The 72,089-nt window shown below is 40.9% G+C and overlaps 3 protein-coding genes across 3 annotated transcripts; 1 reads left to right on the forward strand and 2 right to left on the reverse strand.

Annotated features, from left to right (window-relative positions):
* Nucleotides 1–534: 534 nt before the first annotated feature.
* POLR2F (RNA polymerase II, I and III subunit F) lies at nt 535–6,848 on the reverse strand. Its single transcript, XM_075182970.1, has 4 exons — nt 6,725–6,848; nt 3,987–4,187; nt 1,232–1,303; nt 535–780 (listed from the first exon to the last, which is right to left on the reverse strand). The coding sequence occupies exons 1-4, from the start codon at nt 6,742–6,744 to the stop codon at nt 690–692; spliced, it is 384 nt and encodes a 127-aa protein (XP_075039071.1). The 5' UTR covers nt 6,745–6,848; the 3' UTR covers nt 535–689.
* Nucleotides 6,800–21,125, forward strand: C8H22orf23 (chromosome 8 C22orf23 homolog). The gene is made up of 7 exons (XM_075182969.1): nt 6,800–7,028; nt 13,702–13,814; nt 14,105–14,167; nt 14,822–15,004; nt 20,146–20,274; nt 20,356–20,456; nt 20,604–21,125. The coding sequence occupies exons 2-7, from the start codon at nt 13,712–13,714 to the stop codon at nt 20,715–20,717; spliced, it is 693 nt and encodes a 230-aa protein (XP_075039070.1). The 5' UTR covers nt 6,800–7,028; nt 13,702–13,711; the 3' UTR covers nt 20,718–21,125.
* Nucleotides 21,126–22,649: 1,524 nt separating this feature from the next.
* MICALL1 (MICAL like 1) lies at nt 22,650–54,468 on the reverse strand. Its single transcript, XM_075182968.1, has 16 exons — nt 53,948–54,468; nt 52,959–53,007; nt 42,700–42,841; nt 42,552–42,619; nt 42,170–42,300; nt 39,996–40,333; nt 39,801–39,864; nt 39,222–39,541; nt 38,434–38,864; nt 37,159–37,293; nt 36,793–36,919; nt 36,626–36,716; nt 36,255–36,328; nt 35,593–35,707; nt 27,620–27,666; nt 22,650–24,725 (listed from the first exon to the last, which is right to left on the reverse strand). The coding sequence occupies exons 1-16, from the start codon at nt 54,091–54,093 to the stop codon at nt 24,583–24,585; spliced, it is 2,421 nt and encodes an 806-aa protein (XP_075039069.1). The 5' UTR covers nt 54,094–54,468; the 3' UTR covers nt 22,650–24,582.
* Between the last annotated feature and the right edge of the window lie 17,621 nt (nt 54,469–72,089).

Below are 72,089 nucleotides of genomic sequence, written 5' to 3' on the forward strand. Positions count from 1 at the left end.
GGGAGTGTCCAGCACAGTACGTGATTTGAAATAAACAGGAGTAAATGAAATGCGTTTTGTGGTGTAGGACAGTAGAATTGTCAAAGGAAAGGTTGAAATCACCTAGTATGAGTGTAGGTAGATCAAAGGATAGATCATATGTGAGCCAGGCAGTTAAATTTGGTGACTGGACATGGGGACCTCTAAATGAAAGTAACATGAAGAAAAGACAGATGTGAGGGGGAAGAGAGAGAAAAAAAAAGTCAGGGCGTAACACTGTTGGACAATTAGTGGGTGCGGGCTGTTTCTGTATGTCAGCGAGCAAGATGGCGCATGAAACAGAACAGTTAAGGATTCTTGAAAAGAAGTGCGGTGACAAAGTGGAAGAAATAGATGAGGCGCGTTAGGTAGGTGCATAGTGTAGCAAAAGAAGATGCAGATGTGTGGATCAGGTAGCGCAGCAGAGGTTCCCCCATCCCCACACACAGGTGGCATAAACCAGACTCTGCTGCTTGAACACAGACAGAAAAAAAAAAATGAATGTAAATAGAGCAATTTGTGGATTTTTTTTTTTTTTTTATTAAACACATGTATATTACTTATATAATTAAAAAAATATTTATGTACAACAGAAAAGGAATTGGAGCAATCATAAAACTGGGGGAAAATTCTGTATGGGCTTGGGAAGAGTCCATGAATATCCTGAGGGGTCAGTCAGTAATTATCAGCTCATCCACCCCCCAGTCTTCATAACTGCCATCAGGGAGATAACGTCTGATGATTATAGGGATCTTCCTAGCTCTGCGGGAAGAGAAAACAGCTTAGTAAATCTGAGGGAACAATAAAAGACAGTATATGATTGTGTTTCCCCAACATGCAGCCTCAGCGTGCAATTAACTTATATAGTAATTTTACATCAAATGTAGTACAGTAGAATTATCTTTGTATTTGTCCATATAAAATAGATGCACTCCACATGGATTTATTATCAAACAAAACACATACCAATAAAAGCACATATTATAAACGAGAGTACAAACCCTTAATATAGACATGTACCCCCAATGCATATGACCAAATAAAGTGCTTATATTGGAGGGGGGTGGCAGTAAATATCCCAACTGAAAGGGAGGATTTTTTGATCCATGTGATGAAAACATGGACCTCATTTTACACAATAATTAATGTCTTCTGTGCCAACGTGCGTTCCCCATCACTTTAGTGTTTAATAATCCAAAAGATTAATACTTACTTAAGCTCCTTCATGGCAATAAGAAGAGGGTCAGTTTCTCCTTCCAGTTCCACCATAACCGGTGCGCACATTCTGGAAAGAAGAGTGGGAAGAAGGTAGAACAGTAAGAAACACTGTCATAGTTGATATGTAGAGCAACAGAAGCATGGGGTTCCTTCAACACTGACATAATCTATAAATAGTACATTTAAAAATTATCTTCTCCATGTCATCTTGCATAGACTAGAGATAAACAATTGGATAAGTCAAAATGAAGGATTTCATCAGTTAAATATATAATATATTTACAATGAGTGTTAATATTCATTGTATCCTGTAACCCTTCAGTAAAAGTTACAGTAGTGACCAAAAGTTTTGAGAATTACACAAATATTATTTTTCAAAGTCTGCTGCCTCTGTTTTTATGATGGCAATTTACATATAGTCCAGAATGTCATGGAGTGATCAGATCAATTGCAATTTCAGAGTCCCTCTTTGCCATGACAATGAACTTTATCCCAAAAACAACATTTCCACTGCATTTCAGCCCTGCCACAAAAGGACCAGCTGACGTTAGGTCAGTGATTCTTTCGTTAACACACATGAGTGTTGACGAGGACAAGGCTAGAGATCACTCTGTCATGCTGATTGAGTTAGAACAACAGACTGGAAGCTTTAAAAGGAGGGTGGTGTTTGAAATAATTGTTCTTCCTCTGTTAACCATGGTTATCGGCAAGGAAACACGTGCAGTAATCATTGCTTTGCACAAAAAGGGCTTCACAGGCAAGGATATTGCTGCTAGTAAAATTGCACCCAAGTCAACATCAGATCATCAAAAACTTCAAGGAGAGAGGTTCAATAATTATGCCCAAGGGTGCCCAAGAATGTCCAGCAAGCGCCAGGACGTCTCCTAAAATTTATTCAGCTGAGGGATCTGGGCACCACCAGTGCAGGCAGGTGTGAGTGCATCTGCACGCACAGTGATGCAAATACTTTTTGAGGATGGCCTGGTGTCTAGAAGGCCAGCCCTTCACTGCATGAAAATCAGGAACAGACTGATATTCTGCAAAAGGTACAGGGACTGGACTGCTGAGGACTGGGGTAAAGTCATTTTCTCTGATGAATCCCCTCTCAGATTGTTTGGGGCATGTGGAAAAACACTTGTCCAGAGAAGGAAAGGTGAGCGCTACAATCAGTCCTGTGTCACGCCAACAGTAAAGCATCCTGAGAAGATTCATGCGTGGGGTTGCTTCTCAGCCAAGGGAGTGGGCTTACTCACAATTTTATCTAAGAACACAGCCATGAATAAAGAATGGTAGCAAAACATCTTTCAAGAGCAACTTCTCCAAACCATCCAAGAACAATTTGATGACAAAACAATGCCTTTTCCAGCATGATGGAGCAAACGTGATAACCAAGTGGTTCGGGGATCAAATTATCGATATTTTGGGTCCATGGCCAGGAAACTCCCCAGACCTCAAACCCATTAAGAACTTGTGCTCAATCTTCAATAGGTGGGTGGACAAATAAAAAACGACAAATTCTGACAAACTCCAAGCATTGATTAGGCGGCCATCAATCAGTATGTGGCCCAGAAGTTGATTGACAGCATGCCAGGGCAAATTGCAGAGGTCTTCAAAAAAAAAAGGGTCAACACTGCAAATATTGACTCTTTGCATAAAGTTAATGACATGGTCAATAAAAGCCTTTGACACTTATGAAATGCTTGTAATTTTACTTCAGTATATCATAGCAATATCTGACAAAAAGGTCTAAACACTGAAGCAGCAAACTTTGTGAAAACCAATATTTGTGCCATTCTCAAAACTTTTGCCCATGACTGTACACGTAATATGCCCTCTCTTTACATATCTTCATTTACTGAAATATGCAGGAACTGCCATGATGCTTGCCCAGCTTGAATATTAAAGGATATGCGAACCGTTCCTGAACCAAGTGAAGTAGACCCAAAGGGTCATGTTTGTAAAACTGAACGCTCACTTGATAGCATGTCCAGCACAAACCTTAAATTCAAGCTTCTTTTTGGTCTTTTATCAAATCCATTCTGTATAAAGCTCAGATACCAACAGCATCTTTACCACTTTACCATTCTGATGTGAGCACATGTCAAATGCATTGTATACACTACAACAAACAGACTAGAGAAGCTTAACAGGGGGGTGCCATTGACAAAAATTACCTTTTAGATCTACTGGACTTAAATGAGGTCTATACAAAATGGATGTATGCATGAATTAAATCCATAGTTAAACAAACGTTCAATAATGGTGAAATAAATAACACACAAAGCTTTCCTCCAGCAGGTCACACCCTGCCTCTAAATTACACGATTACATCACTACCACCACCACCAGGGATAGGTCCATCACCATTACATACAGCTCACTCATCACTATTGTGTCTTTACATCTGCATCCAGGCCAAGAATTCAACCACATTTAACCAGCCTCAAGAGACAGTAACATGCACTGAAATTCATTTGCCAGCAGCTTCCGGGGAACACTGAACAGAACCAAGTATGGTACATAGCACATCCTACCACAAACACATAACCCTTTTTATTTTAAAGAAAGATGTTCGTTATTCCTTAGAATACATATTTAAATCTGAAAAAGAGCAGGTTGCTTGTGATAATCATATCCATGTGTTTTATACCTCCAACACAGACAGATAACAACTCATGGCTTCCAATATCTTTTTAGAGATTATAGTATGGGGGCTACAAGAATATATTCAATATTTTCGACATACTTACGCTATCTGCAGTGCTCTAGTTCCCAAAACACGTGCTCGTTCATACTTAGTCATGTAGTTAGTGGTAATACGTTTCTGGTTTCCCTGCTGGCCTTCACCAGCTGGTAAGATAGCCACGTTCTCCTGGTCTTCCTCCTCTGCATTGTACAAATCATCAAGTCCCTCATCTTCTTCCGCATCATCAAAAAAGTCTCCATCAAAACTGTAGAAACAAAAATAAACATAATATATCCTTCCTTCTTGACTCTGAAAGCTTCTAAACTACATTTGTTTTTCCTGAAGCAACTCTTACATACATTGCAGGCCATCTGTATCTCTCCAATAGAGCTATAGTGCTCTATTGTGAGAACTTAAAGTCTAGATGAAGGGGGCAATGCTGAGACAATGAGAACTAGTGAACTCTAAGTGGAGATGGGACTGTGGGGGGCAGGATAGGCAATAGTGAAGAAATGGGTTTTGAGAGAGCGCTTGAAAGTTGGGGTCCTTCCATAAGTGGGGAGCAGCACAAGAGAAATCTTGGAAGTGGTAATCAGAGGTGGTGAGGTGCAAGTCAGAGGTAGATATAACAAAGGGGGAGAGCACCTTGTGGTAAGGTCAGAGGTCTATGAAGGGAGGGGAGTTGGTGGGGACAAGTAGCTCGAATTCAATTCTTAAGACAATGGGGATCGAGTGTAGGGATTTAAAGAGAGGTTATGAAGTCTCAATGTAGTAAGTAAAACAGATTGCAGAGTGTATATAAGGAAAAGGCCAGAGAGCAAGAAATTGCAGTAGTTAAAGTGGAAGATAAAAGAAATTTAAGTATTTTGGTATTGTACCAAGTAAGAGATGGGGGTATCCTGGCAATGTTTTGAAGGAGGAGATAAGGCTGGAAGTGCTCACAGAGAGAAGCAGGAGGTGAACCAGGAAAGAACAGTGCCAAAAAGGGCCAAAGATGTGACGCGTATTCCAGAAGAGGGTGGTAAACAGTATTGAAAACAGCAGTGAAGCCAAGGTGAATGAATAGGGATAAATGGCACTAAGACAGTCATTAGCAGATCATTGGTTACTTTAGTGAGACCAGTCTCAGTGAATTAGAGAGCGCAGAAGACAAATTGCAGACAGTCGAGAAGGGAGTGAGTGGAGACAAAGTGGGTCAGGCGGTTGTACATAAGCTGCTAAATTAGTTTGGAAGCGAGGGCAGTATCCGGAGAGAGAAGGGCAGGGTTGAGATGGTTTCTTGACAATATGAGGGGATATCTCATGTTTAAAGATGGAAGGGAAAATGCTAATGGAGAGGAATAGGTTGAAGAGGCAATCTTTGGGCAGGACAGCACTGGTGGGGAATTGGAGAGTTAGGATGGAAAAGTGAAAAGATAATAGGAGTGTGAAGACCTCATCCTCAGAAACAGAGGGAGGGTAGGCGAGTGGAGAAGGTGGGTATGAGGTGATCGATCCAGTAAAAGCTTTCATTTAAAGGATGGTGTCGATTTTGCATTTGAAGTAAGTGGCAGTGTCGTGTACAGTGAGTGAGGCTTGTTGCAGAGCAGAGAGTTGAAGCCGGCCAAGAGGCGACAAAGGTTGATGAAAATTGGGGCCTTGAAGCAGGTTGTTCGGTGAGGGGGGGAATAAACTCGTAAGGAAGTAAGTTACTACTAGAGCAAGATTTTCTTCACCTGTACTTTGAGGAATGGGAGTACTTTTTAAAGTGGTTGGATCTCTAGAATTGAGGAATCATAGCCAGCATTGGCTCATCTGCCCAGCCCTGGCATTACTGTGCTTGTTCCCAATTCTAAAATGCTGCAGAGTATACTGGTACTACATAAATGATAATCATTAATTGCTTACCTGGGAGGTTACTGGTCTTGAAGTGGGCAGAAAAAGAACACCCTTCAGATCATCTTAATGTTCACAGCAGCACAGAATTATACAGACAAGTGTGCTGATTTTGTGTGGGGCAATGAACTAGCCAATGGTCTGATTATGTTAGTGAGGGGACAGGATGGAATGTGGTGGTAAGAGCCATAATGTGAGGATTAGAACAGAGGAAAGGAGGAAGCAACAGAAAGTGTGCCCAGAGCTGAATTCCCCCAAAGCATAGTGATACAAGGATCAAAAACTTAAGCAGAAAAAAAAAACAAACACACATCAATGGAAGGTTCAGGCAAACAAATTTTTCCCTTCAATTTTAGATTGACATGGCTTATCTTGAAAATATAGTTTTGACTCATCACTACAATATTAAGATTATATTATGTGACAATACATTCTTCCAATAAAGTCACATATACACTGTGAATACACGTTGGCCATAACCGTCGGTTCTAATTGTTTATTAGGGTGCAAAACACTATTGGACTAGTACAGTAGCGAGTATGATATATATCTTCATTACATATTTATTCGATTGGAGAACTACATTAAGCAGTATATATTGGGCTTCTTACTGCTGGGTATTTGGGCAGTACATTCCCAACATGACTCATCTACCGAGCATGGTCGGTGACAATTCAAACACTCGCTTGGAATAAACACAAATTATATCGCGCACACAGTACAAAGGAATCAACAGAAAGGCAATTAAATATTTTATATTGGGACATATGCTAAAACAAGCGGGACTAAGCCTAGAAGTTCATGAGACCGTTAATCCTAGAACAGGTGAAACACAGTGTAAGAAGCTCTCAGTGAGTCCAGGAGCAGACATTGTACACTGATGGGAGAGGACGGTCTGGCATCACCCGGGCCCCGTATTACACTCACTTGTCCTCGTTGTCAGACATGACGTCACCCGTTCACTCCGGTTCTGTTCTCCGACACCACGCGCACCGCTGCCTCTGTTTTCGAGCAGGAACCGGAAGCACCACAGGACACTTTCCACGCCCACTACTCTCCATAGTACGACGCAGCTAAGCCTACTCCGCCCATTTACAGAGTAACTCCGCTCGTTTACAGAGTAGCCCCGCCCTCTTTTCTGGTCCTGTTTCCATGAGAACGGGAAACATCAGCCTGCAGGTGAGCTCTGTACCTGCCCAGTGCGCTGTCTGCATAATCCCGTCCTATAGAGGTGAGTTATACAACAGAATATTGTGTTATGGCACCTATAGTTGAACTGTCAATTACTAAATCATATATGTAATGTATTTGTACTTCATATATATATATATATATATATATATATATATATATATATATATATATATATATAGTGATGGCCGTTGTGCGGTCTCATTCAGCCAGGGAAATGAGCAAGTTAGTGGGCTGAATCATTAAGGAAAGTAAAAGGAGAATGAGTAATTTTGCACCTTGGAAAAAGAATGTTGCATTGGAGGGGGAGATAAATTTAAAATGTTGGGACAGGTTTATAGTTGGGGTAAGGCATGTTCTCAAATCAAATTTAAAAATTCAGTGTAAAAAATAAAGCTATCAAGAATGTGTGTGCTGCATGAAAAAAACAGCCAGTATTTAACTTATGTACAGAGTAATAAACAAATTTTCTCCCCCTGCATTATAACATGGTTTTGTCTAGAATCAAATTTACTATTTTGTTTTGCTTTTCTCTCCTTAATGAATCATTTTTTTTCTGCAGCTTTTATTCACTTACAATTCATGTGCCAGCTACTTATACACTTCTGATTCACGTTTCAGCTCCTTATTCACTTCTAATTCATGCTCCAACTTCTTATTCTTTTCTAATTCATGCTTCTGCTTCTTATTCACTTCTAATTCATGTGACAACTACTTATTCACTTCTAATTCATGCTCCAGCTTCTTATTCACTTATAATTCATGTGCCAATTATTTATTCACCACTAATTCATGTTCCAGCTTCTTATTCACTTCTAATTCATGTCCTTAGGGCCTGATTCATTAAGGAACTTAGGCAACAAAATTAGTAAGTTTTCATACTTAAGTTTCCTGGACAAAACCATGTTACAATGCAAGGGGTGCATATTAGTTTATTATTTTGCACATAAGTTAAATACTGGCTGTTTTTTCATGTAGCACACAGATACTTGATAGCTTATTTGTACACTGAAATTTAAACTGAAAGTTAATATTTGTGTGCTACATGAAAAAACAGTCAGTATTTAACTTATGTGCAAAATAGTAAACACCCCTTGCATTGCAACATGGTTTTGTCCAGAAAACTTAAGTCAGAAAATTTACTCAAATTCTTGCCTAAGTTCCTTAATGAATCAGGCCCTTATTCACTTCTAATTAATATTCCAGCTTCTTATTCACTGTGCCAGTTTCTTATTCAATTCTAATTCATGCTTCTTGTTAACTTCTAATTTTTGCACCAGCTGCTTATTCACTTCTATTTCATGCTCCAGCTTCTTATTCAACTCTAATTCATGTGCTAGCTTCTTATTCACTTCTATTTCATGCTCCAGCTTCTTATTCACCTCTAATTCATGTGCCAACTTCTTCACTTTTAATTTATGTTCCGGCTTTATATCCACTTCTAAGTGTGGTCCTTTACTAGTTGGACAGTATAATTGCTCCCAGGACAAGTGCTACCTCTAATCAAACAAGACAGCCAATTAGAGAGCTAACAAATCATTGAATAAATAACATGTCACTCAATTACTCATGTCACTCAATTAGTGTTTTTATTTCCCTGTGCTGCCCCCACTCTGAGTGATGGTTGTCCCGTAGTAGTTTCTCATTGGCTGACAATGGGCAAGAGGGAGGTATATTTAATTAAATTATATTAAAATGTACTTGAGTGCATGGCACGCAGCCTAGCCCTCGCCATCACTCCCTTCCCTGCTACATCCTACCCTGTGTAAAGGAGAAGGAAGTTAGTCACAGTGCTGTGATACTGTCAGTTACTGTTTTCCTGTGTCAGTGATAGGCTGGGAATTACTGATATGGAGGAGCAGCAGCCAGCAACATGATGTGTGTGACCATCAGAGCACTGATACTGACATCCCCCTACTCTGCATATCAATACCTTCACACTGGACAGAAAAACAAAATCATAAAATATGTTTTAAAATAATATTTTCCAGACAATATTCTGCATTCTATTTTATGTCACTTTCTGTGCCTGGAGGATAGTTGGAAGATTATAGAAAAAAGGATCACGTTTATTTCTGAATTAATTTATTACACCAGGAATAGGGATGCTCTCTGCATTGTATGGTGGTGACTAGGATGCTCTCTGTATTGTATGGTGGTGACTAGGATGCTCTATGTAATGTATTGTGGTAACAAGGATGCACTCTGTATTGTATGGTGGTGACTAGGATGCTCTCTGTAATGTATTGTGGTAACAAGGATGCTCTCTGCATTGTATGGTGGTGACTAGAGTGCTCTCTGCATTGTATGGTGATGACTAGGATGCTCTCTGTAATGTATTGTGGTAACAAGGATGCTCTCTGCATTGTATGGTGGTGACTAGAGTGCTCTCTGCATTGTATGGTGGTGACTAGGATGCTCTCTGTAATGTATTGTGGTAGCAAGGATTCTCTCTGTATTGAATATCTGTCACTAGAAAGCTCTCTGCATTTCATGGCCATCACTTGGGTGCTCTCTGTATTGTATGTTGGTAACTAGGATGCAGTTTGTATTGTATGTTGGTAACTAGGATGCTTTCTGTATTGTATGGTGGTAACTAGGATGCTCTCTGTATTGTATGGTGGTAACTAGGATGCTCTCTGTATTGTATGGTGGTAACTAGAGTGCTCTCTGTATTGTATGGTGGTAACTAGAGTGCTCTGTATTGTATGGTGGTAACTAGGGTGCTCTCTGTATTGTATGGTGGTAACTGTGGTGCTCTCTGTATTGTATGGTGGTAACTAGGATGCTCTCTGCATTGTATGGTGGTAACTAGGGTGCTCTCTGTATTGTATGGTGGTAACTAGGGTGCTCTCTGCATTGCATGGCTGTCACTTGGGTGCTCTCTGTATTGTATGGTAGTCACTAGGATGCAGTCTGTATTTTACACTAGGATTCTCTGTGTATTGTATGATGCTCACTAGCATGTTCTCTGTATGGTTTATTGTCACTATCTAAGTTTTAGATACAATTAAGCAGAGAATATAGATAATTTGGTCCTGCCTACATGAGGCCACTTTCAGATTTTTTTTCTAGGGCCACAAGTTCCAAATTCGCTCCCTGAAAGTGGCAAATCACAGGCCACAAATTGTTTCAGCGCTTTTATTAGACCATTTTAAGCAAGATAGATATACGTAATAAACCCCTTTAGGCATAATTGTATTAACTTTACTAGCAAAATACTTGTAAGATGTAAATATAAAGATCAGAGAAATGCAGCACTTTATATGAAATATAAAACTTAACAGTATACAGTAATATATAGGGCTTATCATTAAGGAACGTAAAGTGAACGCAATTTGCGGTTATTTTTAAACAGATGGAAATTACACGCGTGTACGCCCGTATTCAAGTACAAGCAGATCTCAAGAAATGTTTCTATCTGAGTACAGGAATAAGTAGACCTTGGCTATATGGCACTTGCTGTATTCAGACAGGCACAAAACACTGCAGAATACGCACAATGCTTATGTGCAATATAAAGTCCCATCAGAACATATGGAAAACAAATATTAAATACATTAACACCTGTTAATGCTATAACCATTAATAAAAAAAAAAGTTTTCTTTTTTTTTTACATGAAATACATATCCGAATTTAATGCCTACTGTACATTAAATACATTTTTACAGTTGCTCTCTCTTGTAAACTCATACGACTGTCATCACTATCAGTCCTGTAGCTGGTGCATGTTATGCGGCTAAAAATCACGTACTTAAGATGCTCTGAGCTTGAATCTGACGAATGTGCGTGAGTTCGACCTTGGCACGACCTTACTGTACATTGCCTATGTGTATATGCCCCTTTCGTCTTCAAATCATTGTTGGAAGTTTCATTTGCAATTGAAGATGAACTGCATGCACTTGCGTTCATTGGCGTAAAATCCGTTTCTGAGCATGCGCAGAGCAATTTAATGCAATATATGCCATATATGGCACACATTGGGACTTACATTCCTTAAGGAATCGGGCACATAATGTGTAGTTTAATAAATAATAGGCATGGGAGCAGGGCCGGACTGAGACTAAAAATCAGCCCTGGCATTTAAAGCACACAGGCCCACGTGTTGTGGGCTTCATGCACTATATTGTTGCACACTGATGCTGGCGCAGTGCGCTTTGCTGGTGCCGTACAATATGATGTAGTATGAGTGTGTGTGTGTGGGGGGTATTTATTTCTCCTAATGACCCTCAACATTACATTGTTAGCACCCCAATTATATCAATAAATAACATGACAATACATTATTAGTACCCAAATTACAGCAATAAATAACCCCCCACACACACTCATACTACATCAATCACCCCTCACATTACAGCAACCCGCATCACCCCCACATTGCAGCAACCAGAATCACCCCCCACATTACAGCGTCCAGCATCACCCCCCACATTACAGCATTCGGCATTAACCCCCACATTCCAGCAACCACCATCACCCCCCACATTCCAGCAACCAGCATCACCCCCCCCCCCCACATTCCAGCAACCAGCATCACCCCCCCCCCACATTCCAGCAACCAGCCATCACCCCCCCCACATTCCAGCAACCAGCATCACCCCCCCACATTCCAGCAACCAGCAACACCCCCCCACATTCCAGCAACCAGCAACACCCCCCCACATTACAGCAACCAGCATCACCCCCCACATTACAGCAACCAGCATCACCCCCACATTACAGCAACCAGCATCACCCCCCACATTACAGCAACCAGCATCACCCTCACATTACAGCAACCAGCATCACCCCCCACATTACAGCAACCAGCATCACCCCCCACATTAGAGCAACCAGCATCACCCCCACATTACAGCAACCAGCAACACCCCCCACATTACAGCAACCAGCATCAACCCCACATTACAGCAATACCCTCTCCTACATATTAACAATACTAAGCCCCAAACACACTACAACATTGCCACCACCACACCACCCCATACTACAGCAATACCACCAATTATACAGGCGCCACTGTAGGAAACCAATGTTTTGCTTTATTCAAAACTCCCAAAAAATAGCAACAACAGAATACTTACACACATATAGATAACAGCCCTACTCCCCCACCCCTGCAGACATTTCATTAACCCTGTAGGCACTTTCAGCCCCACTCCCCCCCACCCCTGCAGACATTTTCAGCCCCACTTCCCCCCTGCAGACATTTTCGGGTCCTCTCCCCCCTTCACACATTATCGGGTCCTCTCCCCCCCCCCCTTCATACATTATTGGGTTCCCCCCCCCCCCTTCATACATTATTGGGCCCTCTCCCCCCCTCTTCATACATTATTGGGCCCTCCCCCCCCCCTTCATACATTATTGGGTCCTCTCCCCCCCCTTCATACATTATTGGGTCCTCTCCCCCCCCCCTTCATACATTATCGGGTCCTCTTCCCCCCTTCATACATCATCGGGTCCTCTTCCCCCCTTCATACATCATCGGGTCCTCTTCCCCCCCCCCTTCATACATTATCGGGTCCTCTTCCCCCCCCCCCCTTCATACATTATCGGGCCCTCTCTCCCCCCCCCCTTCATACATTATTGGGTCCTCTCCCCCCCCTTCATACATTATCGGGTCCTTTCTCCCCCCCCCTTCATACATCATCGGGTCCTCTTCCCCCCCCCTTCATACATTATCGCATTATCGGGTCCTCTTCCTTCCCCCCGTACAGACATTATCGGGTCCTCTTCCCCCCCCCCTTCATACATTATCGCATTATCGGGTCCTCTTCCTTCCCCCCGTACAGACATTATCGGGTCCTCTTCCCCCTCCTTGCACCCATTTTCCCTGTGAAGAAAAAAATACACTTACCTCAGCAGCCTCTGCAGCCCCCGGGAATCTGTGCGTCCTCTGATACACTCCTACGCGGCCGCGCATAACGTTCTGACGTTACATCGCGCGGCCGCAAACCTGAAGCGCGGGCCGGCCCACAGAGCCGTCATGACGTGTGACGTCATGACGGCTTCACCGCAAATAGAATTTTTTTTTTCTTTATTTTTTTTTTTTTAGAATTATTGAAGTGGCGATCGCAGGTAGTCGGACCGGCCCACGGTGCCATCGGCCCTTCTGGCATTTGCCAGAAGTGCCCAATGGCCAGTCCGGCCCTGCATAGGAGCCAGGAAGGAGGACTTGGACTAAGAATGAAATTATGAGGACTTTAAACCTGTCCCTAGGATAAGGTAGATCAATACATATCACTGATAATATTTTCAATTTTAAATGTGCAAGTAAATATTTTGAGCGCAGGATGGATGCTGCAATTCAAAGAAAAGTGCCTAATCTCTAGCACTGCTTCTTCTTCCCCTTCTACTGCACTGTATACCCCACAGACTAAAATAAGACCATGTGCCACTCTTATCTCTAACCATTGAGCTGTTTGCTTCTACAGTTTATGTCATTGAACGGTACATGTACATGGTAAAAAAAAATTATAACTGCTTATTGAAATCATGTCACAATACTACATATATGGATTATTATTTTGTCAGTGGTGTATCATAAATGCGCATATATCGGTCTCTAAATCAGGCCTAAAATGTTTTTAAATGCATTAATACAAATTGCTTGAGTTACTCCTCTTTATGTATGTATGTATGTATATTATAAAATACTGTCTGCAGGAGTAAAACAGAAGTACACCCTTTTTTGTCACTTTGTGATTTGTAGTATCCCAACAATGTCCCGGAGGGATGGAAGCATGCAGGTCCCCAAGGGTACTGGTTTTTGGACCAGTGCAAAGCCAGCTCAGTACAGTAAAGAGACTCAAGAACTACTAAAAGGTAACATGACAATGGATGTTTATTGTCTGATTGAAAGACCCCCCCCCCCCCCCATTTACATATTGGTAAAGTTTAGCTGCCTATCTCACGGATATCTGTACCAATGGGCAGTGAGTGCATTCAAATCAATATACATATTTGTAAATATCCCAATGTTTTGCACAGGCCCAAAGGGCATGGGCCACTTGTGCTTATTGATTATCCTTGTGACAGCAAGTATGATTTTTTTTATTAAGGCTTCTTGAAAATATAGCTTTGTAGCAGAAAACAAATGTTTCTTTTATTTCCAGTGATGATGCAGGAATCCAAGCTGACAAACTTCCAGCAGCGTCAGATCGGAGAACGATTACAAAGTATGTCTATGCTTTATTCTGCTAACATATTGAGATACACTTACAGTGTATCTCAGAGATAAATGTCTCCCTCTAGTGTAGTGCAGTGACATTGCATAGTTTGTCATATTACTCACCCAAGACAGTGTGATACAAGAGTATGTGTTTCCCTTTCCTGTGGTACAAATACATTGTTACAGAAATGTAATTAATCTCCTTAAGAGCAATTATGACACATGGGGATAAATTTATCAAGCTGCAGGTTTGAAAAAGTGGAGAGGTTGCCTATAGCAACCAATCAGATTGTAGTTATTTATTTAGTAAATTTTACAAAACGACAGATAGAATCCATTTGGTTGCTATAGGCAACATCTCCACTTTTTCAAACCCGCAGCTTGATAAATTTACACCCATAGTTTCTCTGGGAAGTCTGTGATATTGCGCATTTTATAACCAATAGAATATTCATGTGATCATGTGACAATAAGCATACCTCATAAGAGAGTTTTAGGTTAATTTTTATTTTAGTTGTCATTTAGATTAAGAAAATTATCACCATCATCATTTATATAGCACCACTAATTCTGCAGCGCTGATGGATTGCTAAACAAGTTTTAGTAATATCATTATTATTGTTATTGTGTGGCCACTATTTCCCTATTTTATTTTGCATAGATGGGGACGCACTGCCAATCCATTGCCACCCCAGTTCCAGCATTACCAAACACAAACCTACAGTGTCTGCATCACAGCCGAAAAAAGCTTCCAGCATAAATGCCAGGCCCAGCTTGCGTCCTGCAACGAAGTGCAGAGCAGGGGATGCTTACAGCAGGGAGAAGTTCCAGCCTCGAGCAACCAGTGAGTAGTGGATGAAATAACATGCATATGCTGACTTATTTTATTTGCTGGTAATAACCGGAAACACCAATATAAAGTCACTTAACAGGGCATTGGCCACCATGTGCGGCCAATACAGTCTGAATGTGCCGTGGCATTGAGTCTACCAATGCCTGGAATTGTGCAGGAGGGATGCAGCACCATCGTTCCACCAGAAAGTCATTCAACTGATGCCTGGTTGATGGTGGTAGAAAACGCTGACTCAGAGTATCCCATAAATGCTCAAACTGAACCCAAACCATACCAGGAAAATCTACCCCACAATATTACAGAACCAGCCTTCACTATTGGAAACCGAGCAGTAGAATGTTTTAGGTTGGCACCACTTGTGCACTTATCTGATTGTCGAGAACATGGTGGAAGATAGTTCATCTGATCATATAACCTTTCTCTCTGGTCGGAAGTACATAGCTTTGCTCTTTGCATTACTAAACAGGTGTGATGAGCAGTGTATGCACTGCAACCCGACTAAGATATCCTGTTCTGTGGAGTTCTTATTACTGTTATGAGCCGCGGCGGCTGTGGGCACTGCACTGCAGTGACTCTCTTTGGCCTCCTTCTGGTGAGACGGCCGGGACGTCACCTCCTGGATTCGGCCCTACCGTTGCCAGGACAACAGCCGGACGCCAAAATGACCACGTTTGCGCCCCGGCAATACAGGGCAGCCGGTCGCGCATCTCCAAGGCTGTGGGCTAATTAAATTAAACCTTTTTTAATTTAATCACCACTGCCTGGGGGTGTTTACAGGGCAAAGCACTGATTGGCCAGTATCAGTATTTAAGGCAGGGAGGGCTTAGCCTCCCTGCCGGTTATAGCGTTCTGATACTCAGTTGCTTACCTGCTCCTGTGCTGTGTTGGTGTATACCTTTGGATTGCTTTTCTGTGTATGACCCTCTGCCTGTTACCTGGACTCTGAACCATCGCTAGTCGCCTTGACCGTTTGGCTTGTATACTGGACTCCGCTATTTGCCTGTGACCCTGACCTCGGCCAGCCTCTGATCATCCGCTCCAGCCTGGGCCAGCGCCCCCGTTTCCACCTGCGCTGCAGCCATCTTTGATGAGCTTTTACTACTCTGAGCCTAAAACCTGGGAGCATCAGAGTACCTGTGAGCATATAAAGCTCATAAGGGCAGCACGGTGGCGAAGTGGTTAGCACTACTGCCTCACAGCGCTGGGGTCATGAGTTCAATTCCTGACTATGGCCTTATCTGTGTGGAGTTTGTATGTTCTCCCTGTGTTTGCATGGGTTTCCTTCGGGTGCTCCGGTTTCCTCCCACACTCCAAAAACATACTGGTAGGTTAATTGGCTGCTAACAAATTGACCCGTGTGTGTGTGTGTTAGGGAATTTAGACTGTAAGCTCCAATGGGGCAGGGACTGATGTGAGGGAGTTCTCTGTACAGCGCTGCGGAATCAGTGGCGCTATATAAATAAATGGTGATTATGATAAAGCTCTACAGGAAAGGTGGCTGCTATAGGTGAAGATCTCTACCCTATCTGTTCTAAAAGCTCACCTAGGTGGTCGTAGGCCATAACAATCACACTATTTGTGATGAAACTGGCTGCTCACACCACATTTAAAATGCAATAAATCTGTAGGTGCTTGCCTGTTTTCTCTTGGACTTTGAGTTATCGCACGGATATAACACATACCTGGCGCACGCTTTTACATGCGCTGATTATGTTTGTTGCTGATATTACCTTTGACACTGTGCCTCATGCAGCAGTAGCTTCATGAGGCACAGTTATTATCCAGTTTTTATCCACTGCCTGTACATGTGTGTCCTTGATTCCTTTTATACATAGATTAAGCAAGTAGAATGATACTGCAAGAGTGATTTATTTGCGGATCTGCAAGAACATATGGATCTTGCGAATAAAGGTTGCTTTGCAGAGTTTGATTTTGTGGGGTGCTCAGTGATGGACTCATCTCCTTAGAGAAGGACTCATACAAAAATACATTCCTGCAACACATATACCATGTTGTGTTGTCAAATGCCTGTTGGTGCTAAAGTGTGCCCATGTATACGGGATACCCAGAAGTCTTGTTAAGATGGCAGCATCTTCCGCTGAGAGGAGCTGGGTAGATGGGGACGTTTCTAGGTAAATACAGGTTGTGCTGTTGATGCTGAGCTTCTATCATTATACTATTATTTAATGTGTGCTCTGTAAGCAGCATATGGACTCATAAATACCTATATAATAAAAGCCAGTACCAGTGCATGGGGCAGGCAGCATGCAGTCCAGGGCAGGAGAGACAGGGGGCTACTGCAATACTTTAATTTCCATTTTCCTTTTCTTCTGTAAGAACGCACCCTTCTTTATGTGATTTTATTCTGGCTTCATTAACATTGCCTTTCCCATTGTTGTGACTTCTAAAGCCACTACTTCATTACCTGGGTTACAGTCAGCAGTACCGTATCCAGATTAATAATAGGAGACTAGTTTCTAAACCATAAACAAATGTGGAACAGCTCTCCTTCTTTATCTGTACAAGAGTATTTGCATATTGTACACTCCCAATTCCTGGTCCTTGGAATTACCTTTGTACAATGAGGGTGCTCCTAATGTTGCAGGTTGGAGAGCCACCTGGAATTGCTCATAGTGGAAAACACGAAAAAACAGTCACTTGAAAGTCCTTCCTACTAACACTTTAGGATCTCCCCATCATTAAAATGTGACTTTTTTTTTTATCCTAAAAATACTGCTCATTTAGCATCATTTTAATCATGAGTCATTAGGACTGTTTTTATTACATGCAACACTTTTGAGAGTTATAATGTTGTTGCTCAAAGAGTGCATAGAAATGCGCTTTTCTATAGAACTGCACCTACAATATGCAAATTGCGTCCTATTGAAAGTTGAGAACCAGGCGACCATAGAGGCTGTGAAAAAGTCTTTTTTTTGGGGTGGAAAAAAAAGCAATAGCATCATCCCACTAAAAAAAGAAAACCCTCCTAACTATGAAAACAGCACATCATGAAACATGCTAAATTTGCACACAAATATTGACTGATCGAAAAACACCATATACTATAAATTGGTAGACTATAGTTGAAATTAGCCAAATATATACAAATGGTATCTGTTAAATATTGCCGATAACTCTGTTTTAAAAATAGAGCAGAGCATAAATAAACTCCCAAAGTCTGGCCTGGTGAAAATAAACAGAAGCAGGGTTATGACTGAAACCAGCATCTGATGTCACCTCTGCACACATCCTGAAATCCCAGACCTGATCTATATACAAAAAAAACTACTTTCTACAGGATTTAATTATAGTGTTGCACATTCTAATTAATATTTAGCATTTTCAGGGCTAAACAGTGAGTCACGCTGATTTTAAAATAAAACACAGAATATTATAGCAGCCATTTCTACTAATGCTTTTCCATGATAATGGCAGCAGCTATATGCCCTTCAAATCCTAGTGCTTGATAGGAGATTAAAGTTAGGGAATCTTATGTCTTGTTTAAATTAAGCTTTAGATGTTGTTGAGCTATAAACTGATAAGCAGTTGATTATTATTGGGTAATTAGGTGGTGTAAAGTATGATCTATCCCAGGCCTAGACAACCTGTGGCTCCCCAGGTGCTGTGATAGTCACATCAAACACTGCCAGCTATTAGCTGGCAAACTTGCCGGGGATTGTTGTTTCACAACACTTGGTGAGTCACAGGTTGTCAAGGCCTGGTATACACCAGTGGAACTGCATGGTGGCAGCATAGAGATGATATTTAAATACAAAGGAGTTGATGAGAGAGATGAAGAAGAAAGACTGACAAAAAAGAGCCACCAAAGGAGCGGTAGAGACATAAGTAAAACCAGGAAAGTGCATTACCACAGATGCAAGACACTGGACACCTTTGTCAAATGCCACCAATAATTTCAAGAGAAAAAAATATGGAATAATTCACTTTGGCTGTATGTAGATAAGCCACCATTGTTAGAGCAGCTTTTGTTGGGTGTTGTGTGCTAAAACCAAATAGAAAACATAGGTTGTGAGAATTTAGAAAATGAGTTGATTAATTGATAGACACGTAGATTTTGAAGTGACTGGCAGGTAGGAGGAAAACTGCAGTAACAGATAGAATTTCCTTGAAGATGAATTGTACTTTGTTCAGAAAAGTAGAAACTAAAATCAGCAAACCCTTTAGAGACCGCAATGGCAACATACTGGAGAGTCTATTGGAATGTAAGCTCCAGTGGAGCAGGGACTCATGTGAATGACTACATATTTTCTGTCCAGCGTTGCGTAATATGATTTACAAAGATAAAGAAAAAAAATTATATATTTATTACATATAAAGATCGGTAATAAATCTGTCATAAGAAAATTTTGAAAGCACTAAATCTTTTCCATACAGACAGGATGTTTCACAAATGAACCATGCTATATTTAATATACAATTATTATTAGTCTTTCTAGCAATAATAGGACACTTATAAGCATATCTATATAGAAAAGGGGAATCACGGTACTGGATGACCTGCCCCCCCCCATTCCTATGACCACTAATGGGATTAGTGGTCAGACCAGTAACCCTTTTGCTCAGTTACTGAACCTGCAATCTACATAAACTAGCATTCAAATGTCAACATTGTTTATACAATACAGGAGCATTAGGCTGTCACTGCCTCTATTACTCTATAGAAAGTATTTGAACAACTTGTTGGTGTCCATTTACTTGAGAGAATTAGACAAATGCATTTCAGGTTATTTTTCTATGATTGCTATAATTATGTAAAAGCAACCATGGGAAAGTTACACAAAACTGTATTTCTGTGATCCTTGAGAGTCTAGCTATCATTTTCTAGAATGTACTAGATAAATGATTGGTTTCTATGGCGACACATCTATTTTTCCTTTGTAGAAGGTTTGATAAACCTAACCTTATATAAATTTCATGGATAGATTAGGAATTTGAAAAGTTACAGCAAACCCAATGCAGTGCAAGGCCATGACTATGGTCTTAAAGGAGATAGTGGTTTCTGCGAGCAACTTTTATCCTGCATGTTTAATCATAATCATACAGCATTAAAACATGCTTCCTTTTTAATGGTGTTTTTCTGTCATTTACTAATATGGTCCCTTTCCCTACAGGAGACCTGAACAAGGAGAAGACCAGACTACAAAACATTATGGCTACAGGGAAGGAGCTGCCTGAACTACACATAGTACCGCCACAATCAGAAGAAGATGACGAAGAGGAAAGAGACAGATTTGATGAGTGTAAGCTCTTGGCAAAGAAGTGGGAAAGCGGGGGGCTGAAGTTGTGGTATTATAAATTGCTGACTGTTTTTTTTCCTTCAGTGGTAGCAGAAATTCAGGAGAGATGGGATTTCCTGGAGGAGATGGAAGCAATGGGACGAGGAAAACAATATCAAAACATTATTAATACAGAGATTTCCCAGGTAACATCTGATTTAACGTAAGACGTCTTATGGTAAGCATTGCTCTCCAGGGAACCATGATAAGCAACCTTTGTAAAATGGAGCATGAATAAGCAATCATTAGGTTCTCATATATCTCAATGTTAGCATGACGTTTTTCACTTGCAGAAGCTGAGAGAGATGGAAATCATTGACAAGCAGAGAAGCTCAGAGCTTAGGGAAGCACTTCAGAAGTCTGGACACAAAGCCTGGTCCTATCCCATAATCTTTCATGATGAATGATACAGTGATGCTCATTAAACAGAAAAAAATAATCTTACTGCCTTTAAAGTGGAAGGTTCAACTTCATTCATTCGTCTACTAGAGTACAAACTGCTATCAAGCTGGGAATTTACAAGCTGTTCCACACTGGTCAAAGAGAACAAATGTCGGGGTGCCGTCCGATAATCATAATCATACTACTGATCATTCCATGTCACGGAGAGATCTCATCCTGTCCTGATGTATCTATTCTGTTATACAAAATACCTTAATTGTTACAAAATGTAGCAACTAGACCAAGAACTGAAATGCTCCCAAAGCTGTGAGACCTAGAAAATCAATGGAATTTCTCGTCACTTCCCTTGATTGTGAATATTAAAATAGCTGTTATTTATTTTGCACCTGTATTAAACTTTTAAATGTACAATATGGGCAACTGTTTTTGTGGAATTATTTTCACCCCAAAAGGTTCCTTTGTAATGAACAGTCCCTTGATATTGATGCCAGGGGCGGCCAATAGGTAAGAGACCTCAGTTTGTATGCAAATAAATGAAAGAAGCATAGGTTATGATGTCTGTATGGGGGAAGGGCATCTCTTCACAACATCAGTAAAATAAATGGTAAACATCTAGAATGTAGCACACATAAAATAGAAAATTGCATCTCAACATGGCTTCTCCAGGTGCAACTTTATCCTTTAGCTGGCTTTTCTCCTAACTCTATAAATAATAATATTATAATAAATAAAGCCAAATGCCTCACATGACATCATTTATTATGTTGGCGCTATATAAATAAATCATGATGATGATTTATATAGCACCAACAAATTCCGTAGCGCTTTACAATTGGACATTATCAATAACTCCTGTTACCCATGAGCGCCATTCATGTTAAAATAACAAATATTGTTTTGTAGTCAAATTTTTATCCTCTCTTTTGTGTGTGTTTTACTGCTTCTATTGATAAATATATGTCACATTAGGCCATAGAAGAGGAATCATGTTACATAGGGCCAATGACAAATCTGAAATCATGTCACACTCTTACCACTGAGAAACCTGAAATGTGCCTCGTTACAATTGCTGTATTGCACTCTACCTCCCTGTCAGATGTATACAATAGAATTATAATTACACTCCATGCTAAACATTTATAAATGCTGATGGTTAATTTTATTCTCAAAATAGATTTCTTGCCAGATTGTTTCTCTCTCTCTCCACGTCTTAAGCTGGTTGATGTAGGTAACCATAACAATGTGTTCTTATGACAAACACAGCAATCATAATCCATGAAAAAAACAGATCTGCCAAACAGCTCTTGTGATCTGTTTCCATATTTCTGCAAGTCTTGTTTTTATACCACATCATAATTATGGCAGTTCTAGTAAACTAGCAAACTCCTTCACACTTGGCATGTTATTCTGGACATATGGGATTTCTAATAACTTTGTGTATGCTTGGATGTGCATGATCATGTTCTGTCATCTCAGGTAATAACACAACTAGAAGAATTGTTATATTGCGGCTTTATTTTATTCTGATACAGAAGGCTTTTTTTCCAAACAGTGCAATAATTTAATAATAATAAAAAATAAACAAACCTGCACTACAAAGCGAGAACAGTGTAACAGTGATATGTGCCAAGCTGTACTGTGTTACAACAAGGTGGTGAGAGGAGGGGGCATTATTTAATTTTGGACACTGTCAGATGGCCCGATTCATTAAGCGAAGTTAAGTAAAAAATTGAGTAAGTAGTCTCCTGGACAAAACCATGTTACAATGCAAGGGGTACAAATTTGTTTTCTATTTTGCACATAAGTTAAATACTGTCTGTTTTTCATGTAACACACAAATACTTGCTAGCTTATTTTTTACACTGAAATTTAAAGTTGATATTTGTGTGCTACATGAAAAACAGACAGTATTTAACTTATGTGCAAAATAGGAAAACAAATTTGTACCCCCTGCATTGTAACATGGTTTTGTCCTGGAGACTACTTACTCAATTTTTTACTTAACTTTGCTTAATGAATCAGGCATCGTTGATACTTACAAAGTGACTCACAAAGTCAGAGTTACAGGCAAGGAGCCAGGTGAGTTACCTTTGCACCAGTGCCATTGCTATTCTAGATACCCTATGGTATAAGTGCATTCTCAACTCTTGAAACATATTTAATTGTCTAGTAACTGTATTGTTCCTTGTTAAAACTGTCACAAATCTGTTTTCTGAGGAATGCAATCTACTATTATGGTTAGGAATGTTTTACGCTTTAAAGGTCATTAACTCCTCTCATCCTCAAAACTGGAGGGGGTGTTGAAATGAGCATAAATCCTTGTGGCTAAAGAAGCTGTGCTCACGGAGCAAATGTAATGTTTAGGCCAATAGCTTTGCTTTCACAATGAGAATCCATCTTTGTGCAGATCAACCACAAATATCACTAGAGAACATTCATTATTCATTTGGCTCCATAACCCATCATTAAAAGAGCCTTAACTTTTTCCCCCCATAGGCAGCTCTCGCTAGACAGTAATCAGCATGATTTGTTCTGGCACAGCTTCAGTTAAGAAAAACAGTTAAAAATCTCACAATACAGAAATAAAACAGAAGTAAAAATGAAACACGTGGCACTTAATGGTAAAGCTAGTCATGAAATTTAGTTCCTTTTAAGATTGTCACATTGATGTTTTTAACACACCACATGACAATGCAGGAATTTTAAAACGTGGAGGGAGCTCTGTTGTATGGAAGAAGGCGTTGTCTTGGGAAGTAGCCGACAGTGTTTTTTTTTCAGTTGTTTTTTTTTTAGATGGAATGTCACACGTTATATCAATCAGGACCTATGCATTTCCCTATTCTGAAAATAGAGCATCCTGGACGAGCACTGTATGACTCCTATGCTGCAGAGAGTCTTACTAAGTTCTTACTTCCACCAGAAAATGGAATACTAGATGATGGAACAGAAGGGAATGTGCATTAATGCATTGTTCAGCAATTTGGTCATATGTCATATGTTTGCACTGGTAGCACAATAGTTAAAAGAATGACCCAGATTTATCTGTTAAAGGTTGGAAAGTAATTTCAAGAATGTTGATCTACAACTGTGTTCTCAACTAAAACATTCATTAGTAACCTCTCCCTGAAAGATGGTAAACAATACTTAATATGATAACTTTCCAAGCTTCTGTTACAAGACACTCAAATTCCTGCCAGCTGCAGGATGTATCTTGGTTTTAAAAATAAAACATTTTCAGCAGCATAGTTGACTGGAAATCATGTGAAAACATTGCTGCTTAACATATAAAAATAGAATAATTAGCAACATTGACTTCTGCATTTAGAATAGGGTGTTTTCCTTAGAAGAGAACAAAGTCTATTGGAATACAAGTTTGTGAAATCTTTTCTCCATTTGCATAATATCAATGGAAAAGAAAAAAAACAAAACCCTAATTAATCAGCGTTAATTAGCTCTTGGGCTGACTGATCAAGAACCAAGGAGGGGTTGGAGGGCATAAAAGGCCCCCAACCAGATTATTAAGCGGTGCCGAGTCATAAAACTTAAAGTACTACTTGGTAAATTGTTGTTAAATATACGGAGTGAATAAGAGGTTTTTGACCGTCAGCCATTGATTTACCAACTCCCTTCAGAAGAGCTGGAAATATGACCATTTGTATATCGCTTATGTCATCTTACATGCTTCACTGCCGTGTGCAAGTTTAGTCTGATAAATGAAAACCTTTTCTCGGTACCTGCTGTGGTTTGCAAGTCATGTTGTGTTAAGGGAGACTCCTGTACTGTGCATCAGGAGATGGTCAGTATAGTCTTTAATGGAAAGCAAGGTACAGCAAAGATAGGGCGAGTGGTGTGTCCATCTCCACTACAAATCTACCTCTTGGCCCCACCCACTTGCTCTCGATTTTTGTCCTTTGGGCTCTTAGCTTTTGCATCTTGTTTTGGAGAAAGAAGCTTGAGAACTTTCATGTGTTTGAATTTCCCTTTCTTCTTCTTACGAGGATCTGTGTGGAAATCTGAAAGAGATAAACAATATAAAGAATATAAAAGTGCTAAGATTGCTAGAAAGGACAGGACAGAAAAGTTATATTGGAGCATGTGAAATTACAGAAGTAGAGAAATAATAACAAAAGGAGGACAACAAACCACATCAAAGAACCAAGAATAGATTAAATGCGACTCATAAAACACAGCGACGACAGATAAAAGAAATGCTTGACCCATCCACTGTGAATTTTTAGTTTGAGTAAAGCCTCAGGCCATAGCCCTGGCTTCTCCCTGAAAGGATTCTCTATCATCGATTTAATGCAGGTTATATGTGAAAAAAAGAGCCATATGGACTATTCATAGCATTTGTTTTCCTTAAAAGAGCAACAAAACCCCTTATGCTGGAACTAACCTTGTGAAATTAAAATACTTGTGAGAAAACCATGCAAAGGGCACCTATTTCTGTTGAAAGTACTATAGATGGATAATATAATTCTATCCGTTTAACAACCTTAGCTTTTGCTGACTGAGAACTACCATGATGAGCTAGTGTGGTGGCAATGTGACAAAAGTGAAGAAAATCATAGTAATGAGTGTTTTTTAAAAAAAGCGCGATTATATACAAATGTAAAGAAAGTTAAAAAAAATGTGAAGTTCCTGCAGCCAGCCTATCTGCAGCCTGAAATGGCTGATAGCATAGAACAAAAGTCTGCATTTAGCTTCATAGCAAATGTTACACAATGTGAAAATATCCCCTTTCCGAAGTGAAACGTTCGTTGGGGCTTGTGGGTAATTGACGTCAACATTGACGTCATACCCGGAAGTGGAGCCAGTGTGCGGCGATGCCGCGAGCGCTTGTGTTAGTACCAACTATGTGGTCAAATTTTAATGCACAATAGAGTTTCTTTATATCATTTAGCAGGGAATACAGGGTAATCACTACAACCAATGGATGTATTTTCCATTCTGGGGATGATATGCACGATTAGTATATCCCTCTTTATTATTTAGTTCAAGGCTATTTAGAGAGAGCTATAATGAGTCATACCTGGTGGGCACAATCTTTCATTTAAAAGCTGCCTTGATATCCCAGTATCACAGATCCAGCTACATCAATCACATGGTGACCGTACTGAATGTGGGATTAGTACAATAATAAAATATAAATATTTGTACATATCCTTTTCCCACTAGTCTCCTGATGCGTTGTATATACATTATTTTGAAAGATAATGGAGTAGATATAATCCTTTCAAGTGTATTGGAACCATATAGATATCAGTAATGAGCATTTTCATTGGGACAATAGTATTTCACTAGATATAATATCTTTTTCCCCAAGGACAATCCTTTATAGATGTCCCATTACATTCTGATACTATTTGTCATTACTAGTCAGTACACACTATATCTATAGATATTTTTTCCTTATGCTCTCCCATTCCATCAAGGGATATTATCACTAGTTCTTCACCTGCCCTAATATATTACCAGTTGTGGAATTAAGGGTGACTACTATACCGATTTGTAGCGAGTCAATATATACTCCCCGTTTCTCTATCTGGCTCCACTATCCTATGTTTTTAATACACTACTACCTTTTCTTTTCACTAATATCTTTTCTTTATTTTAATATTTCACTTTTTACCAATGAGGTTTAACTACATCATTTGGATAGATATGTTTTTTCTATGACTATTAATAAAGGCAATTTGCCCGATACAAATTGATATTAACTATTGATCTAGTGTGGATAGGAGTGCTCTGTCAATCCATCTTTTTTCTCTTTCGTCTGTTTCACAATGTGAAAATATGCCAAGTTCTGTCAAGGTATGGGAACTTTTACATAGATATATTTGAATGCTATTACTAGCTTCTCTTTTTGTTAAGCAACTTGTGTTTTCGGTTTAGTGGATGTAGCCATTTTGTGGGCAGAACCAATTTTCAGCTTATCCATTCATTAGTAAAACCCTTTATGCATTATGTCACTACATTATAGTCAAATGATAAGGTGCAACAAGAACTACAAGTGCCAGCATACCTATAACTGCCAAAGCACGCTGGAGCTTGTGTAACTATAAGTGTAAGTATGCCCTGGCAGCATTGGCCTGCTGGAATAAGTACCACAAAAGTACCTAATAGTAATAAATTGACAAGAAACAAAAATCAAAACAGACACCGAGGGGTATATTTACTAAACTGCAGGTTTGAGAAAGTGGAATTGTTGCCTATAGCAACCAATAAGATTCTAGCTGTCATTTTGTAGAATGTGCTAAATAAATAACTAGTGCGATTGCTATAGGCAACATCTCCACTTTTTCAAACCACAGTTAAGTAAATATACCCCCGAATGTTGAATTGTTCTTTAGAAAAAAAATACTCTCACAAATTGTTGCATAACAAAATTGTTGCATAAAACCATAAAGAATCATCTTTCTTCTACCCTGAAGTCCAATTGTAAAAAAAACCCAACTAAAAAAACCCTGAGATAACGACATAACTTACCTCTAGCAGAGCTGTGGGTTGAATGAATGAATGGGGTCAATACGTGAACTGCCAATCAGATTGCATTGCGTGTGGGAAAAACAGATATGTTCGTCTGTTTGCCTATCTTTTAATTGCATTATTGTGGCTCCGCTAAAATCAAGTACTCTTTATTTTATTGGAGTACTTTAAGACAGAAGATTCTTTATGGATTTAAGAGACTATAAAAAGTGGTAAAGAAAGGGCGATTTGATGATGACTGCCGCATCAACATGCACTTATAATGCATCTTGATGCTGCCGCATATTTATAATGTATTTTGAGTTGCATGTATCCTTAAGGCAATTTTGCAGCCATTATTTTATGCTCGCATTTGGACAAAACTGCAGCCTACTCTAAAAGGAGGACCATAATTCCCATACACATTCAGTCCCCTTACCTTTCTTTTGGATCATTGCTTCTATTAATTTGTCTTCCTCCTCCTCCCTGCAGAGAAATCAAGCAAAAAATGTTATTTTGTTTCCAAGTTTCTGTAGGAACACACAGATTACTGGTATCAGTAAGAGCCAGGAGGTGGGGGGGGAGAGATCCCGTGCACTAATGTTGTTGTCAACAGTGCCACTAACATTGCACCCAATGATTAAATCATTATGATCTAAACATGGTTTAAAAGTTTTATAATTATGTAAATTAAAAAGGATTAGAATGATGTAATATGGATTGTGTAAATTATAAAGGAAGCCCAGACATCATGCTGAATTTACAGTCATTAAGCAGCAAGTAGTGGCCTGCAAAGAGCTGTCACTTCAAAGCACTTATTATTCATACAGCATTTCTGTTCGTTGTGCACAAAGCAAGATATGTGTACACAATCATCCAATGTATCATCTTATTGGAGGAACTACAACAACATGGAGGGAAAATTAGAATCTCGGAGAGAGGTGACCAGGACCATAATCTTTGTTGGCGCACCTTATATCTTGCCCAGAGTCAATAATACCCACAAATATAAAAAGAGTAATGTATCTTAGGGGTGTTCTATTAGGGACAGTGCACATATGGTTTTCATTCTTCCTGGACGTCTCTGGGAAGAAGTGGACATGATAGAACAATCAGAGCATTACAATTGAAGCATCAACAACAGCATAAATAATTAGTGGGGGGCTCTTGTCACACTAGTGAAAAGATACAAACATAACATTTAGTATTTGCTTTCCTATATTTGCATGCCTGAATAAAAAAAAAATATTTTTTTCATTAATATTTGAACATGATCTCTCCCCTCACACTTGCACTGTCTGGTTCCTAGAGCATGCTTCAGTGCTTCTGTGAAACAATTAGAATAAGCATGTACTGTTGTTTACCTTAGATTGTAGTTGGAGCTGCGAGAAGGGCCAATAAGCTGATAACCGAAATGAAGTTTAAAAAGAAGATTTTTATATTTACGATAAATCCGTTTCTCCGATTCCATCTGGGGTACACTGCTACCATGTGTTGTATGAGGAGAGCGTTGGCACTTAGCTAGTTAACTTGTTTAATGCAACATGCTGACCATTCCCGTTCATGGGGAACAAACAAGGCAAACAAGGAATCCGTGCACCGGATTTGTGACGTCCACCCGACATAAATGTGGAGAGCCCTAACCGCATCCAGAAACGCCATGAGGTTAGGTCTTGAAGTTGCCGCCACCTCTTTGAATACAGGAACCACGATTTATTGATTTATGTGAAATCCCGAACCCACTTTGGGTTGAAAGGAGGGAACCGTACGGAGTACTGCCCTGTCGTTGTGAACTATAAGATATGGTTGCGAGATGAAAGGGCCCCCAACTCAGATACTCTGCGAGCCGATGCAATGGCCAGCAAGAACGCCACCTTCCCTGTCGAGTGAAAATCCGCCAACTGCAAGGTCCACCCTTTGAACCCTTAAAGCATAGTGAGCACAAAGTTCATATCCCAAGGTTCAGTGGTCGGGCTGAATATGCAGGACTCCATGCAGAAACGTCCGTATGTCCGGCATGTCTGCCAGGCGAAGATGGAAGAACACAGAGAGGACTGAAACCTAACCTTTTAGAGCGCACCATCTAGGCCATCCTGGAGGAAGACGAAAGGAAGTGCCAGGCCTGACTTTCACACCACATACTGTAGGTGCGCCAGATGCGGTGGTAAACGCGAGCTGAAATGGGTTTTCGAGTCCACAGCAGAGTGTTCAGAACCCTGGAAGAGAACCCTCTGGACCGCCAGAGGCTGGCTTTAACAGCCATGCCGTTAAAGACAGCCGAGGCAGGTCCTGATGTCGAAAGGGCCCTTGGAGTGGAAGAAAGTTGTCTTGAAGTGGCAGACGATGTCCTTGACCCACCGCCATGAACAGTGTATCTGGGAACCAGACTCAATGCAGCCAAGCAGGAGCTGGAAGTCTTCCTTAATTGACTCACCTGAGGACACGGGGAAGCATCGGAATTGGGGCAGGGGGGTTGTGTCTTGACACTATGAGATCCAGGCCCGGGAACCAGCACCACAGGGTTCCGGATGGAGTGACCTCTGCCTCCCAGTTCTGGACTCCTGGGATGAATACTGCCGAAAATGAGGGGATGTGTAGTTCTGCCCAGGTCAAGATCTGAGTTGCCACCCGCATCACCCCAGCGCTTCTGGTCCCGCTCTGCCTGTTGACATAGGCCACAGCCGTGGCATTGTCGAACTGTAGACGGACTGGGGACCCCTGACCCTTGTATGGCCAGCAACATGGCCTCCAATTCCAGGATGTTGATCGTAAAGGAGACCTCCTGAGGCGGCCACAGTCCCTGAAGGCGAAGGACCACAGACCCCCACCCCCAAAGGCTGGCATCCGTGGTTACTATGGTCCAGGACTACGGGGCAAAGGACCTGGCTACCGACAGGTAGTCCTGGACCATCCAGTACTAGAGGGATACCCACGCCTCGGGTGACAATTAAACTGTTTGATATTCCAATCTCAGATGGGAGTCTGACCACTTCACCAATAGATCCTAGTGGAAGCACTGGGAATGTTTGGAAGGTTGACACCATCTTTTCAAGGCGCCGCATGCAAAAGAGCATGGACGGTCTGCGGCTGGCCAGAACCCACACCGCTGTGTTCTTGAAAGATCGTCGAATACTTTCTGTTCCTTGGTATCCATGATGAGTCCCCCAAGAAGATCAACCTATGGCAGGAACTAACTGGGATTTCTAGAGATTTATAATCCAGCCATGGAGTTCCAAGATCTTAATGGTAAGGGCCAGGTGCTTGTGCAGCAGCGGATCTGAGCTGGCCTTGATGAGTAGGTCATCCAGATAGTGCCCTATTCTCACTCCCATTGAAGAAAGAGGGGCTTCCATTACCGCCTTAATTTTTGTGAACACCCTTGGCGCTGTGGAGAGGCCAAAGGGGAGCACCTTGAACTGGTAGTGAGAATGTCCTACCGTAATTGGAGGCATGAAAATATGCATCCCGGATATCTATCGACGCTAGGAATTTATTTGTTCCCAACCCACTGATCTGAGGGATTCCATGTGAAATCTGTCCACTCGCAGGTTTAGATTTAGCATCTTTAAATTTAGAATGGGTTGGAATAAGCCATCCGGTTTGGAATCAAAAAGAAGTTTGAGTAAAACCCCCTTACCTCTATGGCTCACAGGAACTTGGCAGATGACCCCGCCGCAAAGAAGAGAAGAAATACAGTGAAGCATCGCCTGTCTTCTTTCTGGGTCACAGGGAAGGGGGGTTGCAGAGAACCAGACGTACGATCATGTAGCCCCTCGTCATGATCCCGTGCATCCAACAATCCTGGAAGGATGCTGCCCACTGATCCCAGAAAAGTCATAGGCATCTGTCCACTCCAGCAGCTGTGAGGAGAGGTGAATGACTGTCGCGCTGTCGGTTTTTCCAGAAGTTTTAGGTGCGGGACCTTGTGCGGAGTAGGAGGACATACCTCTGCGAGAGTGTCCTCTGATCGCCTGGCCTCTTCTGGAGGCCCCTACCCCGAAAAGGTGGGCAAAATTAACTAAATCTTGGTGCTCTTGGCTTTGATACATTTACTGGAACGAAGGTACTTTTACCTCCAGAGGTCTATCAAATAATATTGTCCAATTCGGGACCAAACAATACAACGTCCAAGTAAGACAGAGCTTCTAACAATTTTTTTTAAATCTGTATTGGGTCCCAGGAACTCAGCCCGAGTATCCCTCCCAGCTTCCACTGCAGATACAGAGGACAAAATAGAGGCTGCGTTTTGGGCAGCGACATACAGGTGTAGGGCAAGAGCAGCAGGTCCGAGTCCTGCAATCCCGCCGCCAACTAGTTAGCCCATTTTTCCATAGCCCTAGCATCCCATGCTGATGATAACATGGGTGTAAGGGAGGTACCCGACGCTACATAGATGGATTTTAGAAATCCCTCCACTTTGCAGTCAGTGGCATCCTGCAGGGTGTCTGTTCCCGGCACAGGAAGTGTAGTGTGGTGAGTTAGGCGTGCTACAGGTGTATCAACCCTTGGTATCTGTTCCCAACGGGCCAGATTCTCTGCCTGCAAGGTATACAGGGTAATGAAACCCCGTGGGATAATGAACATGTGGTCTGGCTGTTTCCAGGCTGATTCTGCAATTTTCTTCAGCTCTGTTGACAGTGGGAAACAGATCGCATGTCTCTTAATTTTCTTAAAGAGACCCTGGTTTGTTGCCCAAAAAGTCCATGGCTTCATGCACTGCCAGTACTAGGTCGTCAATACCCTGATGTCTTGGGGTCCATATAACCTGCGGGGAATCAGAATCATCTATGAGCTCACCCTTCTCTTCTGGTGATCTCTTAGAATCAGAGAGAGAAAGAAGAGGATTAGAGGAGCTGTGTCAGTCGGTTGTTCTTTAACAGTGGAGGTCTTGGTGAGTTCAAGAACCGATTTAACCAGTCTAGGCCTCTGACCAAGGATGTGGACCAAGCCGGTTCTCCTGCTAGAGGGCCTGGGATAGCGAGGGAGGATGATGGACCAGCCGGTTAAAAACAGCAATCTCAGCGGTCACTGCTACTTTGTATAATCATGAGTGATCAAAACTTCAGGTGTACCCATAGAGTAAATTCAGTGGGTCACAGAAGCTGTGGACTAGTTACAGTTAACAATAATAATTCAGTAGAACTTGTCTCCATCGACTGCTACTGAGGTGGAGGGGAGAATCACAGCAAACGCTGGTATCTCTGCCGGGCCAGTGAGCAGCTGTTGTCGCTACAGACTGTGCCAGTGAAGCTGCCCATACTGGTTCCTCTTCTAGTGGTGGAGCACTTGTTTGGGCCTGTGTGGCCTGAGCCCACACATCGCAGTCAATGCAAAAGTGCCCCTAGGTCCAGTTATCCCCCTGGTAACTGAACTGTACACTTTGAACAGGTGAAGTAATTTGCTTGGGGTGTCTTTCCCTAATTAGACTTTTATGAATGGAAATCGTGTCCCATACAACAGAATGAAAGTATAATATATGACTGTCATTCAAAAGTAGTATCTCACAATACCTTTATGCGTGACACGCAATAAAATTGTGAGCAGAATTCAATAAAACACAGTTACTAATATACCCCTATCAGTTAGAACACAAGGAGCATAAGTATAGAAAAAAATATAATGATCTGGCACTTAGCCTTCCACAAGACTAGTACAGCACAGCAGGAGAGGAGCCTGTCAGCAGTTCAACTCCAGTGTCAGTCTGAGGAGTGTCTGCTGTTCTTTTCCCAGGCAGTCTTTGTAGAAAGATTCCAGGAGTTTTCAGAGGTGGGGGGAGCTCTTTTACAGTAGTTCCATCCCCCCTGCCTGTTACATTTGTGAATGGTTGCTCTTGTTCCATCGATTGTTCATTGCAGGCTTAAAATATAAGAAGCCACAGCAATCTATTGTCAGTGGGCATTTTTAGAATGTAAAGTATGTGCACTACCTCTATCCCCTCTCTCCTTTCCTGAAGAGGGGACTTGGTATCGTCCTGGGAAGATGGCGGCCACCACCGCTCTGATTACCAGCGCTCTCTGCTTTTGATGTCAGCGCTGGTATATTGGGAATTCTACAGTGTGACAGTGGCTTCAATAAGCGGCCTGTCAGCACTGAAAACCGCAGGTGCTGTCAGTGAGAGCCGTCCGACTCTTACCCTCTGACAGCTGTAGCGCAGCAATACTGCAAGTAGAGTGCTACATCTTCTTAATAGTGCACACTAGCTTAGCTAAAGAAAGGCACAGAAAATAAATTAAAATACCTTGCTAGCAATAAAAGTAAGCCCAACTCATGAGCACTTAAACTAAACTGTGGAGCTACATGGGGTTGCAGAGGAAAGGGGGTCTGTCAGCATGTTACCTTAAACACGTTAACTAGTTAAGTGCCAACTCCACGCTCCCCTCATACAACCCATGGTAGCAGTGTCCCCCAGATAGGATGAAAAAGAAACACTATTTGAGAGCAACTAACCCTTTAAGAAATAAAAAAGATAAATTGTGTAAATTAGCATGTACAATAGGAAAATATACATAAATGTATTTACACTTTGCGGATGGGAGGTTCTTTACACATTGAAAATAGAACAAATCCTGAGAATTTGTGAAAGGTAAAACTTAATTCACCCATGTTTTTCTCCCCAAATGTACTATGGGAAAATTACATGAAGCATACAGAGCGCGCTGCTCACAGTTGTACTGGCCAAACAATGATTTTAAAACATTTCTCATTGCTTGGCTATTAAGCCATTCACACTGGGAGTAGATGAGACCCTTTATGTTATTTAGTTAACATCAGTCTGGTCTAACGATTCGTCGGAGGAGGATTTTTTCAAGGATTTTCTAATTTTTCTAGATTTTATTTTATTTTTTTTCAGTACAAGTCTGCTAAAAGCACAGTCAGTGCTGGACTATGATGAATCAAGAACAGAAACACAGAAGTTTTTATATTGGACATTTATCCTTTTTAAATAAATAATTTTGAAGGCTGGGTCTGCATGTATTCTGTTTCATTAAAATGTAATTAACATAAACAGTGTGGGGGAGCTTGGGGGACAAAAATGCCTTGACCCCTGTCCTCCCTACACTCCAAGCGCCAAGGCTGTAGGCTTCTGGGTAATTAATGGTACCTCTGAAGCAGAATGATTATGGCCCATGCATAAAGTAAGAAACATTATTAGGCTGTAGCTCTGCAGATGTTGTGGAACTATAAGTTCCAGAATATTTTTGGAGTATTAGGCAACCCAGGGCTCTTCCCCTGTTATGGTAATTCTGCTGGATTCCAAACTTCATGTAGCAGTGAATGCTGCAGTGGTCAGAGATCAACAGACGATTTCTGTTCTCTGCTGATCTCTGTAATGGCTGAAATGAAGGATTGAAGGAGGATGCAGTGAAGTCATTACACCTGCCCATCCCTTCCAACAAATATAGCTGTTGCTCTACCCATATCATCATCATTGTAATGAAATACTGACAAAAACAAACATTTTGCATTTTAATACAAAAGTGACTGTCCCTTAAAGGCAAAAAATAGTTTGAAGGCTTTGAAAACAGTATAGTTAAAAGTGAATGGAGAATACCAATCTCAAGGAGAATGTAATGCACGTGGATAGGTCTGTCTAGTAGTTATTAATATGGCTGAGATGTAAAAACTATAGTCATGAGTGGTCAAAACTTCAGGTGCACCCATAAGGAAATTCAGTGGGTCACAGAAGCTGTGGACTGGGTACAGTTAACAGTAATAATTCAGTAGAACTTGTCTCCATGTCCACAAAATCATAATCGGGACGTTTCTGAAAACTCTTCCACAGGTAGCTTACAAAAGCTGTCATATTCTATAGCAATAAATAAAATATTTGTCCTTATTTTCTAAACATCTCAATTGGAGTCAAATTGGGGGCAAAAATATATTTTTCCACAGTTACCTGTAGAACAGTTTTCATTACATGAGGAGGGAAGTAATAGTTGGAGGAAAATTACATTGTGGCATAGAAATCATTTGTAGAACACGTATAGAGTAAAGAATGCCCTGGGCATATAACACTCAAATACAGGAATGAAAACAGAAAAACATATTTTACGTCTGATGCTAAAACTTTCAAAATCCCAGAAGCAAGTAGCAAGCAAGTATGCGGATTCACTGAAACCAGCACTATTTTTATTTTCTGAAAATGTGGATTCTGAAAAATCTAAAATACTGATTTAATGCTCATTTTTTAATAGGTTATATTATGGTTGTTATTCACAGATGTTAAACTACAAAGTTTAGATCTCTTTTGACCCCTCCACTTAATTTTGTAACTACATATTGATATTTAGTATAGGACTCTGGCTGAATCCTACATGGAATTAGAAGTTTTCTTTTGTAATTAAATTAGTAATTCAACATGAAGCCATGCAATGTATAGTCTTATTCATGGTATAGTATTGCCATTTGTACCTTTGCCTGTCATCATCGAGGCACTTAACGATAGCGTTTCTCTCCTCAATCAGAGTCACCAGCTCTTGCATTAGTACCTGCTCTCGTTCCTTGTCTTCATCCAGCCAGTCTTTCTCTGTAAGGGGTAACAGAAGTGTTTGTATATAGGAGAATTATGCTGATATAGGAGAATTATGCTGAAACAGTTATGTTTTGTAAAGGTGTTCTTGCTGAATGAAACACAGTTACTCTCATATCTGAGAAATGCTTTGTCCAAATGTTATAGTTTGGAAAGCACATCAACTATATCGATTGATAGACCTATTTCATTATTATTTATTTATATAGCGCCACTGATTCCGCAGCGCTGTACAGAGAACTCATTCACAACAGTCCCTGCCCCATTGGAGCGTACAATCTAAATCCCCTAACATACACGCACACAGACAGAGAGACTAAGGGCAATTTAATAGCAGCCAATTAACATACCAGTATGTTTTTGGAGTGTGGGAGGAAACCCACGCAAACACAGGGAGAACATACAAACTCCACACAGATAAGGCCATGGTCGGGAATCGAACTCATCGAACACACAGACAACTCCAATTTCCCCAAAAAGAGAGCAGAAAACAATGTGTGGAGCCACATACAGAGGTGTCCCCACTAACAGACATTCGATTTACCTGGTTTATTCAGGAGGCAGCGAAGCTCATACTCCACATCTGCCTGACGCTGCTCCAGACTCTGCTGCTTGGTGCTGGAAGGAAACGACAGATACAAATGTAATATGTTACTGATGCCAGCAGCCACTCATAACTACTGATATAAGCTTCCTCTAACTGGCTCCAAGTTGTGGTCTGATCTAATGGCAGTGTCCTACAATAAGCCCACTTGGTATCCAACAGAGCAAGGAACATTGTTTTCTTTTACATCCCTTGTATGATGTTACAAAAGGTTTCTCTGCTCTGATTAAGAAGGACCAGTTATTTTCTGGCCTCCACTCTTGTTCTCCCTTACACTACTGAAAACAGAGATTCATAGCGGCTATACTCACGTGTACACAAGCTCTGATTCTCTGCGCACCAGGGTGTGCTTCTCTTGAATCAGTTTAAACCAATCCACCAACAAACTGTCCTCTTCTGTCTCTGTGTGAAGAGGATACAATTACAAACTACCACCATTCCCATTTACTTTATAGCAAACATCTCTCCTTCTTCTCACCATCCTCCAGCCTGCGCAGCTTGTGCTCAAGCTCCACTCCCCGCCTCTCCAGCTCATCCAGCCGCAGCTCAATTGACTCCATCTCCATCTGAATCTCATCTTCTGGGATGTAGTCATCAGCTTGAACCTGTGGGTGGGGAGAAGGCAGAGGATTGGTAAGATGAGGTAAAGTAAACGAAAGTAAATGAATATATTGAATCTGATGTCTATTGCCCTGCCTGAGCATCTTCCAAAAATGTAGTTCTTGGGTATTCCACTAAATCTTACTGAATACCTTGTAAAGCTGAACCACAAACTGCAAACAGAGCTCACAGTTACCTTCCAAGACTGAATTGTAGATAAGGAATGAACTGTTGTTGATCTCACCTTGCGTTTGATAAGAGGGAAGCCATGCCCTGGTGCAGGCGGACGTGCCGGTTTCGGACCTTTCTTGGTTTTTTTGTTGGTGGGAGAAGTGATTGGGGAGGGCTTTCTATTAAATGGATTCTCTTTGCATAAAGCCTGAAAGAATAGTCAAATAGTGAGTGGCAAATATAGATCACAAAGTTGTTTTTTCCCCCACAAAACAGTAGGCTTTATCTGCATAAATGATATGTATCACTTTGATAACAGATGTGTTTAGCGAACAACAACGCTACACCCACAGGCTGTCAGTCACAGCAACAAGGACTTGCCAATAAATGAAAAGGTGTTCCAACTGCTACTACACTAATAGCAGATGTCAATTTGTTATATTTTAAACATTTCTATTCCCAGAGTCTTTAGATACAGTGGGGGACCTGTTCTCTGTGGCTATAAATAGGGATATGCAAATCTGTGGCTAACATGCACACTCACAAATAGTGAAAAGGACTAAAATAACAATAGCCTAACAGATATGTCTATATTAATTCTCATTGCTCCTTTGGGCTCTAAGGACTTTCAAACCTGAAAGCTTTGGTAAGTGTAAAAGAAAACTACACAACAGATTCTTGGAAAATTTGCATGCAAAATTAATCAACAAGTTCTGGATATACAAAATTTGTTTTATACCAGATTCCACAGACAAACAGAAACAGGGTACCCTCTTTAGGATAAACAGAGTAAACAATGTCATTATTTCTCATTCCTGATGAGTTTTGGAAAGACCATAGTTTTCTAGTATGGATATCACTGAACACATTTACATGCTCGAACTGTGCTTGTGCTGGGCTACCCTGATACTCAGCCTTCTCCTTCTATGTATGTTTGGTTAACCTGATCAGGTCATACCCTACATTCACTCATTCTCTGTCATGAACACCTTGGGCTACTTTTACTAATTGCGGGTTTGAAAAAGTGGAGATGTTGCCTATAGCAACCAATCATATTCTAGTTTTATTTAGTACATTCTACAAAATGACAGCTAGAATCTGATTGGCTGCTATAGGCAACATCTCCACTTTTTCAAACCTGCAGTTTAGTAAATATACCACCTTAACTTTACTTCTATTATGTCTTGTTCTGGTTAAGTCATACGTCAGTCAATTTGCCAAACGCATTTTCAATTTATCTAATGCATCACCTAGATTGAAGTACTGCATTCAAATACACGGTCATTATGTACAACAATAGAATATGACTATTACCTACCACATTTATATTACAAGCAGTTACACCCACCTTTGTTGGATGTTTGACTTCTGAAGAAGGTGTAGTTAGGTCCGGGTCAGGTGGCTGTGGGGCTGGTCGGCAAGGACTAGTCCTTAGACTATCACAAGAGGAGTCTCTATTTGCTGGGGACAGGATTCCCTGCACCTCACTTGTATTGGCGAAGTCACTGGATGAGGAGACACTGGTGTTGGAGGATAGATTACTTGGATCATGGCTATTTGTGGAATGGCTGAGAAAGTCTGGGCTCTCCTGATTTGGTGGTCCAGATGTGGTGGGTGAGTGAATAGTTGGTTCTGAGGAGCTCTTAGGAACACTCCCTAATTCGTGGCCCCTTGTGGAGGGTTCTGTGGGAAGGCTCTCTGTGCTTAGAGCTGGGGATGGGCTTCCTGAAGGAGGCTCTGAATGTGACAGACGGGAAGCTAGAAGACCAGAGTGGCGAACTGGAGACAAAAGGATAATTGCTGAGTGGTCTACAGTATTTAAAACTCATTATAACGTGACAGTATAAACAAAGAGTACATACTAAAGAACACACATAGCTAGACATGACCAACTAATATTCACTACATAATATATCTGTACAATAAAAATGGAAGACTGAGAACTAGCTTGTAAGTAACAGAAACACAATGAGGCAAATGGCAAACATTTTATCCCCCTAAACAAAGGAGAAACACAGAAGGATTGCAATTAGTCATGAAGATAGCTAACTGCTATTAAACCTTGTAAAAACACAGCCCATCTGGTTCAGTGAGAATATAGAACAAAGAAGAAGGAACGCAGACCGTCTCTCTTACCCAACGGAGAAGCATTTGGAGCTTTTGGTGCTGGCTTTTTGTGTGGCTTTGGACTGCTGGTTGGGGTGATTCCATACCATGGGTGATTTGGCTTTAAAGTATTCTCATTTCCCTCTTCTTCATCCTGATCCTCAAATGGGTTGTAGTGCTTGGGCTTAGACGGACTATGATTGGCTGTATCTTCTGTTGACCTGCTCTTTTCTACATCATCCTGCTTTTGTGCTGCGGGTGGTGGTGGTGGGGCAGCTCGTTTTTTAGTCTCAGTGGCAGGCACCAAGGAAATCCAAGGGGGGTCCTTATGACGTTTTCCTTCCTCCTCCCTACAAGAAAAGTCACATCACCTAATAAGCTACTAATAGTTAAATCCATATTAAGGTACTGTGTATTTGGACAAACTGGACACCTAAAAAGGACCAATTAGGCAAATCATAGCAATTATTTTAAACAAAATTAGCATGCACTGGATCCCCAAGCCCCACCACTAATCACAAATATTACACCTGTGCTTTTGAAATAAAATATATATATATTTTTCTCATTTCTAGCACAAACTTTTCTTGGTAAATCATGGCTATTTACCCCTCAGAAGACCTCTGTCTGCCTCTTGGCTTCGGAACAGGTGGAGTTAGCGTATGTTGCTCACCTAAAATAAAAATAAAATGTTATTGCAATTTTACATAGAGATGTGTAAATTTTCTGCTTTATAAGCTATCCTCATATCCTCCCTGATGCTACTTTATTCAACCCAGGCCATATAATATTGTATGATCTTACCATTAATAAGACTTGTTGGTCTTGCTGGACTTTGCCCAGCTGCTGCCCGTGCTCGCGGCAGAGGTTGAGGAACCACGTCACTTGTCCTTCTTGGTGTCGGTACTGGTCGGGTTTCTGGCACACCATCAACATCTTTCTGAGGTTTGTTGGGAAGTGGAGGTTTCGGTGGGGTGCGTGGCTTTGGTGGGTACTGGACCTTGTTTTGCATAGCACTTTCATCGACAGACTCCGGACTACTAGCGCCTGGACGAGGCCGATGGTGTGTACACACAAATGTGCCAGTGTCTGGACCAGGTCGGTATGAACCGGGAAGTAGAGTGCTGGAGCATTCCTTACACCTTGGGGTTTTTGAAAGGCAAATAAAGTGGATTTGCTTTTAACCAATGAAAAAAAATCACCAATGCTAAACGGCTTATTGAGAGGCACAGACAGATGTGGTAAAGTTTTCCTAACCCAGAGGAGGGCACTTTAAGAATTAAGAAGCAGTCTATGACTTTTTCCTTCTTGGAGAAACTGCCATATTCATTTATACACTAGCAAAGTCAGAACGAACTATGTAAAACCTACGTAATAATCGAAAGTTTAGCATTAAAGAATTAGTTGTGGAAATTAATCATGTGTCCTAGATTCCCAAAACAAGTGCAACTACTGGATCCTCTGATTATGCTGGTCTGAATCATAATCAAAGGCCTGTGGCTTTTGCCTCTGGTGTCTTTTATTGGCCAGAATTATTTATTTTTCCCCTGATTTCCATTGATAACAGTCTACTTTGAGTTACCTCCAGAATGGTTTTCTAGGAAATAAAAAAAAAAAAGCAAGACCAATGTGAACGCCAGTATTAAGGGCAACGTTGTCAAAAAGGCACTCTTACCCCCCTAAATAAGAATCCAGAGCTGCATCACTTCTCCTGGATCAGAGGGGCCAGAGAACCAATATCTGTTCTTTGCCACCAAAGCGCAGGCAAACATGGGATGCAAGTCTGAACATGCAGTGAAAAATGGCCTCCAACAAGCCCTGTGAATGGTCCTTTCATTATAACATAGGAGCTGTACTCACAAATCCACATCTTTTCTCTCTGGGCAGTTCATTAATGTAAATAAATAAAATGTATCCACAGGAAAAAGACCAGCCTGATTTATTGCATATCAATCGGTGTTTGAGGATAAACCAAGCAAAAAGCTTTGTGTATTTAAAGCTGCTCAAGCGCTAAATCTTATGTCACAAGAATGGGTGATGGATCTTTTTATTTTTTTAACTGTGAACATTAAAAAGGTGTCGCAAAGCTCTGCAATTAAACACACATATATAGCAGGACATAAAAGAGGTACCGCTCCTTGGCAAAATAATTCTGTCTCTCCTTGTGAGACTCAGGATTGCTCATCTGCCAACTATTTTCAGGAAGGCTGATGCCCAGGAAAACTTGTAAATAGAATCTGTGCCAATTGGGCTCAAGATGGAACTCACAGCCAAATATTTATCAAAGATATCCAATATTTATCTAGCAACTTGGATAGTGACTTTTTGAATGAACTAACCTATTCAGGTTCAACAGAAGCTTTGTTCTCAACTTAAAAAAATTAAACATATATGGGACCCAATATTGTTTACTAATTATAGTTAGGATAATCCTATTAGCAGAAGCCTCTTGGAAATGGTGGACGGCTTACACATATATTTACAAATGTATGCAACTAAGACTAGTGCTTTTATTGTTCCAAGGCAGGGTTTATATTTCAATACATTTTTATTGAGGTTTTTAAATTATGGGGTAGAGACTTTGGCCGTACAAAAATCAAGAAGCAACTGGTAGTGAACGAGGCCAAATTAAAATTGTTGCTTTTTGCTGGTTGGCAGCTAAGAACGGGGGAATTCTTTATTCTTTGGATTTTAGCTAAACAGATTTGATTCTTACATGTCAGAAATGAAGGCCTGAGACACAAAAGTGTCTGAGACCAGTTTCACCCCGTCTTCTGTAAGAACAGAGTATGGCAGAGAATACAAGGGTGCCCTCTTCGTGGTTGGGGAAGATTTATGCTAGCTGTCTGTGTATGCCAACCGCTGTTGGAGAAATGAATACTCTATAGAGCACAAAAACATTACATTTAAATAGATAACAAAAAAAGTTACAAAGAGGGAAAAATAGAACATGCAAAAGTAATGATTGTAACAGATACCTGAAGCACTGCCGGTGATAAAGCTTTCCCTCTGCCAGGTATCTTTGTACAAGGTGCACATGCTGCTGGCATAAGGTACAAGTGCTGCTCAGAGCTGCCCGACTGGCAGCACTGGTGGTCTCCAGGTTATCCTGAATATGAGGTCACATATTTAGGAATTATGTTACACATAATATTTCATGCCTTATTACTAAGCTACAATATTAACCCATATTATATGGGGATATAATGACCATACATTTGTAATCATGTTCATGACAATTTGGCTGCAATGACTGATGCACTGTAATATGGGATGTATTGCTATGTCGATTTAATCTCCATTTAATGGAGCATCACTTACATTGCTAGCAGAAGCAGAATCCTACCCTCTATTTTGTACCTGGGGAACTGTCTTTTGGCTGTTTTCAGGTTCCAGTGCGGAGGTCTGTTTTAGCTGAGGTACTCCAGCTGTGGAGGGAAAATAAAGGCGCGATTATGAATTACATTCTAATGGCCGACCCCCTCGTCACCACCATTAATGCTATCACCTGGATTGGAGTTTCGGAAGTGGTTGTAGAACTGAGATACGTAGGTCATGATACTGAGGCGATCTGGCACTTTCATGGACACCATGTCCTCTGGATCCAGCAATGCTGGGATCTCCAGCTCACGTTCTGCCACTTCAAAAGCCTGAATGAGATGAGGAAAGGCATGAACAGAACCAGAAGGGCAAATCAAGAAAGATATTGCAGCTTGAAGGGTTAATTTCTTTCTTAAACTCATGTCTACAGACTCTATCCTGCCTTACTGTTTTTCAGGCTAGAATTAGATATTTATGTTTGTGTTTCAAACCGCCTGACAGAAATGCAGTGTTGAGCCGATAACGCCCTAACTTGATTAAGGTATACAGGAAACACTAGGAAGGAAGTAGAAGGAAGACAGAATATAGAGCCACGCTTTTACGGAATAAGACAAGGATTATTTCTAGGACTGTGTTTATAAACAATATTATGAACGCAGCACTCTTTTTTAGGAAGTTTTACCTCCAGTTTACACCTCATATACAAAACTACAGAAGTGACTACATTAATATGTCTATGGTATTGTTCACATAAGTAAGCCAGTATGTATGGGATCAATGTCAGAATTCAGTGATAGTAGAGATTTTTGTATCCTATTATACACCAACATATTTCTATACAAGCAAAAGACATTAGGAAATATAAAAAATAAATAAATATTGAGGTGTTTAACTACCATCTGTTTTCACGGTGCTTCTCTCAGTATCTTAGGGCAGGGGAACACTTGTTTGACTTTACTATTACAGTGAAACAGTGTGAGCACACCTTATATTTATCACATATGGAGCACTCACAACTATGGTGAAAATTCCCTAATTAAAAAAAACTTTATTTAGTTAAGTGTAGTTTGAAAGGAAAAGGAACACATTAAACGTTGTGTATTACTAATGAAATTCTGTGTTGCTATTAAAGAATGACTGATCACCCTGGTAGTCATTTATGGCAAGGCATTTCTATTGAGGCCACTGTGAGTAGCAGACATGAAATCTGAGGCACATAAATGCCTAAGAGCAGTACACAGTGAATTTGTAGCACTTGCCTCCTCCTAACATCATCCTACTATAAAAGTCCAGCATGCCATGTTTTCTCATGGTTTAGCTGCTCTGTAGAAGCCAGCATAGCTAGCTGCAGGTTAAATTACAGCCTAATGCCAGTACACAGCTTCAAATGTATTATCCAAGCCATGCACAAGTGGTAAGATGTCAAATCACAGTGTAACCTGCCGCAAGTGGTGCTGGCTTCCGCACATCACATCAGAACCTCTAAGAGTGCACAGACACACCGGACTTTTGCACGATCGCAGGGGGTAAGAGGGGGGGGGGGTACCACCATTTCACCACATACTGCCCACTGGCAGTACATATTTATAATGTGTTTTCAGTTCTGGCACGACAGTTGCAATTTTGGGAGACTGTACCTTGCAGTCAGTACCATGTATGTCATCAAACACAGAATTTACAATGCAGTATTAAAATAACAATTACAATGTAAAATATTTAGCATACAATTATACCGACAACAAACATTAGTGTGATGGTGAAACTAAAAATATGCAATGCTGAACTTCCAATTAGGATTTCCGACTTTAAATGCTGCAGAGGGGCCATGTGAGCAGGAGGACCACTGCCTGGATGCAGTCTTTTCATTACGGCTTGTGAATGGTCTTTCTGCTCACACCTCTCTCAAATTCTCGCCCAGGGCTGTGAGAGATACATAGCAGTCCCAGGAGCTGCTCTGTGTAGCTGTTTTTGTACCATTCTCCAGCTGGAGGAGGGGGAGGGGATGGGCACCTTAGGAAAAATGTTTATAAGGTGGTAATGCAGCTGTAAGGTACAATTTTGCATATTTTCCATTGAGAAGTAATATAAATCTTTATTGTATTGCAGCAACACCACACTGGCTTGCATATGTTTTTAGAATAATATCAAATTCTATAGTTAAGGGCCACAGTCTATGGTATAATTGGGGTATTCAGAATAGAATGATAAAAAATAATTTCTGCAATCAATAGGAACTTTTACTAGCTTATAACGTATAAACTCATACACATGCATCCGGAGTAAGCATTTCTTTCATAATAATCACATATTTGCATTTTTTTATTTCTTTACCCGGATCCTACATATATAACAAATCACGTACTCATCTCTTTGCAAAATGGTTGATCTAAAATGTGAAACTTTCTGCAAACAGAATAACTTTTTTGCAATATTAGAAAGTAGCATTAGCCGCAAATGCAGGACTAGTGTCTGGGTTAGAAAACATATATTTGTGTGTACATGGAGATAGACACTACTTTGATTTGGATGTCCTAGATGGTGCAGCTCCCAAAAATAATGGATAATGGTGTAAAACCAAAAACATATACATATATATATATATATATATATATATATATATATATATATATATATATATATATATATATATATATATATACATATATACATACATACACACACATATATTATATATATATATATATTTTAACAGCATATTTATTGGTAGATAATGGTCTTAATGAAATGGTGAGGAAATCCTCATTAATCATGGAGTCTGGTTGCCCTTAGTCCATATGTATAAATGAGATATGAAAGAGAAATGTATAATACAGTATTTTTGAAAATAAAAGATTTCTAAAATAAGGAGGAATAGCTTTACAGCAAGGGTGATAGTCTACCAGCTGTTGTGGTGTGGACTCATACAGTAACCACATTTTAGAATACAAGGAAGTTTTATATTTAGAAATATAAATGAACTAAAATTAACAAAAAAAAAAAGCAGACTATTTGTGTCTATATATTTTATTCTGCCAAGAAAATCTATGTTTAAAAATGGTACAGTACGGGTAATGCAAATGGCTTTTTCATTCCTTTTTATGTCCTAGATTTATTTCACAATGGGATTTGTTGTCAATGTTATGTGTCTGTATGAGTAGGTCAAGAAAGCGTAGATAGCAAGGGATCAAAATGTGCTTTTTGCTGCTGGGAAGAGTTGGGCAGATATGAGAGTTCCTTGCTGCAAAAACAAACATGATGTGGATTCCAAATGCAAAACTCAGTATTTAGGGTAGATTTACGAATACTTCTAAAAATGAAAGTGAAGGTGTTGACCACAGGAACCAACTAGATTCTAGCTATTATGTATCTAGGACAGTCTATAAAATGACAGCTAGAATATAATTGGTTGTCATGGGCAATATCTCCACATTTCCTTTTTAGAAGTTTTAGTAAATCTACTCCTTGGTGTATTGCAGGACAGTATATTCAAATTACATTCAACGGCTGAGGAGTGTACATTTACCAGGTGTCAGCAGAGTTATTTGGACATCAGTATAATAAAAACATTAAAATGTAACACATAAAACACAGTCCTAGGGTATATTTACTAAACTGCGGGTGTGAAAAAGTGGAGATGTTGCCTATAGCAACCAATCAGATTCTAGCTTTCATTTTGTATAATGTACAAAATAAATGATAGCTAGAATTTGATTGGTTGCTATAGGCAACATCTACACTTTTTCAAACCCGCAGTTTAGTACACCTGGCCCCTAATGTTTTTCTTAGTCTGCTGACTTCTTTAACACGTAAATGAGGCTGTGCACTTTAAAGTGACCTTTATACTTTTATGGATATGCGCATGAGGGACCACAAAGCAAAAAAAAAATAGAAGCACTTTCACGACTCAGCTCACAAAGGGAAAGGTTTGTTCCAAACCCTTTGGAGAAAAGAGGCAAATGAGAAGTGAAATCAGAGAGAACAAAGAAGAAAATGTTTGAAAAAAATATATATAATTACATATAGTGTAGTATTTTCAGAGATGTCTTTGACTTTAGGACTCATCATCTTGCATTTGTATCAGTCACAGCAAAATTTGTTTCAACTCATTCATTTTAAGTGGAGTTAACTTAAGTGTTAATTAAAACAATCTGTTGAGCATATGATTTAGAACACCCAGGATTGTTAACACAGTGGTGTATGGTTCAATCATTTTCAAGCATGCTCTTGTCCTGAGATCATCACATTTTACCATTGTTTATACGTAATAATTATACAACTCAAACAGTTGGCAATTAACCACAGCAAAACTTCAGACCATGTTTATAATAAGTTTATATATCACAACAAGCTGGATTAATTGAAACGTTAGCACTATTCATACTTCAAAACAGCACATGTAAAGGGCTGCTTGATAAACATTTACAGACAGGTCAATACATTGATTATACCATCTCCTCCACCTGTCACTATTTTTCGTCATTCCAACCGTACCTCTCCATCAGCAGCTTCACAAAAAATCTAGTATTAGTGGCTGATAATGCTTAGTCACACACACACTTTCCCCACCAACATCTTCCACTACTTTATGTATCAAGTGTTCCCCACGCCTCTTAGATTTTAAGCTCATTTGGAAAAGGTCATCTTCACCTTCTGTTTGATATCATTGCATGTAGTTTCATTTCATCTTGGTCCCATATATGTACAGCACTGGGAAATGTGCTATACAAATGAATAAAAGATGATGATGATATTATTATTATTATTTAATAATACTAACAATAATAATAATAATAATAATAATAGGGCACATGATAAAACCTTGGTTTAGGCTAATGTCATAAGGTCTTATTAGCTTGTAATACTCAAACAGTTATGGGCAACATGATAAATGTATAGGGTAGCATGTATAACCTTTTAACAGGTTGCACATTACTCAATCTCAGTACTAAGTACAACAATACATTTAATCAAAGAGACAACACATGTAACAGGCGCAACATGCCACCCAAACGCCCCACTCACCCAAATACAACCCTCAAACCTCCCCTTACAATGCTCATTCATCCAAAACATCTCCAAATACCCTTTTGAACCCCATTTACCCCAAAATGCCACTTATACCTAGCACTTGCCATGTTATATCCCTCAGCCTTTCCTCTCACTTGTTTAATAAGAGTTGGATCAGTGGGTGAAGATTGATTTGGCTAGGGCCGATGGGGCTTAAAGCAGAGAAAAGGACAGACGATATATTATATATATATATATTGTCGAAGTCAGCAAATTAGATAAAGTCATTTCAATTAATATCGAGCAAACTTGGTTGTCTTTGTCTGAAAATATGCGTAGAGCACGCTACGACGTGGAAGGGCGTATCCAGCCACAACACGTGGCAATAACAGTTTTTACACTTGTACACACACATTTGTAATTAGTACAAAGTAATTGTAGCTGCAACACATAGTTATTTATTTATGCATTCCTCTAATGAAGTGAACTTGGAAAAATATTGTTTTGTTTATTTTTTCAGACGTGTGCCTCAATAAATATAATTTTTATGAATCACTCAAATTTGAAAGCTCTTGTAGCAGATGACCCCAGCATGATCCCAAAATAAAAATTTGGGGACTTAACAATATAAACACTTTTTTAGATTGTTTTCAAAATGTAAAAATATGGCTTTTTTAGAAAATCAAAAATGTTATATATCATATGAAAGACCATAAAATGAGGTTTAGATTGAGACCTTGCCCAACATTCTAGCTCAATCACGTGATCTACAAATCCAATTTAAAAAAAAAAAAAAAAAAAGAGTGCACATATCAGCCTAAGATTTGGGGGGTTTTCTTTACACATATGGCACCATTTTTTATAACAAATTTAATTGAAATTAGAGAATGTAAAGTAGAATTTTTTAAAAAATCGTGTCGATTTGATGTGGAATGACTCTAAAATAAAATTACTGGCTTTGAAGGAATGAACATTATTTGTATGTCATACAGGTTTGAACATGCTACTTAAACTTCTGTGTTGTCTGCCCAGATGCACGCAAAATTATGGAGTGTGTCATAGTCAATTTATGATATCATCCTCTTGGCAAACCTTGCTTCTTCCACTCTGATACATGTTTTTGCACAGGCACACCCGGGCGGCTGACAGATCCAAAAACCTGTCTTTCAGAGCTTATATGAAACCAGAGGTGTTTACATTTCAAAATATCTTGTAATTTCTTTAACAAGCCAATAATAGGTATGGTTTTCTAATCTCCACAGAGTATACAGAGTATCAAGAAGTAACCCAATTAATTTCTTGAAAAGACTGTAATTTGCCAATCTTACAGGCATTAGATTTGTGTGTTATTTATGGAAGCAAAATGCAAAGATGTGCTGTGAATCATAACACTCAATTATACTTAAGCTTTACTCAGTCTAGTGTAGTCAGATCAATTTATGCTAGTAACTGGTTATTATGGGAGATGTAGGTGTTCAACTTGCATTATTATTATTTTTGTTTAATTAATCTGTACGTAGTATTGTCTGTGATTTAGAAATCTGGTGTGTGCACAAAGCATGATCATTAAGAAGGAAACAAAACATGCTCAAAGACACACCTCCTGAACTGCATGCTTTCACACTAGCAACACACATTACACCCAGGGCTTCCTTGTTCTGGTTTCCCCAGTACAGACCTATGGTTTGACAGAGGGAATTGAGACTCCCGACAATATGGCTTGTAGTTCCAATAACTGCTCTACTTTATCTAGCATCTAAAAGGAAACAACGGGTGCTTTTTCATATAACAGTAGTTCGTCAGTTAAAGTTAGTCTGAAAACCTGATACGTTCCTGCAGTACGCAATGTTGCCCCTACTGTTCTGTTTCCAATCCTGAGGAAGAACTCACACTCAGCACATATTGAATATGTGGAAAGCATCATCATCACCATTTATTTATATAGCGCCACTGATTCCGCAGCACTGTACAGAGAACTCACTCACATCAGTATCTGCCCCATTGGAGCTTACAATCTAAATTCCCTAACACACTCACACACAGACAGACAGACTAGGGTCAATTTTGTTAGCAGCCAATTAACCTACCAGTATGTTTTTGAAGTATGGGAGGAAACCAAAGCAAACACGGGGAGAACATACAAACTCCTCACAGATAAGGCCATGGTCGGGAATTGAACTCATGACCCCACTGCTGTGAGGCAGAAGTGCTAACCACTTAGCCACCGTGAAGGCAATAGTTAAACACACAATTGTCATCTATACAATATCAGACTTCCAGTACCAGAAAATACGTCTTCTAAAAAAACGTGTTGAAGACTATTAAGCAAGCTCATTTTATATGCATTTCCTTCAAACTGGATATCTGTTTAAACTCCAGCGTCCATTTAATTCAGTCTATTTGATCAGCTAGCAAAATGTGGTTGTGCTCTCACCCCTGTAGATGGCTCCCAGGGGCTGCCAAAAAGCAGCATTTTTTTTCCTGTACTCTAGCAGTTCTGTAATACAAAACCAGCATATAAGTTTTGTTAACCACCTTTGCCTCTTCAGAGGGGCATTGAAAAATAATTTGCTCAACTTGTGAAATTTTGACAATTGCTACAAGAATGAACAATACTTTCACCTGTGTCCAGCTGAGGGAAAGTGTTGTACGTTGGTTAAAAATGCTGGTTGCACAATTGACTTCACAAACCACAACTGAATAAACAGCCCTCTCTAATCTGGCTTGTCCATTCTGAGAAAATTGCCCAGAAATCACTCCTTGTGTGGCTCAAAGCTATCAAGTATCCAAAGAAAAAATGAAGTGGGATAAACTGGATTTCTGATCAGCCCAGCCAGGGACCACAAACTGTCTGTTTGTGCAGTCATTAGCCAACTTCATTTTCCGGCTACCCCATGGTCTGGTTGTTTCACCTGAGCGAAGGTTGGCCAGAACGGTCCAATATGGTCATATGGTGCACAATTTAGAGGCAGATCCTGTTTGATACGCAGGACAAACAATAGGCTTCGTTTGTGTGGGGGAAACTTACAGAGAAACTGTCACTTTTATTTTAACATGTTTGTTTATATAGTGCATCTGCACTAAGTAGATGTTATAAAACAAAAAATAAATAAATAATAAAACACAACAGCAGGTCCTCTTTAGGCAAAACTCGATAGGCTCATTAACTAATGTGATATGGATCAAATGTAGACAAAATTATGTATTTATTTGATTAAGAAAATACCCAGTATTGCAGCCCAATGACCTCTGAAGTAACTGTAGCTGGTCACACACAACCAGATCTATGAAATTTGGTCTTATGTGACAATCTGGCTACAGTCTATCGGGAAAGGTCAGCTCCATTCACTGCAGAGTGCGTTAGGTTGATGGCAGAAAATGAAGCAGCAACACAAATTAGTATTTGTCGCTGAAACATTCAAAAAGAGGATTGCTGTATGTATATGGAGATGTCCAAGGTGCATAAAAATGCAGAGTTTTATCCTTTACAATAAATTAACATCATTTGGTCTGATGTCAGGTTTATTTTTCTATAGTGCTGGCTGTATTGCTATGAATGTATGTGGATATTGACAGGAAACTAACAGAAATGTTTACTTCCGACTCAATGTATCCTACTTGGGCAGAGCAAACCTCCTGAAGATGATATCATTCCCACGATTACTATATCCACTGCAAACATTGCCACTCCTTCTAACACAAAAAGACGCTCAAAAAATTAATTATCTTTTCCGTAAATTTATTTGGAAAAAGAAGCGCCCCAGGATTAGTCTTATTAAACTGCAACAACCCAAGTCTAATGGAGGCATAAATTTCCCGGACATAGTACAATATAGTCATGCAACTCATTTACGATACCTGAAGGATAGGTTAATGGATCAAAGTACCTTTACCAATTTAGCAGTAGAAAAACAATTTCTCTCGGAAATTCATTTAAAGGCTTTTCTTCACCTACATCACCAGGAGTTGCCCCCTCATACTCTTGAAAACCCTCTTATTGTTTCAGTTCGAAAAATTTGGCATATACTGAGACATAAACGTCATCTTAATCCCTATAAATCTATACATTTACCGTTTATCAAAAACCCCGCGTTTCAGAACGGCATGGCGGCTCGCCCCTTTACTATGTGGGAGAGGGAAGGGCTACAGACAGTGGGACAGTTGTTGAGTAGGACTGGAAGAAAGCCACTCCGCCACGCGGAGGCTCTGGAGTTGTTCCCATTTTTAGGTCCATGTGGTCTTTCTTTCATTCAGGCCCAGCATTATGTCCGAGAGGTAATATCGCTCTTCTCATCAGTGGATTGGGATAACCCTCTTGATACTTTATTATTAGCTGTTTCCTCCAAGAGAGGAGCGATCTCGTCCAACTATGCTTTTCTGAGAACTATAATAGATCACACTAAAATAAATTCGGGCCTGAGTGGATGGTTGCGCCATTTCCCCCAATTAACAGAGCAGGCGTTGCTGAAAGGATTGGCCACTTCGATAAAGCTCTTCCCAGCTTCTATATACGCAGAGATGTTTCTCAACATATTCCACAGGGGTTACCTCTCGCCACATCGTCGATACATTATTGGTCTTTCAGCTGATTCTAGATGTCCTAAATGTGGTGAAACCCAAGCAGATCTATATCATTGTTTATGGGCATGTCCTTTGATCAAGGCCTTCTGGACCTGGGTATGGAGGTTTGCAACTGCAGATTTAGTTAATTATTTGCCACTTACTCCCGAATGGGCAGTATTGGGTATTTTGCCTCCTGATGCACGAACCTCTGTAGGAGGTAGAAAGTTACTTATGGCAATATCTGCAGCGGCTAGGAAATCGATTCTCCATATGTGGATCCAGAACGCCCCTCCAACACTCGATTTATTTAAAGAAAAGATGTACTTTCTCCTGAGAATGGACTGGCTGGAGGTCTCTCTCCAGAAGAGTACCCTAACTCGCAAATTTTTTGAGACTTGGGAAAGCTACATTGATATCCTACCCTCCCAACTACGAAATCAACTTTATGAATGCTTTCACCAGACATTGTGGTATGAAACAAGGGTGCTTCTCCGAGACCCTCCAATTATTGTACGAGATGATGGGGCGGGCCTGTCCTCTCCCTCTGGTCCCTCCGCACCTTGATTATAGGTTGGGGGAGGGGTAACTGTAATATTGCGAACACTCCTCTCATTGAGGGAGGGCGACATATTTGCTCTCATTACAAGTGTTATTACATTGTGTCATTGTCCTTCTCTGTGTTACAGTCCTATAATATACTAATATCAGATATATATATCCTGGAATATATGTAGTGAGGTGTTGTCAAACCTCCTCAAGTAAAATCCATTAAAAAATGTAACAATAAAAAAAAAAAAAGAAATGTTTACTTCATGATGCCATCATGCAGAATACACTTCACAATTCACTCCAACCAGCCCCCTGCTCACAACTCACCAGCCGGTTGTTCTCGAAGACATTTTCTTTTGAGAGGGAATCAAAGTCTCTGAGGGTGAAACGAGAGAGGTACACATGAGTATTAGAGGAAGGAGGATGAAAGCAGGGATTGTATCCCCCTCAGCTCAGAGCAGCATGTGTGTCTGTTACAGCACATAGACTTTTATTAATGTTAAACACTCATAAAAAAAACTAATAGACAGGTGGGTGCTACAGCAACTGTGTACTGCTAGAGACATGCTGTCAAGCTAGGGAGCGAGGACAATTTCAAACTCCCCTCAAAAAATTATATTCTCTCAACAGCCAAATATACTGCAAAGTATTACCAAGTTAGATTAGAAAGCAGCTGTATAGACCACATTGCAATGCATCTTCCAAAAATTAAATATATATGATATAACTAGATTTTGTTTACTAATATATAACAAATTTGTTAGAAGAATGTGAAAACGTACTCAGCAAAAATGAGTTTCAATTGTTTTGTATGTAATAACAATGATAAAGTACAGTATCACTTCCCAATAACCCATGAGTATGAATCAGAGGCACGCCAGCCTATGTCTCATAACCTAGGTCAATTAATAAGAAAACAAAAATGCATATGTAACCCATAAAAAGAAATATACAGGTAAAGAGTGTAAAATTGTAGGAGTAAAATGTAGACTGGAAAATATTTAATTATAATTAATTAACCCTCTCATGTAACAAATGCATTAACAAAATAGTTATGTTTCAAGTTAATTACTTCATTATATTCAGTGAAAATCTTTATATCCATTAATTAGTATAAATTAACACAGATCACATATTATCGTATCTAGACAAACACCAAACATTAAATTACCAATAAAGAGTTAAACTGAGTTATCTGTCTGATAATGTTAAGGTGAAGATGCTGGTCCCAGTGTCCCTTTAGTGAAATCTTATAAGTATTGTAGTTTCTTCTGACAGATGGCAAGCTCTTGGACCCAGAAAGGGGAGGTACTCACATGAGGTCAGGTCTGTGGCGATGTATAAGAGCACAGAAGGCCAGCCCATCACGAAAAGAGGAGCTGAGGTCAGAGATCCGGACATCTGGGTACCCCTCGCATTGAAGGGAACACCACTGTTGGAGGGTCTTTGAGGCAGACATCATTGTAAGCCCTACTACAAGTACAGCAGGGCTGCGGGGCCAATGCTGACCTAGGTCGCAGGAACAGTGAGGGCAGGCACGGTGACAGGGGAGGTCAAGGTGAGGGGGTAGCACTAAAAAATGGGCAGCGTCATCTGAGACACTGGCAATACAGCAATGAAGGGGCAGTCACAGTGGTTTCTATGGAGCTGGGTACTGGGAGCACAGACCAGGGCCTAGCAGAGAAGACCATATACCAGCTGCCTGGTCTCAGTACGGGCCCTCCGGTTCCTGGACGCCTGGTGTTACTGTCCCAGTATCGGGTACTCTCCGGAACCCTCCCCAGGTCTCTATCGGTCGTTCCCGGGCGGTGTCTGTCTCTATGCTGTCCCCGCCTCTCCCCTCAGTCCCTCCTCCCAAATAGGGGGAGTAACATCTACAGAAGTGACTAAGGCTGTACATACAGAGCTGTACACAAGTACAGCGACAGACGCTGCGGGGAACTGGTACAAGTCTGAATAGGAGTATTCACCTTACTAAGGAGTACTTCCTGCTTCTATATATTATCATCATCATCATCATCATATATTTATATAGCGCCAGCAAATTCTGTAGCACTACAATTGGGATCAAACAGTAATAATACTACAATAAACAATACTGGGTAATACAGAGAGGTAAGAGAGAGCCCTACTTGCGAGCTTACAATCTACTTTATATGTTTTTGTGTTTATAACGTTATGTGTTTTGCAAACTTAGGGCCTGATTCATTAAGGATCTTAAATGAAGAGGATTCTTATTTCAGTCTCCTGGACAAAACCATGTTACAATTCAAGGGGTGCAAATGAGTGTTCTGTTTAGCACACAAGTTAAATACTGACTGTTTTTCCATGTAGCACACACATATCAACTTTAAATTTCAGTGTACAAATAAGCTATCAAGTATTTGTGTGCTACATGGAAAAACAGTCAGTATTTAACTTATGTGCAAAACAGAACACTCTTTTGCATCCCTTGCAATGTAACATGGTTTTGTACAGGAGACTGAAAAAAGAATCCTCTTCATGTAATATCTTTAATGAATCAGGCCCTTAGTCCTTTAAAAGTGAACCTAAAGGGGAAATTTAATTAACCACAAAGTGCAGCAGGAGCCTTGCGCCATGTGGGCCTGCTTACTGCTTAATACAGTACTGCAATCTTCAGTTATTTTTGCTGTCATTTCTATAGAGATTTAATTCCCCTTGAAGCAACTGTGCTCATTTCCAAATATTAAAGGACCCAAACATCAATGATTTTTCTTTGCATCTCTATGGGGTGCAAATGAAGTTACATTGCCATGGAGTCACTTCATGACCACAGAAGGTACTCCATGGCACATCATGAGAATTACCCCCCCCTTTCCCCCTCCACATGAGCAAGGCCATCTCTTACAATGGGCAGGTGCAAGGGGGGCCCGTCCGAGGCAACGCTGAAAAAAAAAATATCCTGCAATAAAAAAAGAAAATACTTACGTCAGCTGGCGATCCGGCTCCCTCCTTTGTCCCCTCTTCCGTGCTGTGCTCGCAGTGAATGTTGGGCGTGATGTCACACCCAACATTCACTGCAAGCACAGAACGGAGGAGCGCAGAACAGAGAGACTCGGCGCGGAAAAAAGAAGAGAAGGGGATCGGATTTAAGGTAAGTTAATATTAAGTTTATATTTAGGGGCCCCGCTGCACTGCATTGCCCGGGGGGCCCATAATGTAGTTAAGGTGGCCCTGCTTAGTTTTCATTTTAAGCTAGTCATCCAGGTATATTTTTACATAACTATACATGGGGATAATTGGGGTACAGAGAAAAGCATGGTCATTTGGGCAGCATAATTACACATAGAAGAAACTGTGATGGCCAGTAATGTGACACAGTAGGGCTGATTTACGAACATTGCATTTAGGTGCACAACTTATACTGAACCACAGTATCAATACAGTCTTTATCTGTCTAGCGCAGAGTACAAAATGAAAGCAATTGTCTGATTGGCTGCTCTGGTTTATTACAATTTTTTCACTGGAATAAGCATTAATGACATGGATCTTTTTGTTCATAATTGCCATATTATGCTTGGCTTTTGTTCCAAGTACAATCACTACAGACGTTACAGTGTAGCGATTTTATAGATGTGTATGTGTAAAAATAAAATAAAATATATAGTGTGTGTGCCTTAAAAGTGCATTTAATAGTGCTCTATGTAGAATGCAAAAAGATATTGGGGGGGGGGGTGGTGTATTAATCATAGTTTCTTCCAGCCTGAACTGAGATATACAGAATCTGGCCCTGGAACAAGCATAGTGCAGTCTGAAAGCTCACCTTGAAGGGATATTCAGGCTTAGAGTTTGCTCCTGGACCAGCTTCTCTATGCCCCACAGCTTGTATGGGCTGGAAGAACCGTAGCCCGTCTGCTCATAACTCATTTTTCTTGATCTAATAATAGTCTGCGCAATAACACTATCAAGAATTAAACTTCGATTGCAATACAAGCCTGGTAAACTATTGAGTATTTTAGTTAAAGCCACAAGTACATCTGTCACATGTTTATCAAAATTCACAACAAACTCATCAATCCAAGTTCACTTTAGCATTTGTCAAGGCAACATTTGCACCGTTACGTTTGGAGGGTGTAGCCATCTGCTTCAACTTCCTTATTATAGTACTGTTCTATACTAATTTCACTATTACTTGAGGGTTTTTGTTGAATTTTCAAATTGCATAACAAATTAAATGAAACTACATGGAAGTTGTCATATGCGGTTTTATTTTTTTTCCCTCACTCATCTGCTGTTGACTTCAGTTATGTATATGTTGCATTGTATGACAACAATAGGCTTTCGTAATTCTGAAATAGAAAACCAGAACATTTACGTGGGCTGTTTGCCAAGGCCATGATAATATCCACCCCATATTTTAAGATGAAATCACTTATAGGAACTTCTTCCCACTTTTTTGCATGAGGAGTCTGCATTAAGAGAAAATAAACACTTATTAGTTACAGATTTGATGTTGAAAAAGAAAGGACTGTCTTGGACAAATGAAAGCTGAGGACATAATGCAATTAGCTTATGTGACTTCCTGTATGTAGCATGAGACTTCCATTCATGTGACCAAAAACAATTTGTCATAGTAACAGATGCAAGACAGCAAAACTTCATCTTTGTCAGACAGTAGCACAACACTGGAACAGACAGTTGTATGTCTATCTGGTTCCCACTGGGGGCCATTGTTCATGAGTCCTGCAACCTGTTGTGGTTTGTAGTGTAACAGAAACGTGTATTGTAGCCCTAAGGCAGCACAAACTACATATGTTTCTGGTCATATCAATAAATATCATCTAATGAATGCAATTTAAAATAAATTGTAATATTCCTAGATATAAAATGATCTTATTTGCTGTATGTGTTTTGCAGTAGAGAATCTTCATAGACATGCAGTAAATAGGCGGGGGAGGATGGTGACATATCTGGAATTCTATACTCCCACCTGATTTTGTATACAGAGAATGATTTGTGCTTGGTATAGCAGACAAGGACACAAATGAAATGAAAATCATAAAGGCTGTAAACCGTACAGTGTTTGATAAACGGGGCAATAGAGCCACTAAACAAGTCCAACGGATTTCTCCTACAGATAATTTGTGTCCTCTTGTCACATAAGTTATAGAGAGCCTAAGGTTATTTTCATATAATTGCAAGCCCTATAGTTGTTTCTAAGCATAAGGTGCCTTGTGTGAACTTTGGCTGACTTTCTGTTTCCTCCAAATGTAGTAGCACGAACCGGTCACTAATCAAACCTGTAAGATAGTTTTAACCAATTTAAGCCTTGGCACCAGGGGCGGATTGGGAACTTAAAGTGGCCCTGGAAAAATTTCTGGAAGTGGCCTCGTGGGCGGGACCATATCAACTGTAGGCGGGGCAAGCACAAAAGGAGGCGGGATTAGTACAAAGTCGACTATGCCACCAGAGGCCTGTAAAGTGCTAGACTCCCCTTTACATAGCACCCTTCATCCAACATTCCCACCCATGGGACAAACATGTCCCTGGGCGGGACAGAACACTAAATCAGGACTGTCCCGCTAAAATCGGGACAGTTGGGTGGTATGATTATTGGTTCACCCACATAATGGCTGCCTTCTCTGTGTATGAGTGATGGGTACACTTTGACTAATACATAGTAAGTAGGACAATATGAGCAACTAAATTTAGCAGTAGTAAACCAGTAACAGAAAATGTCATCACAATATATAGTCATGGCCAAAATTTGAGAATGACACACATATTATTTTCACAAAGTCTGCTGTCTGTTTTTATGATGGCAATTTGCATATACCCCAGAATGCGGGATCGAGGCACCACCAGTGCATAGCTTTCTCAGTATTGGCAACACACAGTGAGGTGAAGACATTTGGAGGAAGTCCTGATGTCAAGAAGGCCAGCAAAGAAGCCACTTCTCTCCAGTAAAAACATCAGGGATAGAATGATATTCTGCAAAATGAACAAGGAATGGACTGCTGAGGACGGGGGTTAAGTAATTTTCTCTGATGAATCCCCTTTCAGATTGTTTGGGGCACCTGGAAAAATACTTGTCCAGAGAAGAAAAGGTAAGGACTACCATCAGTCCTGTATCATGCCAACAGTAAAGCATCCTGAGACCATTCATGTGTGGGGTGCTTCTCTGCCCAATGAGTGGGCTCACTCACAATTTTGCCTAAGAACACAGCCATGAATAAAGAATGGTACCAAAACATCCTCCAAGAGCAACTTCTCCCAACCATCCAAGAACAGTTTGGTGGTGAACAATGCCTTTTCCAGCATGATGGACACCTTACCATAAGGCAAAAGTGATAACTAAGTGGCTCAGGGATCAAAACATCAAAATTTTGGGTCCATGGCCAGGAAACTCCCCAGACCTTAATCCCAGTGAGAGCTTGTGGTCAATCCTCAAGAGGCAGGTAGACAAACAAAAACCCACAAATTCTGACAAACTCCAAGCATTGATTAGGCAAGAATGGGCGGCCATCAGTCAGTATGTGGCCCAGAAGTTGTTTAACAGCATGCCAGGGCAAATTGCAGAGGTCTTCAAAAAGAAGGGTCAACACTGCAAATATTGACTCTTTGCATAAAGTTAATGACATGGTCAATAAAAGCCATTGACACTTATGAAATGCTTGTAATTTTACTTCAGTATACCATAGCAATATCTGACAAAAAGGTCTAAAAGTTTGTGAAAACCAATACTAGTGTCATTCTCAAAACATTTGGCCATGACTGTACATATTTGTGTTTATTTAATAACAGGGTGCAAAGGAACTGCCAATATAGAAAAATACAGTTGGCAGACTGTCCTGCTCTCTCTTACCTGTTCTTGCTGCTTTCCCTACCTGTGGTTTCTGGTGTCTCTTGCTCAGTTTGCCGCTTGTCTGCTTCCTGAAATGCTGGGGGCCCTATCTAGAAAAGAAAATGGGTACATGAAATTTAGAAAACTCTAAGGAGCTCTGGTGTTAAATCAAAATAACTCACATATAATGATAAGGCGTCCCTCCAACCCCAACATTAAAATACTAGCTTTCACATTGATTAAATAAACCTCCCTCCAAGAGCCCCAGCAATAAATTAATAGCATTTACATTTAATAAATATAACCATTTCTCACAACTATCCTGGCATTAAATAATTCATATTCAAATTTAATAAATGGACCTCATTGTCCGCAAACTCACCCCCACATTCAATTAATAGCCCCCAAACCACCCCATTTTAAATTAATAGGCCCCACTATTAAATTACATTACCCCATCACCCCACAAACAAAATAGCACCTATTAGCCACCACCTACCTCACACCCACATTACATTGCCACACGCCCCCTTGTCATCACACATAGCACTGACATCAGCCCCCCCTTCACACACACACACACACAACACTGACATCAGCCCCCCCTCACACACACAACACTGACATCAGCCCCCCCTCACACACACACAACACTGACATCAGCCCCCCCTTCATACACACACAACACTGACATCAGTCCCCCCCCTCACACACACACAACACTGACATCAGCCCCCCCCTCACACACACACACTACTGACATCAGCGCCCCCACTTCACACACACTGTACTGACATCAGCCCCCCCCTTCACACACACTGTACTGACATCAGCCCCCCCCTTCACACACACTGTACTGACATCAGCCCCCCCTTCACACACACTGTACTGACATCAGCGCCCCCCTTCACACACACACTGTACTGACATCAGCGCCCCCCCTTCACACACACACCTGTTATCAGCGCCGCCCCTTCAAACACACACCTGTTATCAGCGCCCCCCCTTTATACACACACCTGTTATCAGCGCCCCCCTTCAAACACACACCTGTTATCAGCGCCCCCTTCATACACACTGTACAGACATCAGCCCCCCTTCACACACACACTACTGACATCAGCGCCCCCCCCCTTCACACACACTGTACTGACATCAGCCCCCCTTCACACACACTGTACTGACATCAGCCCCCCTTCACACACACACACACCTGTTATCAGCGCCCCCCCTTTACACACACACACCTGTTATCAGCGCCCCAACTTCACACATACTGTACTGACATCAGCCCCCCTTCACACACACACCTGTTATCAGCCCCCTCTTCACACACACTGTACTGACATCAGCCCCCCCTTCACACACACACCTGTTATCAGCACCCCCACTTCACACTTACCTATCATCCGCTTCCAGCCGCGCTTTCTGCTCTTCTCACATGGGACGGCACCTGTCACATGATGCACGTCCCATGTGATACTTAGCTGTTACAGGATAGGCCACGCAGAGGGGGAGGGAGGGACAGATCCGCGGCCACTAGAAGGAAGGTGGCTGGTCCCGGGGAAAGGGGCCAGCCATTTTCCTTGTTTAAAAAAAAAAAAACAGGCGGCACACGGGCGGCCTCAGGTCATCGGCCTACCGGTATAATTCCCGGTAGTGCCTATGACCAATCTGCCCCTGCTTGGCACTACCTTTCTACATCGGCTTGATCAGCATATTTTCCTGAAACGACAAACCAATGCACACTCCCAATTCAGATCTTGTGCATAAGCAACAAAACAAACATTTTAGTTCTTGGCAATGTGATCACTGTGACAGTCAAAAAAAAATAAAAATGATATACCGATCAGCCACGACATTACAAGTGACAAGTGAAGGGAATAACATTGATTATCTTATTACAATGGCACCTGTCAAGGTATGGTATATATTAGGCAACAAGTGAACTATCAGTTCTTAAAGATGATATGTTGGAAGCATGGAAAATGGCCAAGTGTAAGGATCTGAATGACTTTGACAAGGGTCAAATTATGATGGCTAGATGACTAGGTCAGAGCGTCTCCAAAACGACAGGTCTTGGACTCCCAAGGATCATTGATGCACGTCAGGTGAGAAGGCTAGCCCGTCTGGTCCAATCACACAGAAGAGCTACTATAGCACAAATTGCTGAAACAGTTAATGCTGGCTATGATAGCATGGTAGCCACAGACAGGTCCACCAGGCGGAGGTGGAATGCCTACAATGGACACGTGAGCACCAGAACTGAACCGTGGAGGAATGGAAGAAGGTGGTCTGGTCTGATGAATCGCGTTTTATTTTACATCATGTGGATGGCCGATTGCATGTGCGCCTTTCACCTGGGAAAGAGACGGTACCAGGCTGAACTATGGGAAGAAAGAAAAGTGGCAGAAGCAGTTTGATGCTCTGGACAATGTTCTGTTGGGAAACCTTGGGTCCTGGCATCGTGCGGATGTTACTTTGACACGTGCCTCCTACCTTAATATTGTTGTAGACCAAGTACACCCCTTCATGGCAACGGTATTCCCTGATGGCAGTAGCCTCTTTCAGCAGGGTAATGCGACCTGTCATACTACAAACATTGTTTAGGGATGGTTTGAGGAACATGACAAAGAGTTCAAGGAGTTGACTTGGACTGCAAATCCCCAGATCTCAATCTGTGGGATGTGCTGGAAAAATAAGTCCGAGCCATGGAGGCTATACCTTGCAACTTACAGAATTAATGGATCTGCTGCTAATGTTTTGGTGCCAGATACCACATGACATGGGGTGGGACTTGCACAATATTAAGCAGGTGGTTTTATTGTTGTGGCTAATTGGTGTATGTATTAGTTTGGCTTGAGTGCAGAAAAAAAAGGGTTTTGTTTTAGATTTAATTTTTAGTATCTAGAATTGCTACTCCTTGCATTCATGTGAGCAGGTATACACTATGATCTTATCTGATGAAGGAGGGCCTAAAATTCCTGATTGGAATTCCAGGGGAGAGGGCTGCTGATTGCAAGTGGAATGCAAAGCAGATAGTCTCAAACACCTTACAGCAGTGTGCAGTATGTTCTACACAACATTTTCCTACGTGGTCAGGCCACAATATGCAAACTCCATGGATGAATGTGCAATAAACAGCTTTGCAGCTTTGAACAAATACATTTTCTGAAGATGATTATTACTGGCCAGCTTTTGAAAGAAACTGCAGTGCAGACAAAGCTGTATACCTAGTATTTTTTAACACACAAAAAAAAACACATTTTCTATTTTTGAAAAAGAACATTATTGGAAACATACATCTATGTCCAAAATAAAGAAAAATGTGTCTCGGCTTTAATAAGTTCATCACTAAGACATCAGAAATATGTTTCTATCCTACCTCATGCACCTGCTTTGTATATTGCCTGGATACTCCCTATTGAATTGTTTTCTACCCATTCGTTCTAAAACTGACTTTTCACAATGTTCTTACATTTATTTTTGATGCTGTTTCTGACCACCCTTCATCATTATCATAAACATTTATGTATATGGCACCAGTATGTTCCATGGCGCTTTACAATTGTGAACAAATACAGGGTAATACAGATAGAGAGGTTAAAGGGCCCTACTTGCAAGCTTACAATTTATAGGACAATGGGAGTTTGATACATGAGGTTAAGTGCTACATATTGCATATTGGTCCAGCCAGATTGCAAAGGTTTAAAGTGCTTAGTGGACTATATGATTCAGGCACACACCAATGTTGGTCAGAGGGTTGTTGTGTTGTGTGAACATTGTAAAGGGTGGTAATAGGGTACCTTAGAGAAGTTAAGAGGGTGGTTGAGGAGTTTTATAAGCTTGTCTGAAACAGTGGGTTTTCAGAGAACGCTTGAAGATTAAAGAAAAGTCTCATTGTGCAAAGGAGGGAATTCCACAAAGTTGATGCAGCCCAAAAAAAGTCCTGGGAATGGAAGCATGTAATGAGTATGTATAAGAGATGCAGATTTTGTGTAGAATTGAGGTGTCAAGCTGGGAGGTATTTTGAGAACAGTGAAGAGATGTATGCTGGTGCAGTTTTGTTGATAGATTTGTGTCAGTAGAAGTATTTTCTATTGGATTCGCTAAAAAAACAGGCAACCAATGTAGAGACTGGCAGAGCTGATTAGCAGTGGAAGAACAATTTGCAAAGAATCCACTTTAAACTCATTATGACTATTTACCTCATACCTTCATTTCCAGGTGCACTTTTTTTGGTATTCACCACAGTTACTAACAATCTTTATGCTTTCTCGTGAATACTCTGTATAACAACTTACTCCCTTTGTCACTCCTGCTTTGCGATCTCCCTATTTACAGCTACCCTTACCAATTCCTTTTACTCTCATCCCTTTCATTCCACATATCACCTTCCTTCTTACCACCACTCAATGCACACATTTATCCACCCTCCTACTTACTCCATCTCGCCTCTCTCCAACATCTCATCTCCGTTCATCCTTCCACCATAAAAATTTCCCAACCACCATATGCCTCCAACCTCAAACTTATCTCTCTACTTTCCCATCGACCCTTTTCTTGCACACTCTGGAGCACTTGCTTTGTCTGCAAGAAACTAACATAGATCCACTTTCACGGCTATTTTCATAAGCTTGTAGAATGGGTGGTATAGGTCTTCACCTGTAGCAGCCGCCTTTCCTGTAAAGCTTGTTGCGCTCACAGGTACTCAGATCCCCCCAGTTCTTATGCTCTGTGTAGTACAAGCTTATGGATATTACCCTAGCGTGGGTAAGAGGATGACGGCAGAAGATAAGCGAAGTTAGAGACAGGCCGAGGTCATAGGGCACAAGCAGGTAGGGAGGTGAGGTCCAGGCAATGGGTCAGGTCCAGCAGAAAGACAGTATATCCGGGTCACAGGCAGAAGTCAGGGTCGCCAGCAATAAATCATGGTCCAACAAACAAGGCAAGGGTCATACACAAAAGGGTCTATCCAGAAGAACAGGAACAAAGTACAGGAGAAGGTCAACAGCCAGGAAACTGAACGCTATACCCGGCAGGAAGGCTAAGCCCTCCCTGCCTTAAATACCTAGACTGCCCAATCAGAATTAAGGAAGTGCTGGAGGTTTTAATCGGCCACCTGAGGCAGTAAATAGATAATCTGCACCTGCGCCCGGCTGCCTCTAATGCCGGGATGCAGGACTGTCAGAGCGTCCCAGCCTGGACCTAGAAACCGGTAGTGACGTCCTGGCTGATGCTATGACGTCCCGCAAGCAGGAGAAAAGAGCCGCGGATCGCTGCAGCTCGTAACATCCACAATATATTTCTCTTTAACTCCTTGCCATTACTGATATCTGGCTCCCCCCTCCGATACTACTTCCCCTGCTTTTCTCTCCAATGGAAGTCTCTCCTTTACCAACACTCCTCTATCCAATGACTGACAGGGTGGTGAAGCAGGCTTCCTATTGACCCCTCGGCTGCACCTTTCAAATCATCCCCCGGAATTCTCCATTTTCTTCTCCTTTTCTTAAGTCCATACTATGTGTCTTTATCTCCAGCTCTGCATTGCTTTCATGTATTACCAGCCCAGGCCCATTATCCCGCTTCCTTGACAACTTTGCAGCCTGGCAACATGTAGACTGTCTTGATTGATCCTCTTCTCTGCCTCACTGCTCTCTCTTATTCTGCAGTCTCTTTCAACAAGAGCTCACTCACCACAACTGTTAATGAGGCAGGCCCATTCACCACACATCTCTGGATATCGAAATCCTAACCCTGGCACTCCCAAAAAAAAACACCTTCAAAAGTGCTCCCAGTAGAGTAGACTTCTCTTCAATGCTTCCCGCCTCAAACTCATTCCACCTCCTAACTCACCAATGCTTGTCTGCACCTAGCTCACTTCTTAAACCTGTCCTTCTCCACTGACACCTTCCCCTCCATCTTCTAATATGCTCTCATCTCTTCTATCCTCAAGAAACAGCCTGTTGAACCTACCGTCCCATTTCTTTCCTCTCTTTTTCCACTATCTCTTCACTCACTCTACAATTGGACTTCCAGCCTCTACTCTCCACCAAGACTAGCATCACTAAAGTGACTAATCATATACTCATGGCTAAGTCGAAGGGTCACTTCTCCCAACTCATCCTCCCGACCTCTCTGCAGCTTTTAATACAGACAACCACCCTCTCATGTTTCTATTTTTGGCTCTCTGCTTTTCTTTGTGAACACTCAGCCAGGCACTACCAATTCATACACAAATCTACCTGTCCTCTCTCTTATCCCATGTGTCCAACTGCCTCTGCTATCTCGATGTCCCAACACTACCTAAATGTCAGCATGTCCAAAACGCAGTTCATTATCTTCCATCCTCCTGATGTTATAAACCCTCCTCCACTATCCCTTAGCGTTAACAATATCACTTCCATGTTTCCCAAATTGGCTGCCTTGGTTAATTCCTTTTCTTCACTTCATAAATCCGCTCCCTGTGCTCTCCTCCTTCGAAACATTGGCAAAATAAGCCCCTTTCTCAGTCAGGACATTACAAAAACCCTTATTTATTACTCCCAATTATGGAAACCTCCTACTAGCTGTCCTTGCCACAATACCTTTTTTCCCTCTGCAATCCATCCTAACTGCAGCAGCGAGACTGACCTTCCACTCCCGCAGCTCCAAATCTCTTGTGCCACCCTGCAAATCCGTGCCCTGGCATTTTATTTCCTCCAGAATTCAATTTAAGTATCTCACACTCACCAACTTTTCCCTTTCATACATCTTATACCTCAGCACGAAATATCATGCCACGTAATTACCTCTTCAAAGAATTCGCCCATAGTGCTCCTCACTTACGGAACTTATCTAACCCACCTGATCACTCTCACAACCTTGAATCATTTAGGCTCTCTCAAAACCTACTACGTCTTTAATCTAGCCTATCCACATCTGATACTAGTCCTTTTGCATGTTCCATCAGTTCCAGCCCCATGCCTGCTCCACCTCCCACGAGTTCCTACCCTTTCAGCACTGTTGTCTCCCTCTACAGTCATGGCCTAAAATTTTGAGAATGACACAAGTATTGGTTTTCACATAGTTTGCTGCTTCAGTGTTTTTAGACCTTTTTGTCAGATGTTGCTATAGTATACTGAAGTGAAATTACAAGCATTTCATAAGTGTCAAAGGCTTTTATTGACAATTACATTAAGTTTATGCAAAGAGTAAATATTTGCTGTGTTGACCCTTCTTTTTGAAGGAATTCGCCCTGGCATGCTGTCAATCAACTTGTGGGCCACATACTGACCTATGGTCGTCCATTCTTGCCTAATCAATGTTTGGAGTTTGTCAGAATTTGTGGGTTTTTGTTTGTCCACCCGCCTCTTGAGGATAGACCACACGTTCTCAATGGAATTAAGGTCTGGGGAGTTTCCTGGCCATGGACCCAAAATTTTGATGTTTTGATTCCCGAGCCACTTAGTTATCACTTTTTGCCTTATGGCAAGGTGCTCCATCATGCTGGAAAAGGCATTGTCTGTCACCAAACTGTTCTTGGATGGGTGGGAGAAGTTTTTCTTGGAAGATGTTTTGGTGCCATTCTTTATTCATGGCTGTGTTCTTGGGCAAAATTGTGAGTACGCCCACTCCCTTGTCTGAGAAGCAACCACACACATGAATGGCCTAAGGATGCTTTACTGTTGGCATGACACAGGACTGATGGACCTTTAGTTCTCCAAACAAGTGTTTTTCAAGATGTCCCAAACAATCTGAGAGGGGATTCATCAGAAAAAATGATTTTACCCCAGTCCTCAGTAGTATAATCCCTGTACCTTTTTTCAGAGTATCAGTCTGTCCCTGATGTTTTTCCTGGAGAGAGGTGACTTCTTTGCTTACATTTTTTACACCATGCCTTACTCCAAAAGTCTTCGCTTCACTGTGCGTGCAGATTAGAGATGCTCACTGACCCCAGTGTTTTGGTTTTGGATCTGCATTACCGTCGTGTTTTGGTTTTGGTTTTGCCAAACCGTGATTGCGTGTTTTGGTTTTGTTTTGCTATTTTGTTTAAAAATCAATATTTTTGGGCCTAAAATGACCAAATTTAGTGCTCCACCTGTTTCTTGGATAAGTAATGTAATTGTAAAGCTAATAAATAATCCAAAAACAGTTTAATTCCTGGTAGGCCTTCATTAATTCTACACACAGACCAGATTGTCTTCCTCTCCATCTATGAATATTGGCAATGCAGCCATCGTCTTTGGATGTATATTACACCCTACACTTATACTTAAATATGTAGAGAAATGGACAAAGGCAGTTTGGTTTCTGTCTCTCTAGGCCCCTCTCCAGTTGTAGGAAATACAAAAAAATGCAGCCGTTCTAGACTGTACAATATTAATTGAAATGGAGAAAGCCAGTTTGGTTTCTGTCTCTCTAGGCCCCCCTCCACTCATATAAAATACCAAAAAATTCAGCCGTTATAGATTGTACAATATTAAGAGAAATGGACAAAGACAGTTTGGGGTCACTCTGTGTATGACACCCTAGCCTTAAGGAGAAATTGCCCGAACAGCAGCCTTTCAAGACGGTACGTGATATGGAAATGCCCCAAGTCCCTTTCCTCTTTGGGGGTAGATTGCACCCTACACTTACATAGAAACTTTTAAAAAGATGTTATTGTCATCATCTTCAGCTTCATCCTCACCCTCTTCAGTGTGTACGTCATCTTCACAGACTATCAATTCATCGCCGCTTGAATCTGCCATTAGAGAACAGTTAGTGCTTGGATGGATGGTGAAGGCCTTCCTCCTGGAAGATGTAGTTCATTTTTATAAACATCATTTTCTCCACATTTTTGGGAAGTAACCTTCTACGGCGATCACTGACTAAGTTCCCTGCTGTGCTGAACACTCGTTCAGAGTACACACTGGAGGGTGGGCAGCTTAAGTATTGAAAAGCAAGTTTGTACATGGATTTTCAAATGGCCTGCTTTTCTTCCCAGTAAGGAAAGGGACTGTCTGACATTTCCATATCAATTACCTCTTGAAAGTAATCCTCCACCATCCTTTGCATGTTAATACTCATATTGGATGGAGTTATGGGCAAGGTCACACATTTTTTTGAAAAATCCTTCAAACCAGCCCAGGGGGTAAATGTATCAAGCTGAGAGTTTTCCGGCGGGTTTGAGAAACCAATCAGATTATAACTATCATTTATTTAGTACATTCTACAAAATGATAGCTAGAATCTGATTGGTTGCTATAGGCAATATCTCCACTTTTCAAACCCGCCAGAAAACTCTCAGCTTGATACATTTACCCCCAGATGTTAAACTGTTCTGGTCTGCCTTCTGCGTGCCCCCTGCTTTTTTTTTTTTTTTTTTTGAAAATTAAATTTTTTACGAGCAGCAGCTGCATGAGAAACTGAAGGAGGACATGTCGTCAAGCCAAGGCCCAGTTCAGCGGACAACTTGCTGAGCAATAGCTCCTTGCAAAAGTTCACATCTCGTTAATTTTGAAACCTTGGATCAAGCACAGTGGCCAAAACGTACTGATCCGAGCTCAAGATCTTAATAACTCGATCATTATGAAGCAAATTAAGTACTTGATCGACAAGGCCAACATACTTTGCGGAATTGCTTGCCTTCATCTCCTCCCTCAGTTTCTCAAGCTGCTTTTCCAATAGTCTAATTAAAGGAATGACTTTGCTCAAACTAGCAGAATCTGCACTCACTTCACAACTTCAAATGGTTTCAGCACCTTGCACAGCACTAAAAGGATTCCCCACTGTGCAAGAGTGAAATACATGCCCCCTCCTTTCCCAATGTCATGGCTTGTGCAATACGCTTGGATGGCTTTGCACTGTTCCTCCATCCTCTGCAGCATGTACAGGGTGGAATTCCACCTAGTTACCACCTCCTGCTTAAGTTGGTGGCAGGGCAAGTTAAACTGCTCTTGGAACTGCTGCAATCTCCTACATGCTGTGGCCGAATGCCTGAAATGGCCTGAAATCTTACAGGCCACCGAAAGCATCTCCTGCACCTCACAGTTATTTTGTAGGAAGCTCTGCACCACCAAGTTGATGGTGTGAGCAAAACAGGGAATGTGCTGGAAATCACCCAGCTGTAATGCCCGCACTATATTGTTGGCGTTATCAGAAATGTCATATCCTGGGGAGTGTCCAAGTGGTATAAGCCATGTATCAATCACATCTCTTAGTTTACGTAACAAATTATCAGCTGTATGCCTGTTAGTGAAGCCGGTGATACAAGGAGTGGCCTGCCTGTGACAAATGTTACGTAGTGGTGTACATGATGCTGCTGCTGTTCCTGCTGGTGAAGGTGAATGACCAACCCAGTGGGCTGTCACAGTCATATAGTCTTTGGTTTGACCACTTCCACTTGTCCACATATCTGTGGTTAACTGGACAGTGGGCAGAATGGCATTATTCAGCGCAATCTCTACATTTGTACACACTTTTTGGTATAGTTGTGGAATAGCTTTACAGGAAAAATGGTGTCGCGATGGAATTCTGTAACGCGGACACAAAACCTGAATTAACTGTAAAAAACCAGCTGCGTTTATTGTGGATATTGGACACAGATCTAACACTAACATGGCAGCCATGGCGTCTGTGATTCGCTTGGCGACTGGGTGACTGCTGTCATATTTGCTTCCCCTAGCAAATGATTGTTTTACAGTTAATTGTTGAAATGTAGGACTGCTCTTTTTCTTGGCCTTCCTCTGGGCTGACGATTCACCCCCAGCAACAGCAGCAGCAGTGGGACCAACGCTTTCTTCAGAGGAATCAATAAGAGTGCAGGAGTCATCCAGCCTTAATAAGTGGGATGCAGGGCTAACTCCGAGCGCTACTGAGGCTATTGATGAGGATGGTGTGGTGGGTGTATTTTGTAACCGTCAGGATGTCGGTGAGCGGAGGGTCCTAGCTGATGATGGAGTGCTTGTAATTTTTTTGGAAGAACTTTTAGCTTTTCCCAACACTTTGCCATGAACTCTCGTCAAATGCCGTAACATAGACGAGGTTCCAAGATGGTTAAGGTCCCTCCCTCGACTGACTGTGGCTTGACAAACACTACAAATGGCTATACAGTTGTCTGGATTGGGGTAGAAATAATTTCACACATAAGTTGATTTTTTTTGTTTTATGGCCTGGCATGACAATTTTCTTGTCACGTGCCAGAATTGCTGCCACTGGTGCAGGACTGACACAAACAACCTCATCCGCGCCCTCGTCGCCTCCACAAATCTCCCCCTCATCCTCAATTTGTGTATCACCGGCTACACTCAGGCTGTTCAGGCACACATCAGCAGATAAGGGTAAGTTAAAGGCCGATTCTCATTCTCTCTTAATAATAAAAAAAAAAAAAAACCACATCACTGAAAATACTACCAATTTCATAGATTAACAACAATTATAATTGAAATCTGATTGTGTCTCTGAAGCTGAACTTAATTCAGTTCCTTAATACATCTTTCCGTACCATCAGAGAGTTTGCATAATTATTCACCACCATTACCACACTCACATCAATTTGAGAGAAGCGATGATTGGGTTGCTTTTTATTTAATGAACCAGCTTATTGTGGGTTCAAGTTCCTAATGCTATCTCTGAAACTGAAAGTAACCATCATAAAAATTGATAATTCAAGATCATTAAAGCTTTATGTTTAAAAACTGTGCAAGCATCCAAGCTGTGTCTGAAGTCACTATATAGTCAACTAATTGTGATTAATTTACCTTTGCTGTGTATTAATATACATTTGAGCTGTTGGTAGTTTTGATGTTTCATAATAATTCTTTTGTCTATAGACATTGTACATGAAAAAAGAGGATTTATGTACTTACGTTAAATCCGTTTCTCTGATTCCGTCTGGGGGACACTGCTTACCATGGGGTTGTGGAGGGGAGCTTGGGAGTTGGCACCTAACTAGTTAACTTTAGTACTGCTGACAAACCCCTCCCCTCTACAATCCCCCTGCCTCTTCCTGTCCAGTTAGTTTTAACAAGCCCAAGGATAAAAAGGGCAGTCACACAAGAGCACACAGAAGAATAACAGAAGGGAGGGATCGCAGTGTCCCCCAGACGGAATCAGAGAAACGGATTTAACGTAAGTACATAAATCCTCTTTCATCCGGTCTGGGGGACACTGCTTACCATGGGGACGTTCTAAAGTAGCCCCCTAAGGGTGGGACTACTCCGAAAATCCCACTCGTAAAGCACTACGAGCGAAATCTGCATCAGCTGATGCAAAAACATTAAACTGATAAAATGTTGTAAAGGTGTGGACAGAGGACCAGGTGGCTGCCCTGCAAAGCTGGTCTGCAGAAGCTCCATTTCTTGCTGCCCACGAAGCCCCTACCGATCTGGTGAAATGGGCTGTAAGTCTCTCCGGCACAGGACGGCTAGCCTTTATATAAGCATGTCTGATGGTAGACGTAATCCATCTAGCGATGGATTGTTTTGAGGCTGGCCAGCCTCTCTTATTAGCATCATAAAGGACAAACAGAGTCAGTCCGTCTAATCTGGGAAGTTCTTTTAACATAAATGCGGAGAGCCCTAACCACATCTAACTTTTACATCGAGTGCTGATCCGCATGACAAGTGGATGAGAAAACCGGAACTACTATTTCCCGGTTTAGATGAAAAGCCGAAACTACCTTTGGAACA

The sequence above is a fragment of the Mixophyes fleayi genome, chromosome 8 (genome assembly GCF_038048845.1).
Source record: "Mixophyes fleayi isolate aMixFle1 chromosome 8, aMixFle1.hap1, whole genome shotgun sequence".
NCBI classification, from domain to species: domain Eukaryota; kingdom Metazoa; phylum Chordata; class Amphibia; order Anura; family Limnodynastidae; genus Mixophyes; species Mixophyes fleayi.

Excerpts from the sequence above, each read along its gene's own strand:
- POLR2F (XM_075182970.1), bottom strand. The coding sequence starts at position 6,744 with ATGTCTGACAACGAGGACAA. Across the intron at positions 1,304-3,986 it reads ACTAGAGCACTGCAGATAGC|AATGTGCGCACCGGTTATGG; the intron begins GTAAGTATGTCG and ends TCTTCTTTCCAG. Across the intron at positions 781-1,231 it reads ATTGCCATGAAGGAGCTTAA|AGCTAGGAAGATCCCTATAA; the intron begins GTAAGTATTAAT and ends CTCTTCCCGCAG.
- C8H22orf23 (XM_075182969.1), top strand. The coding sequence starts at position 13,712 with ATGTCCCGGAGGGATGGAAGCATGCAGGTCCCCAAGGGTACTGGTTTT. Across the intron at positions 13,815-14,104 it reads GACTCAAGAACTACTAAAAG|TGATGATGCAGGAATCCAAG; the intron begins GTAACATGACAA and ends TTTTATTTCCAG. Across the intron at positions 20,457-20,603 it reads TTAATACAGAGATTTCCCAG|AAGCTGAGAGAGATGGAAAT; the intron begins GTAACATCTGAT and ends TTTCACTTGCAG.
- MICALL1 (XM_075182968.1), bottom strand. The coding sequence starts at position 54,093 with ATGATGTCTGCCTCAAAGACCCTCCAACAGTGGTGTTCCCTTCAATGC. Across the intron at positions 42,301-42,551 it reads GCCAAAAGACAGTTCCCCAG|GATAACCTGGAGACCACCAG; the intron begins GTACAAAATAGA and ends CCTCATATTCAG. Across the intron at positions 39,542-39,800 it reads AGACAGAGGTCTTCTGAGGG|GGAGGAGGAAGGAAAACGTC; the intron begins GTAAATAGCCAT and ends CTTTTCTTGTAG.